The 53187-nt window shown below is 38.6% G+C and overlaps 5 protein-coding genes and 1 pseudogene across 5 annotated transcripts; 3 read left to right on the plus strand and 3 right to left on the minus strand.

Annotated features, from left to right (window-relative positions):
- The first annotated feature begins 307 nt into the window (after window positions 1-307).
- LOC105945094 lies at window positions 308-8960 on the plus strand (annotated as a pseudogene).
- A 7793-nt stretch (window positions 8961-16753) lies between these two features.
- Window positions 16754-17704, plus strand: LOC101617461 (olfactory receptor 52A1-like). Its single transcript, XM_004650742.2, has one exon. The coding sequence runs from the start codon at window positions 16754-16756 to the stop codon at window positions 17702-17704; it is 951 nt and encodes a 316-aa protein (XP_004650799.2).
- Window positions 17705-23945: 6241 nt separating this feature from the next.
- LOC101598039 (olfactory receptor 51G2-like) lies at window positions 23946-24905 on the plus strand. The gene has a single exon (XM_004650960.2). It carries the CDS (start codon window positions 23946-23948, stop codon window positions 24903-24905), a length of 960 nt encoding a protein of 319 aa, XP_004651017.1.
- Window positions 24906-29074: 4169 nt separating this feature from the next.
- On the minus strand, window positions 29075-32011 carry LOC101617166 (olfactory receptor 52Z1-like). Its single transcript, XM_004650741.2, has 2 exons — window positions 32008-32011; window positions 29075-30021 (listed from the first exon to the last, which is right to left on the minus strand). The coding sequence occupies exons 1-2, from the start codon at window positions 32009-32011 to the stop codon at window positions 29075-29077; spliced, it is 951 nt and encodes a 316-aa protein (XP_004650798.2).
- A 3791-nt stretch (window positions 32012-35802) lies between these two features.
- On the minus strand, window positions 35803-36732 carry LOC101616878 (olfactory receptor 51I2-like). Its single transcript, XM_004650740.2, has one exon. It carries the CDS (start codon window positions 36730-36732, stop codon window positions 35803-35805), a length of 930 nt encoding a protein of 309 aa, XP_004650797.2.
- An 8598-nt stretch (window positions 36733-45330) lies between these two features.
- Window positions 45331-46290, minus strand: LOC101616571 (olfactory receptor 51G2-like). Its single transcript, XM_004650739.2, has one exon. It carries the CDS (start codon window positions 46288-46290, stop codon window positions 45331-45333), a length of 960 nt encoding a protein of 319 aa, XP_004650796.2.
- Window positions 46291-53187: the final 6897 nt, after the last annotated feature.

Here is a 53187-nt window from a genome sequence, read left to right on the forward strand (position 1 = left end):
CATTACTTTGTTTACCTCTCATCTCTACCTGCAAAACATGGACCCGACTTTATTATAATAGTAGGTTTTACTTATGTAATGTCCAGAGGGTGAACACTGGTTCATCTTCCTTATCCACAAACAGACATTGGCTTTGAAAAACAGATAGTCAAGAGTTCACTTCTGGTACAATTAAATCAATGCCCAAAGATTTAAAGCCACATGGTCACAATATCATCTAGACTAATCAGGTCAGGACAGGAAATGTGAAATCAATCTTTCTCCCTCCTATTCATAAATGTTTCTTGAACAGGTATGAGGATTTCTCATGAGTAGAAGATTTACCAGCCTCACGGGATACACCACCCCATCATATCTGAACCAGAAGATGGTGACCCTGATTGGTCTCCCTGGACTAGAACATGTGCTGTTTTGGCTTGGGTTTCCCTTCCTGGCTGTGTGTCTGGTGGCATTGCTGGACAACATCTTCTTGTTAATTATTATCCTGGTGGAATGAAGTCTACACCAGCCCATGCACATCTTCCTGGTAGTGTCGGCAGCTAGTGACCTTGGATGCTGGGCAGCTATTGCTCCTAAGATGCTGGCCATCTTCTGGCTTGGTTCATAATCCATGGCTTTTGATGCGTGCCTTGCCAAGCTGTTCTTCATCCATCCCTTTCAGGGTATGGAATTGGGCATCCTGCTGGCCATGGCCTTTGACCACTGTGTTTCCCAGCTGTGAGCCTCTGAGGCACATGTCTATCCTCACACCTCCCATCCTGAACCATAAGATAGTGGTGGTGGCAATCTGAGCAATTGTGCTGGTGGGTCTGCTACCCATTCTCATCAAAAGACTGTATGTTTTTTATTCCATTCTCATTGCCCACTCTTACTGAGAGCACATGGCTGTGGTCAAGCTTGCTATGGAAGGTGTTAAGATGAAAAAAGTATGTGATCCTTTTGTGGGCTTTAGCATTCTGGAATTTCACATGATTTTAATCCTCATCTCTTATAAACCAATTTTTATGGCTATATTTCATCTACAGCAAAAGGAGGCTAGCCTCCCAGCCTTTAACACATGCACAGCTCATATTTTTGTGTTTCTTGACTTTTATATTCCGGCCTTTTTCTCCTTCTTCAGCCACTGTTTTGGTCATCTTACCCCAGCCAGCGGGGAGTTGAACAAGGACCCGAGGGGAAGTTAACCTGAATGGGAAGAGGCAAACAGACACAAGAAGAAGACAATGCTAGGTGTTTGTCAAGGCCTCGAGATTTTATTTTTACATGTAGGTTTATATAAGGTTGTAGGGGGGAGGGGATGTAATCAGGCCAAAGATCACAGAGTTACTGGTTAAGCCGCAATGCCTTTGTTTCTTCATCAGCTACCAGCAGCATGGGGGAGTATTCAGCCAAGCATATGATCCCGTTGTTTCTGGTAGTTGAATATTAGGTGAAGAAGTAGAAACTTAACTTGCTATATGGCAGTTTCTGTTAACATCACTGAGGTTTGGTTCATAACTCCCAACATTCTCCTCCCTTCTTTTAAACAAAAAGAGGGGGAGGCCCACTTTGCAGTGGTGGGCATTAACCAACTGGGCGAGTAGGGACCCAACTCCTCCCATGGGACGTCTTTTTCCCACAATCTTTGGCCCTTGGTACCTTTTGGGGAGGGGAGGCAGGGCCTATGTGGCCAGAGAGCAAGGCACAGCCTTAGTGATAACAGTTATGGTACCAACCTCCATGTAAGTCAGGTTTTCCTCTCAGGGAATCCAGAAATGGTCAGAAAGGGACCTTCCCTTGTGGTGCTTTGCCTTGCACCCACATTGGTGCCCATATTGCACTCACTTTATTGTGAGCCGATAGGCATAAGTCTGGATCCTATGCAGCTCCCATAGAAGGGGTAGCTATTTGGCCAAGACAGGTAGACTGCAGCAACAGCAGAGGTGTAGAGGACAGTAGTATAGTAAATAAGTACAGAATGTATGTAGTATAGTAAGTGAGTACAGAATGTAAGATCAAGTGAGAGTGAAAGCTGCAGATAGGTCTTCAGTGGCAACACCTTGATCCGCCAGCTGCAGTCTGTGATAATGGACCTATAAAGGCTGTATCTTAATGGCTTCAATCTGTTGATGTATAAAAGACATGATTTTATTTATAATAATGGGTCCGATTGTGAGTAAGAGGATTAAGATAAGTAGAGGTCCTTCCTGCTTTGTCATGTTAGGGAAAAAAGAGATTCTCGCAGAGAAGTGTTTCTTCCCTGGATATGTGAGATGTAACTGGAGGATCATCAACTTGTTTTACAAGTCTGTCTGGCAGCCATCTCACAGCATTTTCTTAGGCGTCAAACAAGCATGCTGATACTCTGCCCCAAATGAGTACTGGGTCTGGGCCATTCCATTTTAAGGTTAAAGGATCTTTCCACATGGCAAAGGTATTTTTTGTATTTGTGTGCCAAAAGCGATCAGCAGTTGAATTTCCCTGAGTATCAAGGGTTAAAAATTTTAGGACAAACATGGCATGGTGAAGGATATTTCTTGGAGAGCCTTTCATGGGATATAAATCCTTCCTTTTTTAACTTTTGGAGGGTATGTTTAATAGTTTGATGAGCTCGCTCAACAATTCCTTGACCCTGAGGATTGTATGGTATGCCTTTAATATGTTAAATTTGTAGTTGATGACAGAAATTTTGGATTTTTTTCCCAGTATATCCAGGACCATTACCAGTTTTAATAATTTGGGGCTTTCCCATGACACCAAGGCAATTGAGTACATGAGCAATGACATTTTTTGAAGCTTCTCCAGCATGGAGGCTGGCAAAGATGAATCCACTAAAGGTATCCACAGTAACATGGAGGTACTGAAGATTACCAAATGAGCGAACATGTGTCACATCCATTTGCCAGATCTAATTGGGAATTAAACCTCTAGGATTCACACCTAAGTGGGGAATGGGTAGGAGGGTGACACAGTTTGTGCATTGTTTGACTATCTGGTGATCTTGTTCCCTAGTGATTTTAAAAAGAAGATGTAAGGTTTGAGTGTTAAGATGATGTACAGAGTGAGCTGCTTTGGCCTGGGCCACAGGATCAAGCTTAACAAGGAAGGCAAACTGGGTGGCTTTATCAGTCATGGCATTGCCTGTGGCTAGAGGCCCAGGGAGTCCAGAATGAGCACGAATATGGCCTATATAAAAAGGATGTTGCCTAGAATGTATGCATTGCTGGATGGAGAAAAACAGAGGGGTAGTGTTTGTGGTGAGTTTTATGTATGGCACAGTTTCTAACAGGGGGATGGATTGAGCAATATAAGCACTATCAGTATACAGATTAAGGGAGGTATTTGGAAGTTGTTGAAAAACCTGTAAAACAGTGAAAAGTTCCACCAGTTGAGCAGAGTGGAATGGGGATTGTAAGGAAGTGGTTTGATTGTCTACAGTGAAGGCTGCCACTCCATTAGAGGAGCCACCAGTGAAAACTAGGGGGACATGGGGAAGAGGTCGGGGAGAAGTTAATGTAGGAAAAACAAATGGTTGAGTTCCCAGAAAGTGGAGAAGCTTGTTAGCAGGGTAATGGTTATCAAGGAATCCCTGAAAAGAGGTGCAAGATATTGCCTATTCATCATCATTTTGTATTAACCATTGTATTTGGGAAGTGGAGTACAGTAGAATGATTTTATCAGGGTCCTTACAACATATTTTTCTGCTTTGATCACGTCCAATTTTTATTAACTCTGCCACCCATGAGGTGTAAGGAGTAAGGACTCTGGGTGGTGAAGTGGGTAAATGGGCCCAGAAGAGGGACTCCTCCTGCCAGAACATCCCAGTGGTTGTAAAGTCACTGGCACAAATGACCAGGAGAAGAGGTTTCTCATAAGAGATAAAAGTGACCCTTTGCCTCAGAATTGCAGCCTCAACTATCTTCAAAGCCTCTAGGGCGGGGGCTGTTAATGAGAGGCTGGAGGCAGGGTCTGAGTCTCCTTTGAGGATGTCAAACAAGGGTTTAAGCTCTCCAGTAGTTAGCTTAAGATAAGGCCTGAGCCAATTGATATCTCCTATTAGTTTTTGAAAATCATTTAAAGTTTTTAGATGAGTAGTTCTAAGCTGAATCTTTCGTGAAAGAATTTTGTTATGAAAAATTTCAAAGCCTAAGAATAAGTAACGAGGTTTTAATTGAATTTGATCAGGAGCTATCTGAAGACCAGCTCCAGTAAGGGCCCTAGAAAGCTCTTGAGAGCAAGTAAGGAGTTTTGTGGGATCAGGACCAGCCAAGAGGAAGTCATTCATATAATTAATGATATACAAGGAAGGCCATCTATGTCTAAATGGATCTATAATTTGGGCCACAAATTTTTGACACAGCATAGGGCTATTGGCCGTCCCTTGGGGCAAGACTTTCCATTGGAATCTTGGCATAGGGCTCTAAAATTTACCACAGGTAAACTAAATGCAAAATGCTGATAATCCTCAGGGTGTAAGGGAATTGTAAAAAAGCAATCCTTTTGTTCAATAATGATTTTACAATATCCTGCAGGAATTGCTACTGGAATGGGGAGGCCTGGTTGCAGGGCTCCCATAGGTACCATGGCCTTATTAATTCCTCTAAGATCCTGGAGCAATCTCCATTTTCTAGACTTTTTCTTTAAAACAAAGATAGGAGTATTCCAAGGAGAGGTGGTAGGTTCAATATGACCTACAGCAAGTTGTTCCTACACTAACATCTTGGCTACAGCTAATTTTTCAGAAGATAAGGGCCATTGATCAACCCAAACAGGTTCTGTTGTTTTCCAAGATATTTTATCTGCATGGGGTACAGGCATGTCAATAGCCATTAGGATAAATTTTCAGAGCATATTCCAGAATGATTAGTCTTTATAGTAACTGGTATTGGCTGTTTTATTCCCTGAGAATGTTTGCCCAATCCTTGTCTTGAGCAGAATCCTTGATTAAGCATTTGGCGAGCTACCAACTCAGCAGGGCTGCACATAATGAGTTTCATTTGAGAGAGGATGTCTAGGCCCCAGAGATTAATGGGCAAGCCTGTGACCACATAAGGCTGTACGGTGCCTCGGTTGCCTTCTTTGTCCTCCCAATGAATAACTTCAGAACTTTGTAAGGGGTTAGAGGCCTGTCCAATTCCTTTGAGATGGGTCATGGAAATGGTGAGAGGCCAAGATGCAGGCCAATTTTTACTGGAAATAATTGTGGCATCTGCACCAGTGTCTATAAGACCTTCAAAGGTTTTTCCTTTTAACTTTAATTTAAGAAGGGGTCTTGCTTGAGTGGCCTCTTGTGCCCAGTAAATGTCTGATGACCCAAACCTATGGGGGCCTCTCTTTTGTTTCTGGCAGGGTGCTTTATCATTGAGGGGCAATAGTATTAACTGAGCAATCCGTTGACCAGGAAGTATGGTAATAGGCCCCTGAAGGGCGGTGGTCATGAGTTTAATTTCCCCAGTATAATCATTATCAACAACCTCTGGAAAAACAGAGAGGCCCTGAATGGTTGAATTGGCACATCCCAAGATAAAACCAGAAGTGTTTTTTGGCAAGGGACCAAAACCTCCTGTGGCAAGGACCTGGCACTAGTATTGTTCTGGAGGTAGAACAGAGGTCCAGTCTTGCACTTCCAGCGGTTGCCTGGGAGAGGCCAGAGATGTTACATTTTGGGTAGACTGGGGGATGAACCTGATAGCCCCAGGGTTCTGTCTGGGGATCATCCTGGGGCCCTGGGGTAGGCCCTGCGTTAATTTTCCCTGCTTTTGTGGTAAGGGGTTTCCCTGGATGTCCATTATAGAACGGCAATCAGAGGCCCAATGTTTGCCACGCTTACAACATGGACAGAGAGAGGAAGGAGGTGGGCGTGTAGGCTTAAGGGCAGTACATTCTCTAGAAAAATGGCCTGGCATTTTACAATGAAAGCAAGTTTTATTGTGAAGCCCTTCAGGGCGGCCCCTATTGCTAGCCTAATGCTGCGAGAGGCAGGATCCATATCTGCACATAATTGGATAAAGTCAGAGATACTTTTACCATAGTGAGAGGGGAAGATGGCTGCCTGGCAGGCCGAATTGGCATTCTCAAAGGTGATATGTCTTATGAATTCATTATCTGTTCTTCCCTTCCCATAAGCCATTCTGCAGCCTCAGTGAGCTGCCCGATAAAATCGCTGTACATCTCATTAGGCCTCTGTTGTACTTTAAGGAAGTCACAGCCAATTCTTTAGATGGAAGATTTTGCCAAGCCTTAAGCACAACATGTTGGATTTGTGAGAGTAACCCTGGAGAGAATTTTGCCTGGTCCTGATTAGTATCATAAGGAGCACTGCCCAAAAGTTTATCTAGTGTCCAGTACTTAGAAGAGCATCCAGTGGATGCACTGAGACAGGCAGTGTCTCAACAACTCTCAGTATAATCAGCCTGCCACAGAAGGAAGTCCCCTCATGTCAGGATGGCCTTTGCTAGCATTTTCCAATCATTTACTGAAAGCCATTTATCACTAAGGGCCTCTAGTAGGGTCATGGCAAAGGGAGCAGTAGGTCCATAAGAGGAAACAGTACTTTTTAATTCCTTGATATGTTTAAATTTTAAATGGTGACACTGTTGGGGCTTAATAACAATATTTTTGCTACTAGATGGCTCAGCGTCCTCATCCAAACAGGAAGATTGTTCAGAGGGTTCCTCTTTTTCAGATTTTTTTTCCTCTGATTCAGATTTAGCCCCACTTAATTCAGGTGGTAGGCTGGCTAAGCAATTGGTTTTAATTTTACTTTGAGCACGTGTTATAGGAAATGCATGAAGGGTCTTAGGAGATTTGATCTTAGTCTTTATGTTTGAATGGGGGTGGTCAGCAGAGGAACGGATCTCTATGTCTAAATCATGGAGTTGTTTAAGTAAGGTGGCCTTTTATTTTTTAGCTGCAAGGAGAGTTTTTAGTGATTGGGCTTCCTGGGAAAGTTGGCGGGTCATCTGCCAAGTGACTGTTTCTAAATCACAATCCAGGATTACAGGGGCACAGAAGTGATGTGGCTTAGGCTTGTAAAGATAAGGTGGAAGATCTGCTATGAGGGCCGTATGAGGCGGCCAGTCAGGGTTATGATACCTGGAAGCCTCACCCTCTAGCTTTGACTCCTTATCTGGGGAAAGAGGGGCATTAGGGGGAGGGGTAACTGTAGATTTGGGGAGAATATGATAAATAGATTTAGGAGCAGGTGGGTCAAGTGGGTCATCCTCGGGCATAGGAACAATGACAGAGGGGCACAGCGAAGGGGGACCATTTGTCCCACCCAGTGCCTTTGCCTTCGGGGCTGCCACTGGGATGTCTACCTGGAGGGCAGGGCAGTTCGGGGGAGGGAGTGAAGCTACTGCAGCCACTGCCAGGTGGGGATATTGAGGGCGGGAGTTAGTTCATGAATGGAGGGGTCTGGCTAGGTTTAAGATTATTTTTAAGAAAGAATTCTCCAACCCTAACAACTTTTGAAACATCTGGCTGGCACTGGTGAATCTGGAGGATGTTGTTTATTAAATTCCAATAGGAGAAGATCTGAACTGGGACTTTTTCAGGCGCCAAAGTCCTATAGTATTGTTTTAAACAATCTCCCACTCTCCCCTATCTTTTTTCATCAATGGTAACTTCTTGGGGAAACCATGGACATAAATCTAAGAAGAGGAAAAAGTGAGCAAGATCTTTTTTCTTAACTTTTGTCCCATGAGTCTTGAGGGAGTGTTTAAGTCCCTGGATAAAAAAGTTCCTGCTTACTTAGGGTTTGTCCCATGATAGAAAAGTAAAGAGGAGAAACGGAAAGACCAGAGGGAAACGTTCCTGGTCAGAGAACCGGCATGGGGGATTCCCTAATGGGCCTGATGTAAGCCTGTCCTCAAATTTAAGAATCTGGCAGCTGCCCTAAGGGCATTCACTGGCCATTGGGTAACCAGTTTCATTGGTAGGAAGAGAGGCTGGATAGGAGGTCTTTGCCAATCTGAACAGGTTGTCGGGATTCTCACAGGGAGCTAGGGGCCTTCAGCCAATGCCAGAGGGTAGCCCAGGCCACGAGGCTTCAGTTGCCCTGTTGCTATGTTGCAATTCTACATGATAGCGCCAACTGAAAGTAAAAGAATGAAAAGAAGTTTACAAAAAGCAAAAAAGAAATCCCACAATTCTTGTGTCTTGCAAATCTGACTAAATAGTCTTTAAGTGGTTTGCCTAGAATTTGTCACTTGTCTTACCTTAGCGGATCTGTATCATTGGCGGGTTTTTCTGTGTTGATCATGGTGCAGATCTGTATCACAGGCGCAGACTGCCTGCGGTGACCTCGATGCGGACCTTCACTCACCCACCGGTGGTTGTGGTCCAATGGCAGGGACAGCTGTCCACTCAAGCGATGTTCAGGGTTTTCTTCATACCTCGAGCCCCACATTTAGATGCCACTTGCCCCGGCCAGTGGGGAGTTGAACAAGGACCTGAGGGGAAGTTAACCTGGATGGGAGAAGGCAAACAGACACAAGAAGGAGAGCATACTAGGTGTTTGTCAAGGCCTCGAGATTTTATTCTTACATGTAGGTTTGTATAAGGTTGTAGGGGGAAGGTAACATAATCAGGCCAAAGATCACAGAGTTAGTGGTTAAGCCGCAATGCCTTTGTTTCTTCATCAGCTACCAGCAGCATGGGGGAGTCTTCAGCCAAGCATATGATCCCCTTTGTTTCTTGTAGTTGAATATTAGGTGAGGAAGTAGAAACTTAACTTGCTATATGGCAGTCTTTGCTTCTGGTAGTTGAATATTAGGTGAGGAAGTAGAAACTTAACTTGCTATGTGGCGGTTTCTGTTAACATGGCTGAAGTTTGGTTCATAGCTCCCAACAATATTCCTCCTTCAACTCACATTCTTCTGTCTACCATTTGCCACCTTCTGTCACCTGCACTCAACCCTGTTATGTATGGTGTGAAAAATATGATTGTTCGTGAGTGTGTAGCTCGGATTCTTCTATGAGCCGTGGACAGCAGGTGTGATCTCGGGAATACTGTGGCCATGCTCAGACCAGGCTATTCCCTAGAGATGGAAAACATTTGGACTCAGTCTACTTCATGCTGGGATTTCACATTCTCATGTTGGGCTATAAAGAAATTCATTTCTGCTGGGCATGGTGGAGCACGCCTTTAATCCCAGCACTCAGGAGGTAGAGGTAGGAGAATCACCGTGAGTTCAAGGCCAACCTGAGAGTACAGTGTTAATTCCAGGTCAGCCTGGACCAGACTGAGACCCTACCTCAAAACCAAAAAAAAAAAAAAGAAATTCATTTCTAACACTGAAGCCAGAATGAGAGTGTTCAGGTTAACACTGATAATATCTCTGTCTCAAATAAATTGGACTCCTGATTTAACATTAAACAGTGCTTTATATTGCATTCAGTTTGCAGTACTTTCAATATCTTTTGTCTTCTCTTTTTTGCTTGTGGCAGGGTCTCATTCTACCCCAAGACTGATGTGGAACTCCCTCTGCTACCAAGACTGGAGGTCAAGGTGATCTTTTTACTTCAGTCTGTAGATTTCTAGGACTAAATGCATGAACCATTCTTCCTGGCTTCAACGTCTTGATATAACAAAGATTTTATGATTGATTTCAAGCTAATTAGTTTGACAGACCCACATTTTCAAATATGGGCTTTATACTAATTGTTTTTCCATCACACCTATGTTCATATTCAGGATTTTCCTTCTTACTCAAGAAAACAAGATCAATATTCATGATAATTTATTTTTAAATATTTTAAAACCATTTTATTTTAATTCATTTATTTGTAAGCAGAGAGATACAGAGAGAGAATTGGCATGCCAGGGTCTCTAGCCACTGCAAATGTAGTCCAGACACATGTGCCATTGTGTGCATCTGATTTATGTGGGCATTGGAGCATTGATCCCAGGTCATTAGGCTCTGGAGGAAAGCAACTTAACTACTGACTCATCTACCTAGCCCTTCTTTGTAATTTCTATGTCACTTAAAACTTATTGAGATATATACTGTTTGATTTCAAAATACTTCATAATTTTTGTTATTGAATTCTGATTTAATTTTATTATTATTATAGAATACTTTTAGAACTTTATAAAGATAAAATGTGTTAATGTATTTTGGTCTTGTATAATAAAACACTATATGGCATTGAAATGAATGTACATTATATATTAGGCTATTGCACTGGATTTTATATGTATATATATCTATATTATGTGAATGTTCATATATGTATTTATTTTAGTTGTCTGTTTATAACTTAATTAAAGACAAATTTAAAAATGAGTTGAAATATGGAGATGATTATCAGGACAGATATAAATTAATTATAAGACAAATGATACAGAAAACGTGCATAGAAATAGGCAAAATAGGGCTGGAGAAATGACTTAGTGGTTAAGTGCTGGCCTGTGAAGCCTAAGGACCCTGGTTCGAGGCTCAATTCCCCAGGACCCACTTTAGCCAGATGTACAAGGGGGCGCATGTATCTGGAGTTCGTTTGCAGTGTCTGGAAGCCCTGGTGCACCCATTCTCTCTCTCTCTCTCTTTCTCTTTGTCTGTGGCTCTCAAATAAATAAATAAATAAAAACTTTTAAAAAAAGAAATAGGCAAAATAAATCACACATGAAAGAAGAGATATGCTGCAGATTACATGTACATCCTAACAAAAATAATATTATGCACAAATACCTATCAACCAAATAAACAATACAGATAAATGAACACAGTTCTTGAAGGATATAAATTTCAAAAACAGGGATAAAAAAATAAAGGAAAATTTGAATCAATCACTAACAAGCAATTGAATCTTTTATCAAAACTTGATGGGCTGGAGGGATGGCTTAGCAGTTAAGGCATTTGCCTAAAAAGCCGAAGGACCCAGTTTTGATTCCCCAGGATCCATGTTATCCAGATGCACAAGGGGGCACATGCATCTGGAGTTCGTTTGCAGTGGTTTATAATCCTGGCACTCCCATTCTGTCTTTTATCTCTCTCCCTCTTTCTATGTCAAATAAACAAATAAATAAATAAATAACATTGAAAAAAACTTGAAATACATGCAGTATACTTTCACCAAAGAGTTGACTCAAATAATCAGTGGTTGGGGGGTGGCTTGGTGTTAAAGTACTTGCTTGCAAAGCCTGCAGGCCCAGGTTCAATTCCCCAGCCTTCACATAAAGCTGGATGCACAAAATGGTGCATATATGTAAAGCTTATTTGCAGCCCTGACATCTCTTTCCCTCTCTCAAATGAATAAATGACAATCTCAACAAAAGCTATTACAGGAATTACAAGAGGGATCATTGTTCTCAGTTTATTTATGAGGCAGACATAAATCTAATTCAAAGCTGCTAAGTATATTACAAAACCCATATTCACTTTGAAAGTCAACATCAAAAAAGTCAACAAAATGTGAGCAAATGAAATCCAACAGAAAGACAGTATAGCATGGTGCCTCAATCCTCTATTGTCAGTGCACAGGAAGCTGCAGTTCTGGTTTTTCATGAATTCTAGGTCAGCCTGGGATAGAGCTAGTCCTTGCCCCACTCTCTGTCTGTCTTTATATACATGTATGTGTAAATACACACACACACACACACACACACACACACACACACACACACACACACAATCTTTGTGGTGGTGCACACACTTAGTCCCAACACTCAAGAGGCAGAGGTAAGAGGATCTCTCAGAGTTTGAGGACACAGTGACTCATTTCAGACTACATTTCAGGCCAGCCTGGATGAAAACAAGACATTATCTTGAAAAAACCAAACTATAAAATATAAGTATACAAAAATAACAAAAAAATATATAAGAAATACCATCTGGTCATTCTAGTATATTGAAAAGAAATAACAATGAAAGAGCATGAATGAAATTCAAAAACAATTCCAAGGAAAATCATAGGAGACTTCACTGGAAGTGATGACTATTAAATATTTTTTCTCACATTTAGCAACAATTCAAAGAATTCAACTACCACCATCCATAATGGTGTTTGTGAACTTGGAAGAAAGGTAGATAGAAAAATATGCAATGAAGAAGAAATAAAACTATTTCTACCTGCAAATAACATTGTTCCCAAAATAAAATAAGGTGCAAAGTTTAGTCAAAGTAGAAAAACAAAAGATAGATGCTGAGTATGTTGCTAAGTGGCTACAGGCACTTGCTTGCAAAACTTGATGGCCTGGGATTTGATTCCCCAGTACCCACATAAAACCAGATGCACAAAATGGTGAGTGCGTTTGGAGTTCATTTGCAGTGACAGGAGGCCCTGGTCCACCCATTTATTCTCTATTGGTCTACAAATAATAAAAAATATTTTAAACAAAGAAAAATAAAGAACAAAAGCATATATTCTCAAATTGAGCTAAGCAACAGGGGTAGTTTGTCATAGTTTATCACTAAGGAGACCAAAACATAAAAAAAAAGTAGATGCACATAAAATATGTGGGTTGTGATATGTATATGTTTAGTGTATGTCTGAGTGTGGGTGGTTACATTGTGTGCCTGGCACACACCTGGGCAGGGGCTAGAATTGTACATTGGATTTCATCCTCTAATATTCTTCTGCACTGTTTTCTTGAGAGGGTGTCTCTCACTCAACCTGGAGCTATCCTTTTCAGTCAGATTTATGACTAGTGAGGCCCATTGATTCCCGTCCTCGGTCTCCAGAAGAACTTGGGTTACGAGGGTACACGGTTCTATCTGGCTTTCTAACTCAAGTGGTAGAGCTTGTATTCAGGTCCTTTCTGGCCTTCCTGCTTGATGGGCCTGTACTCTTACTGATCATCCAATTCCCCCAAATCTGCTTTTAGAAATCATAATGTACTATGATACTTTCAAAGAATTTTAGTAATAGTAGCATTTGCCATTGTTTCATGACTTTACAGCTCTAGTAATATTTTATTTACAAAGATAAATAGTAGTTTGTTTTAGTCAGTTATAAAACTGGCTTGAGCCAGAATGTGTAGAACAACATGATTCTTTTGATGTTATATACAAAATTTCTCTCTGTATCAGATTTTCCTTCCCAGATTCCAAATCAACTCCGACTTGTTAGTCTCTGAAAGTCTATTTTTGCGTTTTCATTACTTGGAAACAACTTCTGATAACGTAACTGTGTGCTGTCTGGCTGCGCAGCTTCAAGCCATCAGCATCTTTCGTCTACAAACTAGAAATGTAATGGTCCTCCAGAGACCGGTTCTGAAGTGCCAACACGGGATGAGCAGTGATTCCAAGCTGGGAAAAGAAACACCTAACCGGAGATGATGAAAGATACTGAGATATTAATTCTTTTCCACACCCAAGACGTGTTAGATCAGAGCTGTGATCCTCTTGTTGGGTGAGTTTCTTCTAAAGATTTTGAGGGCTCTACATAGCTAAGGGTATTAATTGAAGCAAAATGAAGAAGAAGAGAAGAATATGATTACAAATTCAGGTGATCTTAATTCTGTATGTCTCAGTAGGAAATATTCCTCTAATTTATCTATCTCTTTTCCTGGAGCCAAAATTGTTTATCAACAATATGTGTTATGGACTCAATTCAAACTATTTGCAGATGAAAAGTGTTTGAATTGCATATGAGTAAAACTTTATAGCCCTACTACAGTGAACTAGCAGCAAGAATACGGTACAAGCAAGTTGTAAACATTCTCTTCCAATCAATTATACCTGTGAGGTGGTTGTAACACTATTTGGTTTACAAAAACAAATTTAAAATAAGAAGAGATTCTTTGTGGCATAGAACTCTCAGTCTGTCTCTCTCCCAAGTAAGAGAAAGAGAGAGCTAGAGAGACTGATTTGAGTAAACAGACTGGATATAAGATGTAAGATTGGAGCATCATAATTTAATAGCTTTGATTCCTGGCATGAACTCATGTACTGTTTCATGAAATTCACTCTCTTCTGCATCAGTGAATTAAGGTCATTAACATCTTATTTTAGGTTATTGTTTTGTAAACTTTATCAGATTCTGAAATTCAAGATGTCTTTTTTATTCCATTCTCCTATAGAGAGCCCCAGATATAAATACTGTTTGATCTGATTATCAAAGCAATGTAAGTTACACAAAATGCATGCTCTTGCTGGTACAGAAGAAAACTTTAAATGTTTTTTTTTTTTTTTCAATCTCCCAATTTATGCTTTTTCCGTGAACCTATGCCATCATCCTAAAAGGATGTGATTGCGGCTGGGAAGATGACTCATTTTTTAATCGTGCTTGATTGTAAAAATAATATGATAATTTTCAGTTGAAATGTAACAATAGGTGCAAATAAATGGAGTCAACTCACTTCTCTAGGTATGCTCTTGCCTGGAGCACCTCTGGAAAAGGGGCCATTTATTCTATATTAACGAAAATCCAAACTTACAGACCTGTCTGAGCAAAGAGATTCAGCTCTACAAAACTCATCTTTTAACAGTTTTTATTGATTAGTTTCACTGAATTTCTTTATGTTTGCATTGTGTTCTACATTTTCTCTAAAAAAAATAAAGAATTTGGCCCTCTGTGTTTTTATAGTGCACCAATGCTCTAATAGGTGCCACTTACCAGACATTGAACATTACAGCTTTCATACATTGTACTCATATATGTAACCTCATTTAGTTCTTATCTAATGGGTTAAATAGCCATCCTGTTATTTCTAGTGTGTTAATGGTAGCTCTAATTCTAGATGATGCTTTATGTTCATAAATTTGTGTCCAATGACATAATTTACTACACTCCCCAGATATAAGTTGATGCGATCAATGCCTTATAAACTGTGGTGACACCGGAGCTAAACGTTCTTTTGTTCCTTAATTATAGACAGTTTATTAACGATGATCTCATGTGATTTTTTTATTTTTTATTTTTAGGCTTTGCCTATACCAGCTATGTAACCTTAATAAGACATCCTTATTTCTATCAGTCATGACCCTTCGGGACATTTCCACTTTCTTTACCAATCTCACTTCATGCATGCTTAGCAAGAATTTTGTTATACACATTTCATTAGTGCTTAATATTATCTCTTTATTTCTCATGTATCATGATGTTTTTGGCCACAGAAGCTCACACAAAAAGATTTTCTCCTCTTTTTCAATTGCTAATTTTTATATTTTATGTTTATTATACATATCTGTATGTACACATATATGCATATATTGATTAACTTTTCATCTATAGATGTGCGTGTATGATTATTGACCATTAACCATATTATTCTTTTACTATAATATTGTCCATGAAACCCCTTTAGTTTCCTTTCAAAGAAATATATTAAAAAATCTACATGAAGCCAGGCATGGAGCAGTCTGGGAGACAGAGGTAGGAGAATTGGCATGAATTCAAAGCCATCCTGAGGCTACTTAGGGAATTTCTGGTCAGCCTGAGCTATAGCAAGACTCTGCCTTGTAAAAAAAATTGCAACAGAAAATTATGTTCCTTGTTTAGTAAGTATACTTAGCTATGATATAATCATAAAGAAGATAGAATGAAACTTTTATATGGATTGAGGCATATAGAATGGCTAATGAAAAACTTGAAAAAGAATGAGTATAGTTGTTCAGTTGGCATTTTCCAAAGAAGTGAATAAGCCAATTTTAAAAGACCAGAAGTTTGAAGTAGATGAGATATAGAAAACAATAAAGATCCCAGAAATTATTTCCAAATTGTAACAATAAAATCTGTAAAGTACACTAAATCAGGTTGAGCTCAACTACAGGCATAAGTGTCCCTTTACTATTTTACACCAGGACATGTTTGTATAACAAAAATTATTTAAGGACTGAAAAGATTGCTTAGGGGTTAAGGCACTTGCCTGTGAAGCCTAAGGACCCAGGCTCAATTGTCCATGTCCCACATAAGCCAGATGCATAAGGTGGTACATGCATCTGGAGAGTTTTTTTTTTTTTTTTTTTGTGGTGGCTAGTGGCTCTGGAGCACCTGTTCTCTCTCTCTCTCTTTCATTAAAAAAAAGTCTCAGAGGCTATCCACCATACCAGCATTTTTGGTATGAATCCTGTCAAAACTATCACATTGTTTTGCTTAATTGACTTCACATATGTATCCTCTCAACTTCCACTCTTCTCTAAGACCTGTTGGCACTTTACATCACCTCCAACCCCATGCTTTTCAGTAAGAACCAGAATTAACTTTAAGACAACCATGCTCAGTCACTATTGCTAAAGAAGTTTTTATACATAATTGGCTGGTACACTGTTAATTTCTCCTTCTTAAAGTCCATTCTGAAGTTATTGGGGAAAGTATTTTGCATACTGAATCAGAGAATTTGGGAAGAATATGCAAAGTTTTCACTCTGAAGATTCTGAGTTTTGAGTTAATTGCATAGATTTGGGGAATGAGGGTGTAAAATATAACCCCACCACAGAGAAACTTAGCTTATTCTGGAATATGTGGTCTGGTGATAGATATAGGGTTAAAGTTGCTATCTATAACACCACCTGATAGAACTTCAGAGGCTTACAGAAATAGTGTTCTTAGAATCATAGTTTTCATTCACATAGTGTCCACAAGATGAACACTGGCTAATATTCCTCATCCATGAACAGTTACATTGGCTTTGAACAAGATACTCAAGTGCTCAGTTCTAATGCAATTAAATTGATGCCCAAAGATTTAAAGCCTCATGGTCACAATGTCATTCAGACTAAGCATTTCTTGTGATTAAATAATAGGACGGTTTCTTCCTCCTTCCCATTCATGATTTTTCTGTGACTAGGTATGAGAATCCATCATGAGTAGTGGATTTATCAGCCGAATGGGATATACCAACCTGACATATCTGAACCCAAAGACGGTGATCTTGATCGGTCTCCCTGGACTTGAACATGTGCAGTTTTGGATTGGGTTTCCCTTCCTGGCTGTGTGTTTGGTGGCATTGCTGGGCAACATCTTCTTGCTAATCATTATTCCGACAGAACGAAGTTTGCAGCAGCCCATGTATATCTTCCTGGCAGTGTTGGCAGCTACGGACCTTGGACTTTGTGCAGCCATTGCTCCTAAGATGCTGGCCATCTTCTGGTTTGGTTCATACTCCATGGCTTTTGATGCATGCCTCAGCCAGCTCTTCTTCATTCATGCCTTGCAGGGTATGGAATCGGGCATTCTACTGTCCATGGCCTTTGACCGCTATGTTGCCATCTGTGAGCCTCTGAGACACACGTCCATCTTCACACCTTTCTTTCTACATCAAGTGGTGCTGATGGTGGCAATTCGAGCGACACTTCTTGTTGGGATTTTACCCATCCTGCTCAAGCGACTGCAGAGGTTCCACTCTGTGATTGTTGTCCACTCTTACTGTGAGCACATGGCTGTGGTCAAGTTGGCAGCGGAAGATGTCCATATCAATAGATCATACGGGCTCTTTGTGGCTTTTGCAATTCTGGGTTTTGACATGATATTTGTTTTTATCTCCTACATTCTGATATTCCGGGCTGTTTTTCGTCTTCCTCAGAAGGAGGCACGAATCAAAGCATTTAACACTTGTACAGCCCATATTGTTGTCTTCCTGGAGTTTTATATCCTTGCCTTCTTTTCCTTTTTCAGTCACCGTTTTGGTCATGTATCACCCTATGTACACATTCTGCTGTCTACTGTCTACCTCCTTGTGCCCCCTGCCCTTAACCCCATCGTGTATGGTGTGAAGACCAAAGAGATCCGCAGCCGGGTTGTTCAGATGTTTATTGTAAAGCCAAACAACCAACAGTGATCAGTCAAGTACTGAGTCAGAAAAAGCATGCCTTTGCCTGTTTATGGTAAAAGCGACTTGCACTCTGTGATATTTTTATATCACAATGATCTTCCATGAAGATTTTTATATTCCAAAAAAAATCAATCAAAACATGATAAACACGGGTGAAATTGTATATATGCTGCATGCATTACTATCTCCCTGCCATATACATCATTTCTCCCTTCATCCTTTTCTTTCTTCCTTGCTGATATTTCCTTTTCATTTGCTTCACCTTTTACACATCTGTCCTGCTTCTATGTATTATTACTAGTTTATTTGTTGGATGTCACATAACGACAAAGGTCTATTCTACAATTTCACAGCAGTGAAACAATATATTTAGCAAATTTCATTTAGTCTTAGGCCATGTTACATTAAAAAAATAGATTTCATTTTACATGTGAAAAGCAACTTATCTAGACTTTAAAGAGGATCATAGAAGACTTTGTAGAGGATATCAGGATATACGTGAGACTTTAATAATAATAAATTTTATTTCAGATGATGAAGTACTATGTATCATAATTACAAATCAGTTTTAAAATAAGTTGTTATAACTTGTAGGTGGGCACATATGTGCAGATTTGACATCCTAGAGCCTGCAGATTGTGGAATTCAGCCTAATCTCTGCCTGCGTCAGGGTTCAAAGCACGCCAATCTTCCTGCAGTAGGAAGTTATGGATTAGCATCTGGATCACCTGGCACTTGGTTTGATTTAACTATATTAGTTAGGAAAATAATCCAACTTTTCATATCAGCATTGTTTTGTATGGCTTTGGAAGGAACCCTTTACCTGTTCAATTTATTTTGTAAATAACACAACAAAATTATTTTTTTTGGCCACTAGAAGATCATTTTCTCTTAAACTGATTGAATGTGATGAGGAACACACATCATTGTCTTTTCTACTTCTTATCCCTATGGATCTAAAGGATTTATAAGCTAGTGAAGAAAAGGCAGGACATTGAAATTTAACTATGCCTCCCTAACTCCTTCATGAGACCTTTTCGTCCAGGGCCTCCATGAGTTGAAAGCATATATACCATCGTTATTAATTGCACATGGGGAATTACTATTGTGCTTTCCCACTTTTTAAAAATAATAAATGTATGCAGAGGAAAGAAAGATCAAAATGTACCTAATGATGGCCTCATTGTTCTGTAAACAGCAGGTTGCTGACACTAAGTTGTCCAGTCAAAAGCACATTAATATAGAATTTTAGTGGTAATGGTACATTTACAGTATATTCCAAGAAAAAGAATGTGGAAGTCAGAGCAAGTAAGACAGTGAGACAAAGAAAGCCAATAAAATGTGCCCTACTGTAAAATTACCACTGTGGCTTATCAGAGCTTTCTTTTGCTAGGCACACTTTAATTTTCATTTTTTAAAATTTATTTGTTCTGAGAGAAAAGAAGGGAGAGAGAGAGAGAGAAGAAGAGAGAGAAAGAGAGAGAGGGGGAGAGAATAGGTACTCCAGGGCCCTCAGCTGCTGCAAACGAACTCTAGATACTTGTGACCCCTTGTGTGTATGAGCAACATTATGCACTTGCATCACTGTGTGTCTGGCTTATGTGGGGTATGGTGAGTCAAACATGAGTTCTTAGGCTTTGCTGGCAAGAGCCTTAAGTGCTAAGCCATCTTTCCAGCCCCACGCTTCAAGAGTATAAGAAATGCAATTTCACATAGCCCTAATGGCACCCCTTGTGCATCTGGCTAAACTGGGTCCTAGGGAATTGAGGCTTGAACCAGGGTCCTTAGGCTTCACAGGCAAGTGCTTAATCACTAAGTCATCTCTCCAGCCCTGATGAGAATTTTTTATCAATGGTACTCTTTATGCCAGTGTTAGATAGAGCATGCTCAGACATTGAAATGAATTTAGCTTAATCACTGAATAAAAGCTTCTATTGTACAGCCAAATCACACTCACCTAGTTTCTTTCATTAAGAATGATTCTATGGCATAATGCTATACTAGAGAATGAAGAAGCTTCTGGATTTCTTTTTTGTATAATTCAGAGGAAAACAAGTCTTTAAGACTCAATGTGTCTCTACAACTTAAGGCCCTAATTAGTTCCTCACTAGCTATACCACATCAAAAACTTTTAGTGTCCTCCCATATTCTCGATGCAAAACAATATCCCATTTCATGTTGTTTTGCATCATTTATTCTAGACTTTGAGGCAATAAATATTTGACAATTTCCAAAACTTACTTCTAAATTGTAGCATCTTGTTTATATGTGAAAGTGGTGGACAAAACACCTTTTGAAAGGGTAGAAACTTAAATTTTGGCATGGATAGGGTTACAGCCACTGTGGGTACTGTTCTGTATTTATCTTGGGGCCTCATCCCCCTGAGGAGCACAATAATCTTTATAAATTCAGTGTATTCGTTCTTGGAATTGAACGGTCACTCGTGGTGATAAGAGTTATTCTACTGTACATGAGAGACCTAGGGATAGATGTCAGTGAGGAGAAACAGGACAAACACACTGGAAAAAGCTGAGGAGAGGAGAGCATATTCATCAAAGAGTAAGAAGAATGTCTAAGAGGCTTTTTTTTTAAGGAAAATAACTCAGTTCAGTTAAAGTCATAATTATGATGAAAATATCTTTGATGTTCATATTCATACTTCCAAGTTATAGTTTGGCCTTCCAGAAAATCAATGCTTACCTGAGATGCTCTAGACTCCCATGGTAGGTGATCTCTGTAATTTACATGAGGTAAAAAAGATGCTTTCAGACACAAAGGAAGGGCATTGCAAAGACGTTAAAATGTCAACAGGTGGTCTTTAAGGTCTCTTCCAGTACAAAAGTCTCTGAGTTTTACATATTTTTTCGTAATGACTTAAATTATAGTTCAGATTCCTGCTTAAATTATAAATCCTCTAGATTGCTAAATTTACAAATTCATCTTACAAACCCTAGTCTTTTCTTCTGGGGAATGTTGTAAAATGATATATCTGGGAGAATGTGTTTGAAATGATAGGATGGAGAGCAATAGGAATCAGTTAGATTCAAGCAGTGCCACAGTATAAGGAGATGGAGAATCATAAAGGGACATATGCTATTAGGACACATGCACAATGTGAGGTTGTGCGAAATTAATGTGGCTTTTCAGACTTGTAGCTCCCTGAGGCCCTATGGGTCTCAGGTTTTAGCTAGGTGAAACTTCATATTCTACCCTGATCACTATTTCCTTTGAAAACTGGAACTGAATAGGATGAAAAGCACCCAGCAAAGCTCATCACAAATTAATGATATGATTCATAACTCTGTCTACATTCAATGTTCACTGGGTAAAATTGAGAAGCATCTGACTTCACACCAGGTCACTCTGTGACACGCCCATTAATATTTACTTTATCTATGAGAGGACTGTATATGGCTGCTCTGGGGTTTATTCATGGTAACTTGTCTACGGCAGCAGCAATAGTACCATTTTGTGTTCATTATGTATAAGGGTTTATTTTATGTATTTGGCTGTATTTTTAAGTATAATGTTTTTAACATTTTTGATCAGTAACAATAATGTTTAGAGTGATAGATATGCTAGTTTCCTCAAATTGATATTTACATAGTACCTCCTTGAATTCCGAGAACAGTCCTATCAAAGGGCTATTTTCCTCTGTGGACAAAGGAGGCAACTTTATTGTACATAGACCATCAACTTACTATAATCAAACAGACAGCTTGCACTGGAGTGGGAGAAGAGCCAGAGCTGATGTGCAGAACCAGAGAGACATATGAAGAAGGCGGCGGTAGGCTGTTTCCTTAAAGCATGCTCCACCAACCCCCAGGTCACATCTTCCAATTTTAGTTAAATTTCCTGATTGTACCTTCTTGTAAGAGGGAGACGAAAATTATAAAATAGGGGAAACTGTTTGAACTAAGCAAGCAGTGAAGTGGAAAAGAGGAAGATATCTTACCAATGATCACTAATGGGAAACTAGACAAGGGTCATCAAAAATGAATGAATAGGACATGAGATCTGCCTGTTGACAGAGATAATGAGAGTAGGCGTAGAAAAAGGATGGTGTAGACAAGGGTCCTGTAGGAGGAGCAGGATTGGGCCTGGTTATTTGGCAAAGAGTGAGGGAAACAGCAAGGCTGTGTAATACCACATGTACACGGAACGTAATAATATTATGAGCAGTCAGAAAAATGGAACTTAACTGGTTTATTTCTAGTTTATTGCCTCATGTCCAAGAAAATTGCCAAGGGACTCTCTGTAGCATTCAGGGCTTATTTACATGAAATTTGTGGAGGCTGAAAAGAAATCGATTTCAAAAGATCAAGTAAAGGCTCACAAGTCAGAAAGACTCCAATTTAATTACTTGTGATGGTGTAACATCCAACCCATGCATGGTAAATCCTCCATCAACATTTTAATGAGAACCAGTGCTTTGCAAATAAGCCTAGGAGGTACAGGGGTAGCCAACTTCTCTTACTTTGATTTTCTTGATCATAGATATGGGGGAATTGTTTGTCATTTGTTATTCATAAAAATCATTTAGTGTCTAGCTCAGATGCCAGTGAGCTTGTTCTGGACATTATGGATGTATATTCCATTATTTTATTTTATTTTGTTTTGTTTTACCTTAAAGTATGAATTTCAACTCTATCTTCTCATGCCTCCATACAGAATTTCACATTTTTCTGTGGGGAGGTTAGGGATTGATTAAATCTGTCTCTAAATTAATCATCTGTTCTTAAAATAATATGAGGTTTTAATTATTTTAAAACCGGAGACACAGGGCTGGAAAGATGGCATAGTGGTTAAGTGCTTGGCTTCACAGAGGCTTGATTCCCCAGGACCCACATTAGCCAGATGCACAAGGGGGTGCACACGTCTAGAGTTTGCTTGCAAGGGCTGGAGGCCTTGGCACACCCCATCCATTCTCTGTCTCTCTCTCTCTGTCTCTATCTATCTAGCTTCCTCTTTCTCTTTCTGTCACTCTCAAATAAATAAACATTTTTTAAAAGTTAGAAAAAAATCAGAGGCACAGACAACTTACTTTCTTAATACTACATAGTTCACATTTTACAGTAAGGTTTTCTTTGGAAATTATTTATTATTCTAATTAAATTAGAGCATGGAGTGACAGTCATAAACAAAATAACATTAGTCTGTTGCAAAAAAAAATGATACCAAGTGTTGCAGTCCAGTTCGCATTGCTGGTAGAAATCACCCAACCAAGAGCAGCTTCTGGGAAAAAGAGATTTATTTTGGCTTACAGGCTCGAGGGGAAGCTCCATAATGGCAGGGGAAAACAGTGGCATGAGCAGAGGGTGGACTTCACCCCCTGGCCAATATAAGGTGGACCACAGCAACAGGAGGGTGTGCCAACCACTGGCAAGGGGAAACTGGCTTTAAAGCCCATAAGCCCGCCCCCAACAATACACTCCTTCCAGGAGGCATTAATTCCCAAATATCCATCAGCTGGGGAGCTAGCATTCAGAACACCTAAGTTTATGGGGGACACCTGAATCAAACCACCACACCAAGGTTATGATATTATGTAGTTGGGGGAGGGGGATAAGATTAAGACCTACTTTGGTTAAAACCAGATTTCTATCAAGGTACCTTGTATAATATTCTATTGTTGTGGAAGAAAATACCCAGTTAGGTAGGTAAACTAAATTAAATCTCTTAAAGGGTCACTTTAAGACATGCTGTACCCCTCACCAAGAATATTCCCTTATTTATTTATTTATTTATTTATTTTTTTGGTTTTTCGAGGTTGGGTCTCACTCTAGCCCAGGCTGACCTGGAATTCACTATGGAGTCTCAGGGTGGACTCAAAGATGGCAATCCTCCTACCTCTGCCTCCCAAGTGCTGGGATTAAAGGTGTGCGCCACCATGCCCGGCTTCCCTTAAATATTATAATGTCAAAATCATGGTCTACCAGTTTTTTTGTTTTTTTTGTTTTTTTTTTTGGTCTGGCTATTGTCTCTCATTCAGGTTTGGAGGGGATGTGAAATGAGTTTACAGAAGTGAAGGTTCTGGTGGTTAGAAAGTAGCTTTACTTAACTGATAATAATCAGTAATGAAATATTTAAAAAAAAAACAGAAATGTGGGGATGTATTAAGGAATGATTAGAGGTAAACACTGAAGTCTTCTTTGCTACCCTTTTCAAATACAGACTTTGGCCTTCTTCATGTGTCTCCTGATAAACAGTGACAGCAAGATTGGATTGCAGTTGAGCAGTCATCCCTATGGCAACCTCAAACTCCAGCAGTGCCCTGTCCTCCACCTTCTATCTCACAGGGATCCCTGGCTATGAACAATTTCACCACTGGATTTCCATCCCTTTCTGTCTCCTCTACTTTGTTGGAATAACAGGCAACTGCTCCATCTTGCACATTGTGCGGACAGACCCCAGGCTCCATGAGCCCATGTATTACTTCCTGGCCATGCTATCCCTCACTGACATGGCCATGTCCCTGCCTGCAATGATATCACTTTTCAGGGTGCTGTGGTCCATTTCCAGGGAGATCCAGTTCAATGCCTGTGTGGTCCAAATGTTTTTGATCCACACTTTCTCCTTCACTGAATCCTCTGTGCTCTTGGCCATGGCCCTTGACCGATACGTGGCTATCTGCCACCCTCTGCGATACGCTACCATTCTCACCCCGAAACTTATTGCCAAGATCGGGATTACAGCCTTCCTTCGGAGTGCGATTCCACTAATCCCACTTCTGATCCGCCTGGCTTTCTTCCCCTTCTGCCACTCCCATGTCCTTTCCCATTCCTACTGTCTGCACCAGGACATGATCCGCCTTGCCTGTGCTGACACTAGGTTTAATGTCATATACGGGATGGTTGTGATAACTATGCTATGGGGCGTGGACTCTCTGGGCATTTTAGTAACGTATGTTTTCATCCTTCACTCAGTGTTAAGAATCGCATCCAGCGAGGGGAGGCTTAAGGCACTTAACACATGTGCGTCCCACGTCTGTGCTGTTCTCATTCTCTATGTGCCTATGATAGGGGTATCTATTGTCCACCGTTTTGCTAAGCATTCCTCTCCGTTTGTTCACATCTTCATGGCCCATGTCTACTTAATAATTCCACCAGTGCTTAACCCAATCATCTACAGTGTGAAGACCAAGCAGATCCGCCAAGGGATCCTCCAACTTATTTGTCCTAACAAAACCAGCTCTAGCACAATGTAGATATTTCATCAAGGCCGTGAAGGCATCTGCACTAAGTACATCATGCCATGTTGGATTGTATGTGATAAATATATTGTAGACAAAGTTAAGAGAGTGAGAAGTGCAAGTCAGAAATAGAGGAATCAGGAAGAGGCTCTAAAAAAGCATTTTGAAGTCCACTGAGCCTAAACAGCTTGACATTATGTCCTTCTTAAATCCCTACCAACTATGAATAGGTTGCAGAGAAACATGCTGCAAATTATTTCCCTCTATTATTTCCCATTTCTCATTTGAAGCTTTATTTAAGGTATTATAAGTTTTAATTGAACTTCAAAACCCATGTCCCTGTGTTTTTGATGCTCTATAATATTTTCCATAAAAGCTTATATGAACATTGTAATTATGACACTATTTTTATAGTGCTTGTAAATCTTCTTTTTCTATCATTCTGACAGATACAACATCTTTTCATGGTGCAAAAAATATACTGTAATTCAGGTGGAAGTTATCAGCTGCTATGTCCACAAACACCACTTTTTAAACATCTGTGTAGTTGTTCTTATCTGTAAAATCAGCCATCTTTAGGAATAGAAAAAGCTCACCTCCAGATCACTTTTTTAAAAATTATTTATTTATTTATTTATTTCCAGCCTCTGCAAATGAACTCCAGGCATGTGCGCCCCCTTGTGCATCTGGCTAACGTGGGACCTGGGGAACTGAGCCTCGAACCGGGGTCCTTAGGCTTCACAGGCAAGCGCTTAACCACTAAGCCATCTCTCCAGCCCTCCAGATCACTTTTTAAAGTAATTTTGACTTCATACCAATGTGGGACAGTGATTTTGCAGTGTCCCAGATTTTATCATGTGAAAGCTACAATTATAAACCAGTGATTTAACTTTTGTTTTAGTAATAACTTCTAATAAATGACACATTTAACTATTAAAAAAATGGTCATTGAGGTATAAATATTTAGAACTTTTAGTAGCACTAGGCGTGGTACACATGCCTTTTATCTCAGCACGCAGGAGGCAGAAGTAGGAGGATCACTGTGAGTTTGAGGCTAAACTGGGAGTGCAGAGTGAGTTTCAGGTCAGCTTGGGCTAGAGTTACACTACACCTCACAAAACAAAAGAATTCATGGCAGCAAAATATAAATGCTATTCCAGATCATGTTTTTCCATAATTTTGATTGATATATAAAATGAACTTTTAAAATATCTGAAATTGTCTAGTTGATGTTAATGTATACATTTGCATAAAATGGCTGAAAAATTTAGTTTGATTTTGGTAGTTAACATGCCTAAAACTGACTCAATAAAAATAGTAAAAGGGGGCTGGAGAGATGGCTTAGCAGTTAAGCGCTTGCCAGTGAAGCCTAAGGACCCCGGTTTGAGGCTCAATTCCCCAGGACCCACGTTAGCCAGATGCATAAGGGGGCGCACACGTCTGGAGTTTGTTTGCAGGGGCTGGAGGCCCTGGTGCACCCATTCTCTCTCTCTCTGTATCTGTCTTTCTCTCTGTGTCTGTCGTTCTCAAATAAATAAATATAAAAAATGAACAAAAAAATGGTAAAAGGGCAAAATAAAGGCGGTAAGAATGCTTTATGGATTCTGATATTTCATATGTCTTAATAACAGGTATCACCTTCTAAAATATCTTATTATAAGTGCTAATATGCAAGATGTGCTCCCTGATATTCATGTCAGTGTCTGTTCTCACTAGTGTTTATCCTTTGCTTCCGGCTACCATTTTATCACTTCTAGTTTTTACCACAGTCAGTTTGACTTAAGGAGTATCAACTAAAAGCAATATAAGAAATGTGAATCTCAGAATAAAAATACTTTCTCCTTAGGGCTGGAGATGTGGCTTAGCAGTTAAGGTGCATGCCTGTGAAGCTTAAGAAACCTGGTTCAATTCTCCAGGTCCCATGTAAGCCAGATGCATCTAGAGTTTGTTTGCAGTGGGTAAAGGCCCTAGTGTGCCCATTCTCTCTCTCTGTCTCAAATAAATAAATAAAAATAAAATCTAAAAGAAGAATATTTTCTCCTTAAAAAATCAAAATAACTTTATTTGAAATAGAACACTTTGAGAATATTAATATTACTATAAGTTGTATTTTGTATAATAAACATTTCATTGTGCACAACCCTCTTTATAATTAATGTCACCTTGAAACATACATCTTTTTAAATGCCTTTGCTTCAGAAATTATTTCTATCAATTTCTTTCTAATGACAATATAGTTAAGATATTAGAATCTAGATGTCAAAGCATATGTGCTAGTGAAACAATTTCAATATATAATACATATGTGTGTGCATGTGGGTATCTGTGTGTAATGTGCATGTATATCAAAGCTTTTGGGTTTGCAAATTGTCTTCCACTATGCTATACTATAATGACCCATTGTTCGAATGGCATTATATTCATAAAGTAGATGTCGACAAAACACTTAAAATATTATCTTTAAAATATTTTATTTTTTGACAATTTCACACTTGCACATAATGTATTTTGATCACAGTCACTCCCTCTTTAAGCTCTCTTCCCTATCCGGCTTCTTCCTTTCCTCTTTCCAGCTAGTCCACTCATTCATTTTTTCAACAAAATCAATGCAATGTTTCAAGACATTCAATATTATTGATTCAACTACCATTCCATATATATATATTTATTATATTCATAGCATGCATTTTATTATAAATCAATATGGGAACAAGGAAATATTTGATCACTTTTATTAATCAGAAGGTGAATATTTTTATAGTGTATTAAAAGGAGTATGCTGGAGGAATTATGTCAGAGAAGATTATAGATAATTAGACATGCCCCAGGTTTTACAGAATGCGAACAGCTAGACAGTTGTGTGTGGAAAGTGCTGAACTACAAAATTTGTATATGCTTATATAAAAGTACAAAATGAAAATCAGGTGTAGGAGCAAACACATGGATCCCAACACTCTGAATTCTGAGGTAGAAGGATTGTGAGTTTGAAGGCTATGCATGGAAACTCTCCCATATCTACTCCCCAAAGAAATATTAATATATAATGAAATTAAAGCAAGAAAAAGTGAAGAAGTCAAGCGAACCCAGATAACTTCCCTTTACTGAGAATAGACTTTAGGTCCTTTGATCGTTGTTGACTAGAAAATTGCATTGAGGGACACTATGGATGCAAGATAGCATTGTACACAATGCAAAGCAATTATTTTTATTGTGCCTCAATGACTTCCCTAAGATAGATTAATGTCACCCACTCCAGTGACGCTCGCCTTCAACAAGGGACCTAGAAAAACATGTTATCTTCCCTGAGTCTTACATATTTGTCATATTATTAGATAGCATGATTTAACTCAGGCATTGTCATTAGATAACCTGCTTTTTGATTGACTTAATCCAATCAAGATGAATTTCTTTATCTTACAACAATATGCAATGATACAAGAAATAAGTATTTTCTGGCAGTTAGGGAAGATTTTTTTTAATAGAATAAGAAAATAAGTATTTTATGGATAGTCTTTCAAGTATGTATCAGGGAATTAGAAACATGGCCATTACTACTCATTATTTCATTAACTTGTTTATTTGGTGTTTATCAAATCTTATGTTTCCTGATTGTTTTTTGTTGTTGTTGTCAGTTTTTGTTTTTTGTTTTTTTTTTTAAGTAGGGACTCTCTCTAGCTCAAGCTGACCTGGAATTCACTATGGTGGCCTTGAACTCACAGTGATCCTCCTACCTCTGCCTCCAGAGTGCTGGAATTAAAGGAGTGCACCACCACACCTGGCTTCCCCGATTCGTGATGTAATGGTGAGAGTAGTGTCATTCGTAATCTCCAAACTCATGGAGGCAGCCCGTTATCCTGCCCGTGGAAACTGGAATAGAGTAGCATGTGTCTAGAGGAAGGGCATGTAAATACCTTACACTGTTATGCTGACTTTCAGTGATTGCCTTCACGTGTCGGTGTAGTTATTAAAGGCATCTAAGTTTCTTGTTGGCTTTCTCTGTTTTCTCCCTGTCATGAAAATAACATCTGGAAACAGGAACATTTTATTCAGTGCTTTACTCATTTTTAAAGTAGGTTATATTCATTCTTACTGAATGTTGTCTGGAGCAAGGTCTGAGCATGTTGATTCCAGTGTTTATTTAAGCCTGATCATCTATTCTGAATTCGGGGTTTCTTGAGGCTGTGTTACTCTTGAATCATTTTGTTTGGTGACAAGAGTCCTATTACCTTCATCCTTATCTCTTTGGTCTTTATTCCATAAACAATGGGGTTCATGGTTGGTGGCACCAGTAAATAGAGGTTTGCCAGGAGGATAAGGGTGTGTCTGGGCACATGATGCCCGAAACGATGTGTAAAGAACGAAAAGAAAGCTAGGGTATAGAATATCAGGATGATGCATATATGAGCTCCACATGTCCCAAAGGCCTTGGTCCGGGCCTGCCTTGATGGCAGCCGTAAAACTGTTCTCAAGATGAGCCAGTAGGATACAGAGATGAGGACGAAGTCCAGCCCGGTGGTGAGCAGAGCGGCAGTGAGCCCATAAACGCTATTGAGGGCAATGCTATTACAGGCCAACTTAGCAATGCCCATGTTCTCACAGTATGTGTGGTGGACGACGTTGCCCCGACAGAAGTCCAGCCGGAGAATAAAGAGGACCCCAGGGGTGACAACAACCACACTCCGAGCCACCAGGGCCACGCCCACCTTGGCAATGACAGAGCCCGTGAGCAGAGTTGCATAATGGAGGGGTACGCAAATGGCCGCATACCGATCAAAAGCCATGGCCAGTAAGACAGCAGATTCCGAGAGGAACAGAGCATGAACAAAAAACATCTGGGTGAGGCAGGCAGGAAAGGTGGATGGGGAGGGGCCCTGCCAGAAAATGAGCAGCATTTTGGGTACGGTGACTGTACAAAGGAAGACATCATTGAGTGCCAGCATGGCCAGGAAGAGGTACATGGGTTCATGGAGGCGGCGATCCCAGGCTACAGTTGCCATGACTAGCCCGTTGCCTAGCACGGCCAACAGGTACATGAAGCTGAAGGGGATGGAGATCCAAACCTGGAACTCTTCTAACCCGGGGACACCGGTTAACAGAAAGGAAGTGAGCTGAGTGTGTGTGGAGTTGAGTACTGAAAAATAGATGAGGAAAGGTTATTAAATGAAATCAAAAAATAGCGTAAAAAATAGTAGAAATTCCTTGATAGTAGCTGAGATCTAATTACTTTTGGCATGAGGAAGGTGTGAGGACCAAGATGAACCTAGTTCTTAGTTATTAAACAAATGAATAACTTGTGGCAGTTGCCTTCTCTTTCATAGTATAATTTTACTTTGAAAAGTACGAATCAGAAAACTTGAGAGTTGACCTTTTTTATTTTCTACAATTGATACCTATTGTTCCAATCAAATAAGGCATGCATATGTTATGGAACATTTAATCTATGCGTCTATAATTTTTCTTTTTATAACTAGATAACTACAAAATTATTTTTTTCATCTTTCACTTCACAATATAAGTACTAGAAGACTGGAGAGAATATCTCAGTTCTCCTCCCCCATGGAACAATTGAATGAAATAAAGAAAAACAAGGTTATCTGATACACAACTGGAAACAACAGCAAAATTCCAACTGTTTCCAAGTCTCAAATTGTGGAGTTTGCACTGTTGGCTTAATGATTCTACAAGAAAATGCACATGCCATTCATTTGCCGATCATCTATGTTTTTGAAAACAAAAATTCTATGAAATTGCCTCATATACAGATTTATTCCTTCCTATCTAATAAAGCATTTATTGTTTAAGCAATAAATGAAATAAACAATCTTAAAGAGTCAAAGTATATGGTTATGCACACATTTTGACTATAACTCAGGCTTCCTAAGTGGCAAATAATGAATGCCATCTATGTTGGGATTCACACACCATGTACATTGAAAATTAGTTTTCCTTTAAAGGTATCAGTTGTCCCCTACCTTAACTGAAGATCCTCTTTGTCGGAAATACCAACCTTTAACAAGGAAGTAGGCTGTGCCATCCACATGTGTTGTGTATTTATTCTATCCCCTTCCTCCCCACACTCTTCATCTTTCCCTGGACCCTCTTCTTTCTCTTGGTCACGCTTTTCCAGTCTCTCCCTCCTTCTTTGTGCATCTCTATTTCTTTCCTCACCCCTCTCTCCTTCTATATCTCATATCTCCCTTTGTGTCCAAATAAGGAAGGAAAATAAAATTATCAGGTGCAAGGGCAGGCACAGAGCATAAATGAAGGGCATCTAATTAAAAATTACCAGAGGGCTGGAGAGATGGCTTAGCGGTTAAGCGCTTGCCTGTGAAGCCTAAGGACCCCGGTTCGAGGCTCGGTTCCCCAGGTCCCACGTTAGCCAGATGCACAAGGGGGCGCACGCGTCTGGAGTTCGTTTGCAGAGGCTGGAAGCCCCGGCGCGCCCATTCTCTCTTTCTCCCTGTATCTGTCTTTCTCTCTGTGTCTGTCGCTCTCAAATAAATAAATAAATAATTAAAAAAAGAAATAGTTAAAAAAATTACCAGAGATTTCTATTGTTAAAAATATATAATCATATCTACAATCCCAATAGACACTTGATACGGAAAATTTGTAAGATTTATCTGGCTATCTTCTATCAGAGCCTATCTTTACTGTGTAACAATCACAAAGAAAATATCAGACACTTAAACTGAAGACAGCATGTCAGTCCAGGAGGTGAAATAAGAGAAATACCAAATAATAATAATAATAATAACTTTTATCAATACTTTTAAAGGTTTTTAACCTTACATGTATTATTCAATTTATTTGTCACAAGTGCTATATTTGGTACTTATTACACTCAATTTCACCCAGGCACTGAAAGATTAATTGCCTGTGCATCACTGACAAGAAACAAAGGTTGTTTTAATATCCAAAGATGCTAGTCACAGAACTCACAATTTTAACCACCGAAGCGCTCTAATTTACCTTTTAGATGCATGGCTTTTCTAAATCATTAGGAACATACAAATATTGACCTTAAATTTCCTATTTGCGTTATTCATAGGATTTAGTTCAAACAGCCATGCCTTGCTTGTGGAGACTTTGGGGAGGAGTATATATATACTCATACGCATTGTGCATTTTGATATTTTTAACAGTATTCCAGGGAATTACCTCTGGGTGAGAGGTCCTTTGAGAATCTCCTGTGCTAAGTGAATACTATCACAGCTGAGACCAGATAGTTTGTACCTATATCATCTGACTCAATCGTGCTTTTCCACACTTGTGAAATATTGTTTGATTTTTATTTTTTTTACACAGCATTAAAATTTTTTTCTCATCACAGAGTAGATCTCTGAGGATATGAATTTCTTCAGGTTATTGTAAGCTCAATACTTGGGCTGCATAGAACAATGTGAAAGTAAGACTTCTTATTGTATGAGTCTTGTAAAGGTCACACCTCCTGCAAAAAGCCAAGGTCTTCTGATTATTTTGTTATTTTAAGAAATTACTACAATAAATTATTATCACTTCATGTGATAACTTTTGACTTACTAAGAAAAAATATGTATTAATGCATTTGCAGAACCCTTACTTTTTACTTTGCCTGTTTTTGGTTTTCCTGTACCTCACCCTTGCCTCTCCAAAACTCTCTCTTCTGCCCTGTCCTCTTGACACCCCCCCCCCATGCATACAGCTCTTCTCTCTCCCCAGCCTTTCCCTCTCTCTCAACTTCTTTCCCTCTTCCTGTTTTCCTGTGCCCTGGCATTGAATCCTGGGTCTTTTAGCTTTGCAAGTAAGCCCCTTAACTGCAAAGCCATCTTTCCAGCACAGAACTCTATTTTTTAATATTTATATATTTATTTATTTATTTATTCAAGAGGGAAGAGAGAGAGAAAGAGAGAATAAGTGTGCCATGGTCTCTAGCTGCTTCAAACAAACTCTAGATGCATGCCCCACCTTGTGCAGCTGGCTTATGTAGGTGTTGGAGAATTGAAGTTCTGTTATCATTACTCATTAAGGTTAAAATTTTATTTTGGGGGGGTGGGAGACAGAGAGAGAGAATTGGTGTGCCAGAGCCTCAGCCACTGCAACTGAACTTCAGAATCTTGTGCCACCTAGCGGGCATGTGAGACCTTGCACTTGCCCCGCCTTTGTGCATCTGGCTTAAGTGGGATCTGGAGAGTAGAACATGGGTCCTTAAGCTTCACAGGCAAGTGCCTTAACCACTAAGACATCTCTTCAGCCATACTTCCTTATAATTCTTTTAAAAATTGATTAGTATATATTCACTTTGCAAATCAATGATAGTTTCATTCAATGGAACTACTATGCCACTACCGTGGTGGTTTCATTCAAGTATATCAAACCCTTGGACCACATCCACACTCCTTTACCCTCTCTTGTTCCCACTTCCCCTCCCTCTTGACTTACATGTCATATAAGTGAGTGTGTGTTGGTTATCTGTCTATAGTATATCTATAGTCTATAGTATATCTTCTGTCTCTATCTTTCTATATATCATCTATCATATGTCTATATATCTTTCTCTACCTATTATGTATCATCTACATATGCACGTATGCATGCATGTATGTATGTACATGCATGACTATGCATTTGAGAAAATAAGTGATATGTTTCATTCTGAGTTTGGCTTATTTAGCTAGCTGAATATAATGATCTCTAATTCTGTTTATCTTCTTGGAAATAGCATAATTTTATTATTCTTTGTTTCTGAATAACACTCCACTCTGTGTAACTATTATACTTTCCCAATTCATTCACCCATCAATTTACACCTGGGCTGACTGCCTAATGGCTGCAGTGAAGAAAGTTGCAATGACTATGGATGAGCAGGAATCTATAAACTGTGCTGACTAAGATTTCTCTGTGTATATTTTCAGAATGTGGAAAAACTGAAAGCATGTCCTACAAAATCAAGAAGTAGACAAGGATTTACATCTTAGAGAAATAAGAAATGAAAGCACTACAATATGAAAAATCAAACATCCGTCTTTACAATTGTTATGTTTATATATTTAAAAATCTGAAGCTGTATGAGAAATGTCTTTGACCCAATAAACAGTTTTAGCAAAGTAATAGAATATGAAATATGCTGTTAACTGTAACCATGTGATTTGATGACAGAACATGGGAACTTTTCCTTCTACTAATTTTCATGTGCTCATGACAAACTTCTTCCCACTACCTCTTTCTTCTAACTTTTGTATGCATTGCTGGCCACTATTCTACTCCTCCCTTTGGAGATCAACTTTTCTATCTTCTACATATTAACTGGAGCTTAAGGTATATTACTTTTTGTGTTTGACTAATTTCACTTAGTATCCTCCAGGTTCATTCATTTTTTTCCAAATAACAGGATTTCATGTTTATAGGTGGTTGAAGAGTATTCCATTGAATGTACATACCATACTTTTAAATATACATTCATAAGTTGATATACATTGAGGTTGGTTACATTTACTGGCTATTGTGAATAGTACTGCAGTAACCATGAGGGTGTAGATGTGTCTTGGTCACACTGATTTCATTCCCTTTGAAATATATCCAATAGTCAAATATTGGATAAAGTGATAGTTCTATCTTTAATTTTAAAAGAAAACTTTATGATGTTCATAATGGATGACCTAAAAGAATAGCCTATTTTTAAAATACATATATTCAATACTCAAAGTAAAACAGGGCCAGAGAGATTGCTCAGTGGTTGAGTTTCCTGCCTGCCCAGTACCCACATAAAGCCAGATGTGCAAAGTGGTGCATGCATCTGGAGTTCGCAGCAGCTAGAGGCCCTGATGTGCCCATTCTGTTTGTTTCTCTTCTATCTCTCTCTGCTTGCAAAAAAATAAAGAAAAATATATTTTTAAAATAAAACAAAATAATTGTTACTTCATTAACCTTCTGCAAACTACCAGAAAAGCAACTGCAATGTCCTAATACTTTAGGAGAAGTCCTTATCATATATTTTAGAAGCAGGACAAAAGTATATTAATTTGGATATTCTTAACATAGGAAAATATTTAAACATTTTTAAAAAGTCTGAGGACTGAGGATACAGCTCAGTCAGTTAAGTACTTGAACAAGCACGATGATCTGAATTCAATCAAGAGAACCCACATTTCTTTTTAGAAAGTCAGGCATAGTTGTACATTAGCATTTCCAGCACTGGGGTGGTGGTACAGGAGAGTCACCTGAACAATATGTAGGTGAAATTTAAGAAAATAAAATATAATATCAGAATTAATGATAACAAAAAATCATAGAGCAAGCATATGTACTTAGTCATAAGGTGTAATTCCTAGGTTATACGGAGCTGGGTTATAACTCACGCTGAAATGATAACCATGGTTGGTGTTAAAAGTTTCCAACACATCGGCCGCTTTCTCAGATCAGGGACTGTCTGAGTATGTGTACAATGAGGTACTCAGCACTTGTCAGTGCGATTATCTATTTTACATGAGGGAAATGATTTTTCACAGGGATTTTTTTTTTTCTTTCCTTTGGGAAGGGTGCATGAGGCTATAAAACAATGAGTACAAGTTGGGAAACATGATCTAGTGTTCCAAAGTACAGTAAATTGACTGTAGTTACAATCGTGCATTATATATTTTAAAATGGCTAGAGAAGATTTTGAATGCTCTTACCATGAAAAAAAAGATAAATAAAAATGAATGTGTTTTAGTGATTTAAAATACATATTTGTAATGAAACATTACCTTGTGCCCCTTAAATAGATACAATTATTGTATAAATTAAATTATAAAAAGTTTTCTTCAGCATTAAAAAGCAAGGATGTGATCATAAAAAAACCTTCTTAAGGATGTATTTTAATTGCAAAGTTAGAATTTGGTCTCACATGTATTATTCCAGAAGCCTATAAATGACATTAAATTCCCCCTGACTATTATTTCAGAAGCTTACCCAATATCCTGGTTCTTATCTCCCTGGTTTTAACGCAGTAGACCACAGGGTTGAGAACTGGAGGGACCAGCAGGTACACATAGCCCATTGTAATGTGCACCACAGCTGGAACATGTTTTCCGAACCGATGGATAATAGACACCCCCAACATAGGGACGTAGACCAGCAGCACAGCACAGATGTGGGACACGCAAGTATTGAGCGCCTTGAATTGTTCTACCTGGGAGGCAATGTCTAGTACAGTGGTCAATATCTTCCCATAAGACAACAGGATCAATACAGAGTCCAAGACAAAGGTGAGGACAACAACAATGAGACCATAAATGCTATTGAGGCGGTGGTCAGAACAGGAGAGTTTGATGATATCTGGGTGCAGGCAGTAGGAGTGAGACAGCACATTGGCCTCACAAAACCTCAGTCGTTTAATGAGTGATGTCGCTGGGAAGATAACAACCACAGCCCGAATTAAAAGTCCCATAAGCATCTTGGCAATAGTTTCGTTAGTCAAAATAGTAGTGTACCTGAGTGGGTTGGATATGGCCACATAGCGGTCAAAAGCCATGGAGAGTAGGATGCCTGATTCCATTAGGGAGAACACATGGATGAAGAACATCTGGGCGAGGCAGCCATCAAAGTCTACTTCACGAATATTGAACCAAAAAAGCTTGAACAGGGTGGGTAAAGTGGTGGCACAGATTCCCAGGTCACTGGCAGCCAGCGCAGCGAGAAAAAGGTACATGGGTGTGTGAAGTGATGGTTCCAGCCTAATAACCCCTAAGATGATGCTGTTCCCCAACAGAGCAATGGCATAGAGGAAACAGAACAACATGGAAATCACTGGATATGAGTCCTCCAGGCCAGGGAAGCCAGTCAGCAGGAAGGGTCCATAGGTACTGATGTTGAAATGCACCATGATGTTTGATTTGGAGTTTAGGAGTCTTGCCCCTAGAATAAGAGAGCCTAGGTTTCACCATCATGCTTATTGGTATCTTTTTTATGAAATTATGAGGGGTGATCAATAAATCTTCACATTTTGTTGATTTAATCAAAAAGAAATAGAATGCCAGTATGTTGAGCTTATTCTAGTGTCGTAATACAGATACAATGTCAATTATTTATTTTTTTCCTAAAAGGGCTATTTTTTTATCTATTCATGATTTTTATTAGGAAGGGATTTAAAAAAAAATCTGCTAGGGATTTTTCAGATTCTTTGTTTTTAAATTAGTTTTGCACTCAGTATATATAGTCAAGTTACCACCTGAAACTAAAAGGTTACTTTTATAGAGGTACAAAATACACAGAATACTGCCAATTTGATTTCATATTGTAATGGCATATATGGTTATAGGGCTTGAGAAGTTTCTGAGGTTTGCTGTGCTTTCTGCTAAAGCATGATACCCTGGCAGGACCTGAGGTCACCATGTGAACAATATCCACATGTGTCTGAAGTGGAACAGAGACTATTGTCAGAACTCGGGGATCCGTAAGAGACTGTAGCAGTGGTAGATGTGTGATGAGCTGGACACCAGACTTTCTGCTCTGGCCATAGGCAACTGTGTTGGGTTCTACAAAGGCATGTTGGTTCAATACTCATGTGTGTGAGTGAGCGTGTGTGCGTGCACACACAAACACACACATACATACATACACTAGACCCCTCCCCTTTTACAAATACTACATTATACCCCTAAAAAGAAACAAAAATTTTATCATGAGATAAAATTCAACTGCTTAGAGATATTAGGCTATGGGAAGAGGCAATTTTGACATAATAGATGCTGATCCCCTTAATTGGCTATGGCAACAGAGACAACGGAAGGCATGCATTCTGCTATGGTCAAATAACTCTATATCTCTGGGCCATTTATTTAACCTTTTTATAATTGGTTTTTATGCCTTAAATTTTTATCCAATTCACATTATCAGATCAACATCATAAAAGTACCATGGAGTCGCTGGAGATAAGTCATATCAATAAGTATAAACTATCCTTTAATAAGTAGGAAATTTCCTTTTACACACAATGTTCCCAGCAATATATTTTTAACTACTAATATTGTATTGTGAAAGTGCCACATGTTTCTTTGCTATATTTAGACACCATATTGCCCGCACCAGTAATTGCTGGCTGAAAAAATAATTCAGAGAAAATTTTGGAGGCATAACTCAAAAACAATCTTTAAAAGCAGTACAGTATCCATACAGTTTGTTGTCTCTGCTATTTAACCTTTTCATTGTTCCCTTTTGAAGTATATGATATCAAAGAGAAACATACAGTTTTAGAAAAGAAGAGAGTAATGTACCTCATGGGTGCTGTAGCTCAGAGGGGAAATATGTGGGTTCACCCATGGTTAGAGATAGAGGGTTTCTATGCTTGGTTAGTGAGCTGGGCACAGGCTAGGTCAGAGAACAGGGAAATCTTTCTCAGCAGTATGGCTTCACTAGAAGACGTTGGTGTAAGTAGGGAAACAAATGATCGTTGGAAGAGGGTGAATCATGTCCCTTAGTGAGTTAGTTACTGTTGAGTTCCCCATTCTCCAGCAAGCAATCTCCCATTCAGGATTATATAAGCCAAGCTAATTTAAATCATTGGGTCAGATATAGAGGAGTCATGAAATCAGCCTGGGGAGTGAAGAGAAAGAAGACAGCATTAGGTGACTGGCAGAGGAGACAGAGAAGATAATAAGAGGATTGGAATCAAAAATACCTTGGTGCATATCTGAAAATTCCAAAACAAATTTTAAAAAAGAAAATGGATAAGTGAACAAGACTTCAAAATTCAATATCTTTATACAGACATATGTCTATTTATATAGCCACACTGGAAATGGAAACAAAAATATAAGAAAAATAAGTACTCAATACTCATGTGTGCTACATATGGACAGGAGGTTGTCATTTACCATAAATGATGTGCTGACTCTTATAGAGTTATGGATGGAATTTGCCATCATTATGTCTAATAAAATAAGTCACACTTAGAAAGATAAATCCCAAGTTTGCTCTCATATGTGAAATCTAGTCTATGTGCAAGAGGAAGAGATTAAAAGGAGGGGGAGGAGAGAAGAAAATATGCTAATTAGGAAGAAAGACAAATACTGCGTATTTCCTTATACGTGAAAGATATACACACTTACATACATGACAAGAAAAAGAGGTGCAAGAAGGGAGCATTGTGGGGGGAAGGAGACCAGCCAGAGGAGGGAAAGGGGCATGAAAGAACACAGGAGGGAGAATATGAACATAGTAAGATGATGCGTATGTATGAAAGGGTTACAAGGAAATCCACTGATTCCTGTTTTAACTAGAAATAATAAGGGCATGCTATTAGTAATTTATAAATAGGTAAGAAAAGAAACTGATGTGCAATTGTTTAGCAGGACACATGCACACATGCATGCTTGCACACACATTACTGTGTATTTTTAAAATGCAGAAGAAAGCATTTTGGCCACTTTCATCATACATGAATGATGAATGTTTAAGGAGACTGAGATATTTAAGGTAATTTAAACATCACACAATGATACATGTATAGATTTATCACAAAATCTCCTATAGTATACATAATTTTGTTTAAATATCATTGTAAATAATAATTTAACTTTAAAAAAGTATCATGTAAAATGTCTTGCACTTTACAAGTTAAGAAAATTTAAGAAAAAGATACCTGGATTTCCATCACAGATAGTAGGTTAATACATCTGGAGCATAGGACATAAAGGATATGTCTAGTATTGCCTTGAAATCAGGAGTTTATATGTGTTTTCCTCTGCCCTTATATTAGCTTGTTTTAAATTTCCCTTAAGAATTATGTCTGCTGCTAAGCCAATGTTACCACGAGGGGTCCCCTGAGTGCATGAAACCCTAGTGGAATTTTTTGTACCATAATTAATTACATTAAAGCCTTAATCTCAACACTTGGGAGACAGAGGTAGGAGGATTGCTGTGAGTTCAAGGCCACCCTGAGATTACATAGTGAATTCCAGGTCAGCCTGGGCTAGAGTGAGACCCTATCTCAAAAAAAAAACAAAAAAAAAAAAAACTTAACCCATAGATCTTAAATCTTATGCGAATAGATTATAAATATATCATGTTCTGCCAAGAGTATGCTCTTGTTATTAAACAATGTTAACTAGAATATCTGAGCCAAAATTTTACTTGTTCTTTTAAATGTTTTTAATCTGTTTCTATTTACTTAGCTCTATTTGTCCTTAAGGTAGAAAGAGTGCTTGTCTGTTTCTATCCAAAAAAGTCAGATAAAAATAACATACAAGTTTCTCTCTCCCTCCCTCTCTCTCTCTCAGTCTCTCTCTCTCTCTCTCTTGCCACTCAGACTGTGTTCTGTCCCTCTAACTCTCACAAAGGGAGAGAAGAACGGTCATAAATGGCAATGGGAAGTTGCTTTACACAAATCAATTTTATGTTTTACCCATGACCTGTTAAAAGGGATGAAGTTTAGACAGTCTATACCAACATACTTGTACATAATAGGAGGATAAAAGTCACAATGACTGAAGTGAAATCATTTAAACTTAAATGAGAAACTTAGTGATGACCATTTGGTAGAATTAGCATAAAGAAGATGGGAGTTACCTTTAAAGCTACAATATTCTTTTTTAATAGTGATGGACATACTTACTATGTAAACAGCATATGCTGGAACCATCCTCTCCCTCATCCCTGCCCCTTTTCCAGAGGGACCCGCCTGGTTAAAGATATAGGTCATCCCCATGGTGACTGTGGGTCATGCATTGTGGCCGCAGCCTTCAGTTATGGGGAAGAGGCAATGTCTCTGTGCATAATGTCCCAACATGTGACTGTAACAATTGAAGCTACAATATTCTTAGGTATGCAAGCCTTATCCTAGGAAATCCAACACTAATGAATGAACCTTTACCTTAAAAATCAGTTTCCCCAGTAGTTAAAAAGATAGCAAATGGAGGAACATTGTTAACTTGGCTGAGGACCTCAAAGCCAGTTTTTATAACCATTAATCCACAAACAAATTAACATCAGTGAGGTGAAATTTTTAACCTGGACATCATGTAGACATATTTTAGAGCCTTGTCTAATGTTTAGTTGATTTTACCTTTTTTTTTTTTTTTTGGCAATTTTTAAAGCACTTGTTAGAGCTGAAGCCTTCTCCTTCTCTTCTTACTAGGCTGGAGAAATTTTCCCCCTGTCCACTGCCATGGTTCATGGACCATAAAGCTTCTTGAGACCCACACAGTACTGGATACACCATTAACCAATCAGTGCTTCTCACTGTCACTCAAGCCCACCTATCACACTCAGGACAGGCAGGCCTTCCTGCTCAATAAAAGTCCACTTCTCACAAAAGCTGTGAGTTCTCTGAGCTCTGGAAGGCCCCTCCTCTCTGAGGAGTCTGCTTTGTTTCCCTTTCTTCCTCTCCCAACCTAAACTAAAATGCATTCTTTTAAAATACTTTCCTGCCTAATAATTCTTTAATTGGCAAAGAATATGATCCCTGAACACCCCTACACACTCCCTAGAATATATCACTTGAAGAAAGTATGTTTATGTAATTGTCCACTATTAAGCAAAAGATTACAGAATTAGAATTCTGTCCACTTTACATATGTAATGGTCTTGAATTTTTACTCATGTTATAATTTGCAATCATTCATTTACTTCTTTGCCCCAGTGATGCACATTTCAACCTGCTTTATAATTCCTGAGCAGTTTTATAAACCTGTTACATATACTAAACAATTAAAAGGATATAAGTTGAGCTATAAATAGACCAAAGTAAAATATTTTAAAATATTCATAAATTAGTGTCCAGGTGATATAGTAGTCCTGCAAGTAAAAAGTAAAAAAAAAAAAAAATAGATTTTCAGGATTAAATGTTAAAATAAAAGAAAAGAAAAACACCTCACAGCCTGACAATCAGTGCCAAGGTGAAGGAGACAGACACTGAGGATACCCAACACCTTCCAAAGCAGAAATCCAGAGTCTTTTAAGTGCGCATCACTGAAATGCACTTAAAACTCACCCACAATGGATCCGGAAAATTTGTGGAAGAGGGTGCAGGAGGATTTTAAGAGCCACAGGTTGGGATGATATACTCAGAGACATTGACTCTCCCCAATAACTGATGGCTGACCCCACAATGCATGACCCTCAATCCCCACGGGGATGACCTGCATCCCCAACAAAGTGGGGCCCTTTGGAAAAGACGCAAGGAGGAGGGAGAGGATGGTACCAACATGTGCTGTTTTCATATTAAGTATGCCCACAACTACTAAAAAATAATAAATAAAAGTACAAAGCCAAGGGAAAGGAACTTGATACAACCACAGGATCTCAAAACCCATGTGAGTCTGAAAGAAATGGGAAAAGATATTTAGAGCAGTAGAGAAAGTATAGAGAGCTACTGCTACGGAGTACAGGAGTATGTGGAGAACAGGAGGGTAGAGAGGTGTCAAGGGGGTTCTCCCTTCCTCTCAGGCCAGCTGGGTAGAGAGGAGGAGAGACTTACCAGATCCTGGATGGTCAGGAGTGATGAATAGGCAGAAAAGAGAGAACTTGTCTTCCCCTGGTAAATGTATTTATAAACTTATGGTGATGGGCCCTACTGTCTAGCTCAGGTGAGCCTGAGAGGCAGCTGATTGGTCTGGGCTAGAAGCTGGCTCAGGAGGAGGCCAGCCATGATATAAATTATTGGGGTCTAAGCAGGAATAATCACATTAGGTAGGATTAGATTTGAATTCTAGGCAAGGAGGCCTCACTCCCAGGGTGGGGCTCAGGTGTGGAAAAACAGATCTAGAGAGCTTCTTTAGGCAACAAATAAGGAGAAGCCAGATTTTTCTCTGATCTCTAGCAAAGCACAGACTGTAAGGGCAAGCTCAAAGACATTCCTGCTTTGTACTTTCAGGGTCCTAGTCACCCTATAGTACCTGATAAAGCTACAACTCTCTCTGAAGAGCAATGGCATATAGGAAACAGAACAAAATGGAAATCCCTGAATATGAGCCCTCTAGGCCAGGAAAGCCAGTCAGAAGGAAGTGTCCATGGGTATTAATGTTTAAAAGTGCCATGATGTCTGATTTGGGGGGGGTGTCAATGATATCCCTAGAGTATAAGAATCTAATTTTACTAATTTCATAACTCCTTTTTGTGAGTCTACATTATGAGCTCATGAGAGTTCACCAATAAAAATTCTTTATCACATTTAACAGTATAATCAAATAGAAATAAAGACAATATCATGTATTTTTTAGCATCATAGTATGAATACCACCATATCAATGATTTAGTTTCCCATGAAATGTTATTTTAATCAAAACATGAAGTCTGTATAATTCCTCTAATTTTATTTTACTATTTTAGGCTAAACACATGCCATCTCTCTCATAACAAGGACATTTTGAGGTCCATACATAAGGAAATATGAATAACCATCCATAAAGAATCCTGACCCTTGCATTGATGACAGCCTTGCTGTCCAGTAAAGGGAGAACTTTCTCTAAAGAAATTTTCTTCATGAAGATCCTCATTCCAAGATTATACAATGTACCACCCAAGTATTTGGAATGTATAATTTCTCTTCCTGCCTCTAAATGAGTTATATGGTGTTGTTCTGCTGAGTTAGCCTTTTGCTTGCAGAAATATTAAACAGGTATAAAATAAACTCATCATCGTATCTACCTTCAATACATTATCAATAAAGTGTGTCACCAACTTCTAACTCATTAAGTTCAGAAAAGTTAAAATGCCAATTTTATTTCACAGAGGTTAACCAAAAAGAGCAGAATTGTGGTAATGAGGGGGCTTGGAGACAAGAGAGAGGAAAGGGTAAAGCAATGGGCTCAATGCTGGAGTTAGGAAGAATAGCTCAGATGTTCTACTGCACAACAGGCTGACCATAGAGAACAATTTGGATTGTGTCTTTCAAACTGTTTACGTGAGTATATTTAGAGTTCTCTTACACTACATTCATAATATCTAATTACTGCTTGACAATTGCCCAATACAGACATAACTTGAAACATCACTTTGGACCCCATAAATATATTATGTGTGACTAAAAATAAAAGAATAAATAAAAATCTTAGAGAACGTACATATTATCAACTTAAATGTAGTTATTCTTCAATGGCATAAGTCTGTTGTATGACTTTTACATATAGGAAATTTTAATTTTATTGTATATACTTGCATAATAAATGATGTAAGTCTAGAATGCATTGCTGAAAGAATACTTATGGCTTACTTTTCAATTAGCATTTTGTTTTATCACTGTCAGCTCCAATTATAATACATGCTAACTGTAGTGTATCTAATGATATTTCAGTGAATGAACAAATGGAAAAAGACTCTTTAATCTAGTTTCTTCAAATTCTTTACTTCTGACAGAATCTCAGCATAATGACTTTGTTTTCTTCTCTCTACTGTCATTTGGATGTTTGTATCCCACTCTGTATGCCATCTAAATTACCTTCATAATCTGATATAAATGATGAACCTAAAACATGAACTTTAATGAATTGTATTCAAAGTCATACGTCCTGCATAGTAAAATGGCTGTAATAAATTATATGCAAAGACATATCCTGGATACCATACTAGCCCCAATGATAATATCCATGTACTTTACACTTGCTTTGCACCAGCTGGCTGTGGTCAAGATGATGTTCTTTACAAATAAACTGCCTGTTGAGAACATTTGACTGAAATTGCTTCCATTCTTGTGATTAAGAAGAAAATACTCTGTCCAAATAAATAAACAGCAGTTTAAGAACTGAATAGCCATATCACTTTAGAAATTTCCATTCAATAAGAGAAGGAAAAGTCCAGTAAAAACCTGGACTGCTTTAAAAGTAAAATTAAGACATTTTCATAGGTTTGACTTAGAGTCACGTGAAATAGAACCCATTGTCTAATCAACATTGTACGTCCTTTAGAAGTCTTCAAATTATTAGCCTGTTCATCCATTCACCCAACAAATACTAACCAAATGGAACATATGTGGAGGGTGTTCAATTTAGGAGAGGGAACACTTTATTGAACAAGAGAGAAAAAACTTTTCTCATGAAAATTACATTTGAATAGGGATTTTCAAAGTGCTTCTAATTTCAACGAATTATGAACCCATTATGTTGATGAAAATTCTTTCTTAACCTGTAGGAAATAAATACCATGTTTATTATTTACATTCTAAGTTTCTTAAGTTGTTTGGTGTCTTTTAAAAATAATAACAAATAATTCTATGGGTTTATATTAATATGTAGCTCGGATTTTTAATTTCTTTTGCTACAATATTGCACTTAAGATGCTTGGTGCTTAATTAAACTCTGGCTACAAGTAAAACAAAATGCAGATTAATTTAATGTTTTATGATAAGATTTCATGTGGAAGACACATGATGATAGATGGTTTTACTAACTTTGATAAAAGGTCCCCAAAAGAAATATTTGCTCATGACTCATTAACAAAACACCGTAACTAAAAGTCTTCCCCCTCTTTTACTCTTTGCACCACAGGTTTAACGACCCTGGGTGGCACTGATGCCAGCTCCACCTGCCCGGAAGATGCGGAGCATCCTCAGCCGAATCTGCTTGGTCTTCATCGTGTAAACAACGGGGTTGAGCACGGGAGGTGTCAGAAAGTGCAGATAGGAGAGCAGTACTCGGCTGCATGGCGAAGCCCGTTTGCCAAATCTGTGGATCATGGAGAGGCCGATCATGGGAGTGTAGAAGAGCAGCACGGAACAGATGTGCGAGACACAGGTGTTGAGAGCTTTGAGGCGCTCAGCCTTGGAGGCAATGGACAGCACGGTGTGGAGGATCAGGCCGTAGGAGAGGACGATGAGCACAGAGTCCACACCCAGCGTGGAGAGGACCACAAAGAGCCCATAGGCACTATTGATGCTGGTGTCCGCGCAGGCCAGCTTCATGACATCGGGGTGCAGGCAGTAAGAGTGCGAGAGCTGGCGCCTCGGACAGTAAGGGAGCATCTTCAACATGATGGGGGCCGGGACGTGGAGACCCACGCTGCGCAACACAATGGCCAGGCCCAAGCTGGCAATGCGAGGGGTGGTGAGGATGGTACCGTAGCGCAAGGGGTTGCTGATGGCCACGAAGCGATCAAAGGCCATGGTTAACAGCACAGAGGACTCCATGATGGAGAAGGTGTGGATGAAGAAGAGCTGGGCCAGGCACATGTCTAGCGCTATCTCCCTGAGGCCCAGCGCGTAAATGGTTAGCATGGTGGGCAGTGTGGAAGCTGACAGTCCCAGGTCGGTCACTGCCAACATGGACAGAAAGTAGTACATGGGCTGGTGCAGGGAGGGCTCTGACTTCACCACCCACAGAACCAGGCTGTTCCCGGCCAAGGAGGCGATGTACATGGTGCACAGGGGGATGGAGAGCCAGAGGCGCACAGCCTCCAGGCCTGGGAGACCGGTCAGGAAGAAGGAGGTACTGGTGTGGTTTGAGAAGGACATAGTGACTGTGAGGTGGAAGACCAGGAGCAAGTGAGATTACACAATTTAGAACTGAGTGGCTGCCAGGTTAGTTCGAAAAACTGGGATCTCCTAAAAATTCTTCAAAATGTTGTCTCTTTGAAGAGCATGACATTATCATTTATCCAAGTAGTTGTTGTCGTTGATGAATAAGGAATCCTTTAGAGATTAAGTTCTTTCATTATTAGAAAAAAGTTTTCATATGTAATATGCCTAGTTAAGAAGCCATATAATACGCTTATCCTGAAAATAGAATTTGAAATATGCCACCATCCCCCGGAATGTAACTAAGAACATGTTGTTTCCATCTGAACTAGACACTTGGGATAAATAACTCAAGTTTCAGATCATGAAACAGAATCCAAGTATCTGCCCTTCCTGTTAAGTTCCTCACACTGCCTTTACAGTAGAGACTTCTCTTTTTAAGCTAATGTGAGTATTCTGAAGATACATCTTATGTTTGTAATGAAAACAACAGAAAGAAAAGCACTTTACCAGACTATCCACCTACATGAGCACACCAATGTAAAAGGCAAGCTCTGTCAAAATATTAAACTTTGACTCAAAATATGATTCACGCTGTATGTGGGTACATTCATGTGAATGAACACTTAAATAGAATGATCCTTCACTCCTAGAATGCTGAATTTATAGTAAAGTTTATAAACATTATAACATTAAGAATACAATAAATAGAAAATAGTATTTATTCTCCTAGCAACAAGGGTTTAGATCTATGTATGAGCTAATTTTTAGGTATATGCAATAATCTGGACATAGAGCTTTTGTCTTTGCTGCATCCTCTCCCTTGAACATTTGTCTCTGTTTCATCTCTGGGAGTCTCAGATACCCCCTACATTGAAGTCATTGTTTGATGTTTTGAATACACAGTGAAAAAGAACACACTTTGAAGGCTTCTGTCCTTCCTTTCTAGTCATATATGAATGATGGAGAGTTCTGGAGGTTTGTAGGAAAACATTACAGAGCAGGAAACAAGGACAACTGCTTCCTGAGGGTTCTTATTTAACCACATATCTAGAATTTAGTGGTTTTTTTTTCTCAAATTGCATTGATTTCTTCTTAAAAGTATCTATTTTTTGTTCCTGTTTATACAATATAGTTTTATTACCCTTTTGAAAAGTAAGCCCATGAAATTAATTCTCCCACTTATTTTGCAGATTTTTTTTATACTTTGTTTTTACACTTTGATTTAATTACTTCACAAAATAATTTTGCATGCACTCTAAAGCATTACAGTCCCAAGCTGTTGGCAGTTCAGTTTTCCTAAGTGAAAAATTTAATTAACACACACACACACACACACACACACACACACACACACGCACACAGACGCACACACGCACACACGCACACACGCACACACACACAAACTCAATTTACAATTTTGCCACTTGGATTATAAAAGGAAGAATGGAGAATTAGAAATAATTCTGTCTGACTTCGTGTTTTTTTATCTTGAATACCATGGTCTGTAATTGGAGATAATGCCAAATGTTAATGAGCAGATTCTGCATATTCACACTCATTCTTAAATCAAAGCGACTAAATCCCCAAGTGTCATTTTCCATTTCCTGAGTTATTAGCACTTCTGTTTCTCTCTTTAAATATACCTTTCTGTCTCCAAATTTTATTTCATACTTAAATTTAATAATCAAGCTTATGTAAGTGCTTGCTTAGATGCAAGATCATAGCTATTAAAATCCAACAATGTCCACATAAAAACAAGCACCCGAATAAATATTATCCAATGTGTAGAAAATGTAATAATATGTAAAAAGGAAGAAGTGTCACATTAGACTGAAAGTTTAGGGAGTAGCTAAGTAGGAAGCAGCATTTGGAGTAAGAGAACTCAGTCCACCAGAGTCAACTCACACACTTAAGAAAGCTTCACGACATTTAGCAGAGACTTCTATATGGTAATAAATCTTTTTCTGTTGCCTCTGATAGTGTTGACCCTGGAAAAGTTTTTTTTTAATTTGAACCTGATGCAACCTTTTAGGGCCTTCTTAACCTCTAGTAATAACAGATTTCCTCTGTTGAAGCTTAGTTCAAAGCTCTGACATAGTCCCTGCAAGAATGTTCATGAACAATGCAGATTCTTTGACTAAGGTTCACGAAAAGTTTTTACCACAGATTATCAAGCACAATATATAGTTATACCAAGCAACAAAGCTATGATTTTCCTGAGAGCTTGTTGTGTAAAGTGCCATATTGTTACTAAGATAACCTGTATGGCTACTAAAATTTGTGCCTGTTGGAACTTGGGCAGGTTATTTTACCCTTTCTATATATAGATTTATGAATTTCTAGTCAGTTACTGATTGAAAATATGAAATAAGTGGAAGAAATCATTGGCTGGGATGAGCTTAACATTGAAATATCTACATGCCCTTTATGCTGAATTCTTCATTTTTTTCCCACCCTCTGATTTAACATCAGAGAAGCATATATATTTAATAGACTTAAAGCTCCCACATTTAACCCATACATAGCTCACAGATGTGAAGGCATAAGCACAATAAATGTCTGAGTATGATTATAAACAGAATTCCTGATTCTGTTCACTTAACCTTTGGAGTGGGAAGGGCATAACAGGGAGATGCTCAAACACAGATATAATTGTACATATTAAATACACATTTCCTAGAAGAGTATTATGTATGTGTTTATAAAATCATTTTTCTTGATTAAAATTTATAAACTCACTTATTTAAGGGATTTAGTCATAAGAAATAGAAAAAATATTTGTTCAAAATGGAGGACATATATTTCTGGAGGTTACTTCAGCACAAAAATATCAGGATAAAAAGATGTTGTAAAAACGTCAATATAAATATGAACTCTTTCTCCGCCAATATCAAGTTGGTTTTAATGGCATCTCTATTTTGGGAAAAATGCTTGCTTTTATTGGCTGACATATTTTCAATCAGCCTTGGATCTATGGCACAATTAAGCAGACAGACAGGATGGAATGCTGTATTTCTAAACACTAACGTCTACAGAACTCAGAACAGCAAACCTTCTTCCATAGTGAAAAGATAATAATAAGAAAATGAGTGTGTGTGTGTGTGTGTGTGTGTGTGTGTGTGTGTGTGTATGATACATATATCTATATATCCAACATAAAAATATTGGCAGGGTAAGTCGGTCTTCCCATTTCTACAAATAAGGAAGTTGGTGAATTATACTAATTTTTTGAGCATGTAATTCTTAGGGCTATATGATAGTAAAATAAAATTGTAGAAGGAAGATTTCTTAGCAATATATTAAGTATTTAGATGATGAATAATTGTGGATACTATTATTAATTTTCCTTAGGTACTTACCATAAAAGATGTGAGATGCTTTTCAAAGACAATTATTCAAAAATGCAGGAAGAATTGTGGTTAATCTTGATCATCCCAGACATATTGATTCAGATTACATTCCATTTACCTTTCATCTTATAGGAAGAAAAAGAAATTGAACTGCTTTCTTAGTTTGCAACTCTACATATCATCCTATTCCATAAACTTAACTCTAGTTTATTTCATGAAACTATGTAGAATCAGTTTTCTAGAATTTCATGTACATGCAGATTTGGATACATTTAAGGCAAAAAAAAATTTGTGTTGGTGAGTTATTAGACTATGTACCAATAGCACATAATTGGTATTATTTTTTAGGATAGTAATTTGGCAAATCCTTGTGGAAATTCATCCAACAGCTGTCCTATAGTATCTAAAGATGAAAACACTTTTCTTTCTCCTAAATCATGATGATTTTTTTCATACTCTTAATTTGAAACATTTTAATACTGTCCCTAATCCTGGCAGATGCTTCAGCGCTCTGTTGTTCAAAACCCAGTCACTGGCTCACCCAAAAGATAACAAAGGCTGAAAGCATTTCTCCTCTACCCATCACTTCAGTGCCAGGTAGTCTTCAGTGAATAGTTATTTCACAGGAAATGAGCTAGTGACCAGATCATCTCCTGATGAACACAACAGGGACCATGAGCTTGTTGGTAGCAAATGGCTTTAACTATGTAACAGCTGAACAAGTTTCATAAGTGATAACAAAACTCCACTGTGATTGGGAGTCATTTGCCTCTACACAGGTCTCAACTTTTTTATTGCTAATTTCTCATAGTATGGGAAAAAATGATAGACTTGAGAATACAAGCCTTAATATTATGATGACCTGAATTGAAATTCCCTTCAGTACATGTTATTACTCAAGCTATACAATTCTCTTGAGCACATTTTGTCTGTGAAATATACTATTGCAACTTTTATGAGATAGTGCATATTGCTAGCAATGGCCTTGGCTTAAACTGTGGGCTTGGACTCAGTTGCACATGACCTCTCAGGCATTTACATATGTTATTTACACTGTGATGATTCAGTTTCCTCATCATTTTCACTTTTTCATTGAAATAGTTAATTTGTGTTCATGAATAAATGAGATTTTTCCATTGACAGCCTTTGAATACTTGCCACTAATCAAACAATTATTATTCTAATACCATAGCCATTCCACAATAATATTATATTATCAATGAAAGTAACTTTTCTGCATGTCTTAAAAATCACACATTAGGGCTGGAGAGATGGCTTAGTGGTTAAGCGCTTGCCTGTGAAGCCTAAGGACCCCGGTTCGAGGCTCGGTTCTCCAGGTCCCACGTTAGCCAGATGCACAAGGGGGCGCACGCGTCTGGAGTTCGTTTGCAGAGGCTGGAGGCCCTGGCGCACTCATTCTCTCTCTCTCCCTCTATCTGTCTTTCTCTCTGTGTCTGTTGCTCTCAAATAAATAAGTAAATAAATAATTGAAAAAAATATTAAAAAAATAAAATAAAAGAGCTGCTGCTTTGATGGTGCTTATTTTAAAAAAAAATCACACATTAATAAACTCAGTAGTAGAGGTCCAGAAGCACGAAAAAGGCTAGAAGGGAGGGTGGACAGGAAAGGACTTTAGGGGATGGTACTATATATATGTAAGTAGAAGAAGAGATTACAGGGAGGGAGAAGGCCTAAGCTAAGTCAGGGGAAGAGATTGTATAAAACAAGGGTGGGTAGAGGGTCAATCAAAATTCAAGATTTCTGAATAAAACATATGAAAATGTACTTTCTTTAATAATGGCACATCCAGAAGCCATAGATTGCTACTAAAAATTTTTCTGTGCAAGGGATGGGATACCTTCCAGAGAGTTGTTGGCCAGGGAGGTCCCTGTTGCCTCCAAAACATTATAGGCTATTGCCAAGGCCCTTGGTTTCCAGTGAGAAAGAGATGGTAAGACCCTATTGCTGAAGACTTCACATGCCTGAGCCACAAAGTCACTGAGAAATCAAGCTGGTGCTGAGTAGAAAACCTTCTCCCTGTAGCCCAGCCTCCTGAAAGCTGGAAAAATCTGCACTGTATGCAGCCTTAAGAGAGACAGAAGTCATCAGTGGTGAAAACAGTGGACACTGGAAGCCTCAAGTTTGGCCAGACAGGGAAAATGACTGAACGAGTGCAAAAGTGTCATGTTTGCTCTAGGGGAAACCACCTGCTCTCTAATTAGACTGAAGGCCTGCTGTATGGGAGGAAATACATTCCTGGTATTAAAAACTTAATCAAAAGCCTATGGAAGGGAAGGTCATGAGCCTTAAGGGTATAAAGCCTGCTCTTGTCTGGTTAAATGCATGTATTACTCTTACCAAATTGCCCTGAAAGCACTACATTTAATGTTCATATTCATATATTAGTGCTAATCTTACTTCTGGTTAGAGAAGCTTCTCTTTTTAGATGGTGATGACCACTGGGATGACCCAAAAGGCAACATAGTGTTGAGAAGAAGGGATGGAGGAGTGTCCAGCACTGAAACATGTCACACCCTCCAAGGCTCAGGGTCCATTGTGGAAGCAGTGATGGAAAGAACATAAGAGCCAAAGGAAGGGTATCTCTCCTTATATACAATTGTCAGTACAGAAATTGGCCTTGATATCCAAGACCTCACAGTGCCTAGCAATACCTACACAAGGCCCTCATAATAGGAGAAAAAGATGATGACATCCAATTAAAAGAGAGACTCATGGAGAGAGGGAGGGCATATGATGGAGAACAGAGTTATAAAGGGGAAGTGGGGGAGGGGAGGGAAATACCATGATTTGTTGTCTATAAGTATAGAAGTTGTCAAATATATATATATATATATATATATATATATATATATATATATATATATGGAGAGAGAGAGAGAGAGAGAGAGAGAGAGAGAGATAGATGGATAGATAGATAGATAGATAGATAGATAGATAGATAGATAGATAGATAGATAGATAGATCATTATTAAAGTTCCATAAAAGAAAACATGGTAAACTCTATGGACATAGCTCTATAGTTAAAGAGAGATCACAAAATTACCTATAGCATCAAACACAAAGGAAGATAGCTCATGTTTTACTCTGCTCCAAAACACAAAGTTGTTGCCAAATTCTCTGTTTTACTATAAAAAATATAAAACAGAAATAGGAATTTCAACATTAGTACTTGGAAATATGCACTTACCAAACATTTCAAGAAAATAGAGAATCTCAATGACTTCCAGCTCCAGGTTACTTGTAATAACAGAATTGTAGATATTATTGAACAAAAGCAAACAAAGAAGCAACTCTAATGCTGGGTAAGATATGTGTGGTATGGTAGATATTGAAAAATGTACAGTTCTCAGATGTTTCTTGTGATAAACCCAACACGAGGTCAACTTTATATCCATGTAGGGTTTCTTTCTGGAAGTTCTTTATGAGCTCAGACAGGGAAGAAGATCAATGAAGGCCAACGCCTTTCGAAGGAACAAGTAAAGATCAATTTTTACCCAGTCGCAGATGGGAAAACTACTA

Source organism: Jaculus jaculus, chromosome 3 (genome assembly GCF_020740685.1).
Source record: "Jaculus jaculus isolate mJacJac1 chromosome 3, mJacJac1.mat.Y.cur, whole genome shotgun sequence".
Classification (NCBI taxonomy): Eukaryota; Metazoa; Chordata; class Mammalia; order Rodentia; family Dipodidae; genus Jaculus; species Jaculus jaculus.

Excerpts from the sequence above, each read along its gene's own strand:
- LOC101617461 (XM_004650742.2), top strand. The coding sequence starts at position 16,754 with ATGGGATATACCAACCTGACATATCTGAACCCAAAGACGGTGATCTTG.
- LOC101598039 (XM_004650960.2), top strand. The coding sequence starts at position 23,946 with ATGGCAACCTCAAACTCCAGCAGTGCCCTGTCCTCCACCTTCTATCTC.
- LOC101616878 (XM_004650740.2), bottom strand. The coding sequence starts at position 36,732 with ATGGTGCATTTCAACATCAGTACCTATGGACCCTTCCTGCTGACTGGC.
- LOC101616571 (XM_004650739.2), bottom strand. The coding sequence starts at position 46,290 with ATGTCCTTCTCAAACCACACCAGTACCTCCTTCTTCCTGACCGGTCTC.